Raw genomic sequence first — 63,315 nt, 5'->3', positions numbered from 1 at the left:
TGTTTTTAAATTAGATAAGTAATTTTGTTAGTGTTTTTTTCTTCCTTATACGAAGTACAGAAAATATTGTGATCATGAAAAATTTCAGTTTTTCACATTTTACGTAAATATCCACTTTTACCACCCCTGAATCCATTTTCACTAGTTTCAACGAGACGTCTGTACGTATGTATCTCGCATAACTCAAAAACGATTAACCGTAGAATGTTGAAATTTTGTGTTTAGGACTGCTGTAACATCTATTTGTGCATGTCCCCTTTTGATTGCAATCGACTTGACCAAAAATGTCCAGAAGAACACAGCATCCAAACAATTTGGATTTTAATTTTTTTCTTAACTGTAGTAATAAGCCCTCATTGAGAGCTTTTCAACGATATATCGTAAGTGGTACTTATTTTCATTGGTTCCAGAGTTATAGCCAAATAAAAGTTTAATTAATGAAATATTTGGATCATACAAGGTGAAGACACATCTGTTCGAATCCGACTTTTTTTCGTTTTTTTTTACTTTAATTATTATTTTTATTTATTAACCACTGGGTTTAAAAATAAATTGCGATAAATAATATTTCAATAAAAATAAAAAAATGAAGAAAAATCAGAAGTTATTAGTGAATAAACTGTGTATGTGTAATTTAATATACGTACAAGGAAGTAATGGAGCGTCCACATCAGGTTTTTATTAATTGTTTTTATCAGGCGTTAATTGTTAATTCTTTTTATCAGGAGTTATGACACACGTTGCGATAGATCAAGGTATGACGGGAAGTCATCAATTTCAGTAAAAAATCTCAACAGAGCCGACCGGCGGGCCGACCTGCCATGCCGGATATTAAGCCGGTAGACGGGGAGGCCCGTTGGAGTATAACGGACACACCTCTGGGTTGTGAAATACCAATCAGTCGATCTGACCCTTTTGAAGATCGAAATTTTGAAGTTATTAGGGAAAAAACTGTAATTTAAAAGACGTACAAGGAACTAATGGAGTGTCCCCAAGACTACGCATTTACCGGTACATTTTCAATTACACCTACAGACTTGACATCTCTGCAGAGTACTGTTATCATGCCATTGTGCTGTTACTAGTGTAATCTGGTAGTCATTGTAAAAAAAAAACATGGTAATAGTTTTGACGAAATAAAAATTAAAAAATTCTACGAGTTATATGATTTTAATGCATACAAATATTTTAAATATCCAAAAAAACACTTCCAATTTTTTTCCAGGGGGATAACTGTTGCTATGGAAACAGTAATTAATTCATCATATAAGCTGGAGAGGTTAGTTGGGATAGCCATATTTATCCCAGTATTTTTTAGTTTAAATATTGATCCCTCACGACCTAAAGTTATTTTAATACCTTAAGTCCAGGCAAATAAGTTAAGTTCAAGTTCATTTTGAAACGTGATTTGGAAGATGAAGAGGCCATTCTACCAGTAAAAATACTTATAACTAATATGAAAACGTAGGTGACAAGAAAACTACTTTTTTATTGAAATAAGAAAAATAAAGCAGATAAATAATGTAAATAGAGGAACAGTCAGTTAAGTTACTTTCGAAAGAGAAAAAATAATATTTGAGTAAATTTTCTTTTTTGATTTTTCAACTCGATAATGCTAATACATCATAATGATTTCACAATGAAATTAATATACAAAAATCTAAAGTTAATAAAAAAAACCAGTGAATTAAAAAAAACCTCCTTTTAATTAGCAAGCAACTTTCAAACGTAATGATAAATTAATCCTTTTTTTATCACTTTTAGAGTTATTTGTAGTTATTTTCTTATAAATAAATAATTTTCAAATTTTGAAATTTTTTTTTTGCTAATAAAGAGAACATGCAAAACTATTACGTATATGTATTTTCAATTTTTATTTTTGTAGTCATTCAACTTGTTCAACCTTTTCTCCATCCAATTCTACTGTACTATGCTAATTTCATAAATTTCTGTATTTTTACAGAATTTTTTGTTAAATAATTACCTGTGCGTGTATATTTTTTCAAAGAATTATACGTTTACATCAGCCAAGCGGCTTAAAATAAATAACTCCAATAAACCCTTTTGAATTATAGAATTTAATGAATTTGACACACACACATATCCTTATAATTGTTATTTTTTATACTGAATTAAAATTATAATTATTGATGTGTTTTATAGCGGTTTTTTTAATAAATCGACTGATTTTTCTACGTATGTTAACACAAATTAGAATGAATGGAAGAGAGCCATGTTGTTGAGATTTATTTATTAATGTTCTGATAAAATATTTTTCGCTCTTTATTAATAAATTGTTTTAGTTTTATTTGTTGCATTTTTATCTCAATGAATTAATTCATTAATTCACCACTAAGGCTTTAAAATTTTGTACATGGGAATATGGATATTGAAATTTGTGTTGTATGATAAATGCTGCGCCTGACGAATTCGAAACCGAGATCTCCGTATGAAAGGGCTTTCGATCTTTAAACAATACATCTTCAGTTATGGCAAAATATATTTTTCGAATTTTATGTAATTTTGCAGTAAGGTTGTTATGCAGAATATTATTATGCATTATTTTAAGAAACTTATCCATTTCATAATGCCAACTCACAGAGTTAATGGAATTTGCTAGCTGTCAAAGGATTGTCAAAGGATTCACAGTCATCATTTGACCTGTGCTACTTGTATAAGCTATTAAATTTTATTGTATTTATTGAGTAAAATATTTAAAAAAAAATTATAATATATAATATTATATAACATAATATTAAAAAATACAAAAATTACGTGGATATGTTGTAGGATTATTTCCTTGATAATTGTTAGTGATTTATGGTGTTCCAGGAAAAAAGTAGTGATAAAATGACATTACTTTTGGCACTTACTAAACTTTCTATTAGAAATTAAGATTTTTTTTGGAATTTAATTTTTTATTCATTAATTTCATTTCATTGTAGATCTCGAATTTTTTACAAAAAATTGGAAACTGGCAATATCTACTTTTCCCAGAACTTTAATAGTAACGTCCTGAGTAAGACGATAAACTACTCTAAATTTTTGAAGGAGGTAGATCATGTTTCTCATTAAAGATTTTATTTCCTTACCGATGATTCCTTCATCCCTATTAACCGATCTATGGAAGAATAACTGACCTTGATAATGGTAATGCATATTATTACTTAGTATTCTTCTAGGAGGGCATCCTATGGAGGAACCGAAGCGGTTGTAATTTCACTCTTTATTAGCATCTATTTCATTCCTCTTAACTACCTCTGAATTGTGATAGAATTTAAGTAACTTAAACATCCTCTATCATTGGCCTTCCCAAACTCAGCATCAAGCCATTTATGTTTGGGCTGTACTACACGTACTATTCCACCACTGTAGTTCAACTTATTAGATACCGCCCTATAAATACAATCGTTCAAAAGATCAATCGCCGTTAATGGGCCATCCTAACTAAGGATCCACTACCACCAATAAAACTATATTCTTCATTTTTATCACCACCCATATTTCCATTCAACAATATTAAATTTAAAAAAAAAACACATTTCTTTAATTTGAGACCATTTCCATTTACAACTACAGTTTTAGAGCGTCTTGTACGCTCTTTCCCGGCTTCTAAATGTAACTATTCCGGTATGATATGACCAGTAGCATTTCTCGCATTGAAATCGCATACAAGAAGACAACATTTCCCCATGATCTCCCCATCCAGTTTTGTAGTTTATAAAAATGTTTTCCCATTCCACTTCAATATTTTCCGATAAATAAATTGGGAACTACAATTTCCTAAAAATATTGTATAAATTTATATATAATATATATATATATATATATATATATATATATATATATATATATATATATATATAAAATACATATTCATATTTTTGTAGACTACGTCGCTCCCAAAGACGTAAGGATTCCAACTCGGGATCATAAATGTAAATCGGTTCGGCTGATGAGCTGCTAAGACGGAACAAACACACATATATACATACATGCATACATACACTAAAAACATTACACTCCATTTTGGATATTTGTGTAAACAGCCTTAAAATGTCATCATATTTTCCATTTAATCACGCTAATATTCAGAAAATTTCATTTTATAAACGTTGAGATAAAAAAAACAAATTAATGCCTTAAACAAGCCTATGCATCAAGGAGACTTGATTTTATTCATTTTGATTATTACCAGAATTAAACATCACAATTTTCAAATTTGTAATAAAACATTTTTTTTTACATTTTAGCGAGTAGGACTCGCTAACAGGTTCGGCGAGATCTTAATGGGCGTTTGTATACCTGCGCCCTACCAACTAAACCTTCACCTCACCAATTCCCTCCCGGGCCGAACCCGCAAGTAAGCATAACATCGCCAGGCAAAACTACGCTGTCACTGGTCTCCCCACCACGGAAGCCGGAACTCGGTCTTGAATAGAGGCCCCGCGCCTCTATTCAAACCCCAGAGAGGGACCCAACCGGGACTCGGTCTTAACAGTACATCTGGTCAGAGAAGCGGATCGTTTGATATCGTTTGAAAATACAAACGATGAAGAATTGAAGAATACAAACAACAAAGAAGAATTGACCAAGAACGGTTTTTACTATTCCTTCAAAGATTTATGCATAAGATGTTGGCGCAACGTACCGATTAACTCGCATAATATACCACAATGTAGGAATTGTATCAAGCAAAACATACCATTGTCTTTAGAGTCTATGGTACCTCGAAGAGGGCTGTCGCTGTAGAGCTCAGTCTGCTGCAAGATGTTGACGAAACCACATCTTTGGTTAGAGGTCTCAGTCACAGTTGTAGCCTTCCATCTTGGCTTAATGACGGGAATATTATTTATGCATGCTTTGTGGATCACATATAATCATTCGCAAGAAAAAAAGTAAAAACGATATAAAACCCGGTTCGCGTGTTTTACGGTAGGCCTATAGCGGAGAGATTTCACTCATGTAAAAAAAAATCTCAACGCGCCGCGGTGCTAACTCCAGGGTGGTGTGGTAATGCAACTGGTAAATAGGTACAGTTCCTATCTAGCTACTCCAGCACCCGGACGTGGCTCGTTCACCAAGAGGCGACGGGTGTGCCCGTTGATGTAGCGACGCGGGTTGTTGACATGCGAGGTGTGGCGCGCGAATGAATGACAGCTGAAGAATATGGCTTAAGGTTGAGCAATGACAATGAACAATGATCTTGTCCTTGGAACCGTAACCTTGGCCTTGAATTTCGACCTTGAAAAATGACCGTGACCTCGACCTGGGGATCACTGTTATTTTACCCTAACCTTCGACCCTCCCACTCCAGGGTCGTGACCTTGAATTTGCACCAAAATATACACTCAAACACTACTTATTTATTTATATAAATATTTATAACCATAACATTTCCATTTTTATTATACAATTACACATTTTCTAATCTTGTATTTCGATTTTTATTATACAAGATTACAGTAAATATATTTCAAAATAATTCAAAAATTGCATTGAAAAAAGAAAGGAAAAGAAAATTTATGATAATTGGTATATAAATGGAAAAAATGATTTCAGAAACCGGTTTTATGCAATGTTAGTAACATTTAAATAAATTACGTTGTTATGCCGCTAATGATTGTAAATTGAGAATTCCTCTATCAAATTAGTTAATTAATTAATCTTCTACAAAAGTTTAATATATCCATTACAGCCGATATACGCTAAATTATACCATAAGCATATTTTAATAAAATATGCATTCTTCCGAAATAAAAACCGAAAGTGAAAAATATAATTTTTGGCGGGAAGCTTTATTAAAGATGAAAAAATTAAAGTTCCTCTAATCTATTGTCACTTGCAAAAAATAACCCCGATTTAATTATTTTTTTACGAATATTTAATTTTTTTAAAATCAATACCTTTTAATTCGATTTCTAACGGTCTTTCATAATTACATTAAATCATTTCAACTGTTTTTTGTTAAAAATAGGGAAAATTTTGTCAAAAATCGTTATATTTTTGAAATATTAATGTTATTTTTTTTGTTTTCAGTATCATTTATACAAATTTATTTAAACCAGAGTATTGTAATCTATTTATTTAAAACTATCAATTGTTTTTTTTTTTTAGTTTCATAATTGTTTTTAATAAATTTCATATATTTAATATTTACTTTTATCTTTTTAAATACGATTTGAAGTTGATGAGAATCAAACTACCTATTTTGTTTGTTTTCTATTAGGAAATGGTGTCCAATAGTTTTGTATTCTGCCTTATTTAAAATTTATACAGACTTTTCTTTTGCGATTAAAGAGAATCGTTAAATACACATTTCATTAAACTCGTTCTATAATTAAATATTTAAAATACTTTAAAAATGCATCTTATAAATGACCTTGGCGCTTTATATCACAAAAAGTGTACCAAAACAATGAAAGTGTCACACATTACATTATAGTACAGCGATACTGATTTCAATGAAAATGTTATAACAGTAATCGATGGTACACTTTAAAAAATTCTACTGTAATCAAATCCGATTCTTTAAATTATCATATTTGCCTAATTCGAAAACAATAGTACCATAACGAGTGACCAAACAGTTTCCGGAACGTGGGTAACCTATATAATACTGTATGTTAACGCAGCACCGCTCAGTAGTCATGTAAGAAGTCTGGCTTGCAGTCGACGATCTCACCATATCAAAAGTGATCAGCTTCCACAACTGTATCCTTCGCTATTTATCATCAGATCAACAAAATCGGAAGTATCGAAAATCCTGTCAGCGGTGGAACACAAATTCTTAAAGAAACCATCCTGCAGTAACTGTATTGTCTTCGTAATTCCATAAAGTAAGAACATTTTTGTAATTAATTTTTAGTGTTTAATTATAAATAATAACTTACGATAAAGTTAATATTTCTGGAATAAAATAAAATTAATTCTGTTGATAGTTCGTTTTTATTATAAATTTTTAAATTAACATTTATTTATTGTCTTAACGGATAAACTTGATTTTTATGCTGAAGATCTCAGTAACTACTATGGTATTAATGATTCGATTTTATTTAATATACGATTGTTTAACATTAAAATCAATATTACTTAAAATCCAGTTATACAAGAAAACATTTTAAACATAAATTAATAAAAAAGAAAATTGGTTACTATTATTTACAGGTGGTGTTGATGGCTGTGTGTTTCCACAGAACGTTTCCAGAATTCGATTCTTATCTTCATACCTTAGTTAGGGTATGGAAAATGTATTACAAACAATCCCACCGCAATCGATTACGACCATCTTAAATGATTCGAGTTATAAAATTTACATAAAAAAATACATATAATTTTAGAATAAAATAAATTAATTTGGTTCACAGGTTTGGTTCCTGTGGGAACGTTATTCGGATTCGTAACAACGCGAAAAATTAATATATTTTACTTACATCAAAATTATTGGACGATTTTTATAAACAAGAACGAAAAAGCAATTTGTTCCATATTTCAGAAAAATTTGACCTATTATTTCTTCTTCTCTACTTGCTGTTTCAAATATGCATTACAATTTCAAATGTCTATTTTAGGCTGAAATTTTCACGTACATAAAATAAAAACTATTTTTTACCTGTTTTTTGGTAATTAAATTTATTCAGAATGTTTTTTATCTTAGCAGTTGTTACATTAGGTAACAACAAATAATAAAATTTGTCTACAGGTAGGCCTGTAATTAGCTTAAACTTTACCTGTAATAATATAACTTTTTATTTCAAACAGATGTTTATGAAAATTGAGTTTCAATTCCTTTGAGAAATACTGAAAAAAAACTTTGTTTTTACATTATATTCATATGTATAAAAATAAAATATAACAATTCAACCAGATAACATACAATTAAATAAATAATCAACATAACTGATTAACCCTTAACTTAAATTACCTGGCAGAATCCAGCTAACCTTGAGTGACCACAATGTCCGGCTCATTATATAAACTTACTAGTGTCCCCGTCGCAGCTTGGCCCACACTGGCAAATTTTGTCAAAAATTTACAGAAAAGACTCAAGTTACGCCTTCCATCAACTTATCACATGACTTAAATCTCAGATTACGGTCAATCGCTTCAAAATTACGCACAGAATGAACTGACTTATCCATATAATACACGGTGCTACACCCAAACCCAAACTATCTGTCAATCGAACAAATGCGAAAAGTGAATTAATCAAAATGTTTTTTCAAGCGCCTCCCTTTCCATCTAAAAAAAAATACATTTTTCTGTCGCAATAGATATTATGAATGATGAAATCATATGCTTGGCGCTGATCTGTTTATTAAGAGAGATTAATATTTATGTACTCTTGAAGTTAATCGAAGTGAAAAGAATTTTGCAATATTGTATCACAAGGATTTTAATTAACTTATTCATCACGATTTGGTATCAGTAGACGGAAATCACAAATATTTTTCAAAAGGTCTGACCTTGTCTTCAATTTCAATAAGACTTCTATAGAAAATAACTTCATAGAAAAACATCACTGAATCGGTTCGCCACTCGGAATTACATAATGAAACTATAATCAAATAACCGTTATCGGTAGATGTGCATGCGAAAAGTTAGCCTTCAAACTACTAACAAATAATACCCTGTTTGAATTTTGAAAATATTAAAAACCATACTCCATTTAAAGTAATATATAATAATCCAGAAAACGTAATGAGCATCTGTGTGTGAGGATATGTTTTTTTTTCAGGATCATCTACAATAAATATGTTTGACGATAAAAATTTCTACAACCGTTTAAATTTTAATAAAAACGTTGGTTGCTAATTACAATAGCGTCTTAAAACAGCGCTTCTTAGAGGATTTAAAATTATAAACTCCTGGTAAATCCAAAGGAATAGCTATGAAAAGAAAATTTGAAAATAAAAAGTCCGCTAATAAATTTAAATATAACTGAAATATTATAATTTAAATCAAAATTGATTTATCTTATTTAACAAATTATATTTAATAATTATTACAGATGATCATTTTTTATTATCCTACAATGAATTAAAATTACTTTATTTTCTAATAAATTCAGTATTAAAAGAACAGCTGAAAATTTTCATTTTTGTAGTGTTATTTTAAAAATTTAATTTTTTTTATTCTTATAACAATTTGAAAATTCTGTGATAAAAGCAGCAACCATTGAAACAATTTCTCTTAAATTAAGTAAGTTCATCATTTACTATACTATAAATTTAATTAAAAAATTTTTTATATTAAAAATCTACGAGTTTATCTCCATTATAAACTCCTTTAATTTAAACTCCTAAACTCCTTTTTATTTCTTTAAAACTCCTTTAAAATCTACTTCTTTTAATACAGAAAGTATCACAACATTCTCCTTGGACCTACATTACCTATTCTACTTGCAAAGTACTTGTTTGCGAGTTAAGGTAGTCAAGGATTTCGGTCGGAATTAAGCTGCTCCGCTATTATGAGTTTGTACTGAAATTTTTAGGAAGTTAAGGAGCAAAATTGGTAGTTTGTTATGGTTTTTAACTTGAAATATCAATCAAAATTGGTGCCAGAACCGTATCTGCAGTTGTTGGGAAAGTTACAAAAATAAAATTACACTTAGCTCGAATTGAAATGAAATCAGAATTATATAACCATATTCATAAAAACAGAAAAATGTACAAATACATTATTACATATTGTTTTGTTAAGACAAAATCGCACAAGGAGATTTTGTGCGATATTGATATACAACAAAAGTAAAATATTGGTAAACTTGTTACCTTTAATATTCCTTTTACATAAAGTATATAATAACAATACAGAGTATAATAATAATAATATTATCTTATTATTTAACAGAGGATTACATTATTATTTAGTAGAGGATTACTGTTCAATGAAAAACATTAATATCTTGATATTCACTTACGCAGGATGTAATCTGGATTATCATAACAGAGAGTTTAACAGACGATTACTGTAGAATGAAAAACATTGATATCTTGATATTCACGTGCACAAAATATAATCTCAAAATCTTGGATTTTTATATGTCTATATAAATTCCTTTGAGTTTAATGGAACATTCCAAATTACAAGGAAGAAAAATCACAAACATAATATTAAAAAGATTTTTGGCATACAACAGATATTCATACGTATTAAAGGTAAAAGAATATTTGCAGAGTTCAAACAAGAATGATTCTTAAGCATTATAACATAAAAGATAATTTTCAGAGTTAATTTGAAACATTAACAAAACAGCTTAACAACTTGAGAAAGTAATGTATCAGGAGTGTTTTTTACATTGTGTCAAATACAAAAAATTAAAATAATAAGAGATGAACATGTGTAATTATGAAAGAAGAAAGAAAAGAAAACAATACAACAATCTCAAAATGTTTTTTTTTTATTCTTTCTCATAATTAAAAGTTCTTATTATTACTACTCAAGATATAAACACATTAAGTAATACAGAGTTAAATCTTAATAAATAATCAATACTGAAGGCATAAATGAAAAAATCAGCTGAGCATATATATATGTACGTTGAATGGAAAGCATAAATTTCAGTGTACGAAAAATCACTTATTTATAATTGAAATATTCATTACACAGAAATAAAACTGAATTAAAACTGCTTTACGCATTCGCTAAAACATACTTTTGAGGGGAGGGGCGAGCGAGCAACATCAAGTAGAGAAGAACAGGGGGTGAATCACAGGAAGGAAATTTGATACGAAAACCTATGCATGGCTGGGATCCAATGAATGAGTAAATTCCAAGTGTGTAAAAGAAACAGCAGAGAGAGAGAGAGAGAGAGCAAGAGAGAGCGAGAGAGAGAGAGAGCGAAAGAGAGAGAGCGCGAGAGAGAGAGTGCGAGAGAGAGAGAGCGAGTGAGCGAGAGAGCTTGAGAGCGAGAGAGAGAGCGAGAGAGAGAGTGAGCGAGAGAGAGAGAGAGTGAGCGAGAGAGAGAGCGAGAGAGAGTGAGCGAGAGCGAGAGGGAGTGAGTGAGAGTGTGTGAGTGAGTGAGAGAGAGAGCGAGAGAGAGTGTGTGAGTGAGAGAGAGAGAGATAGAGAGAGAGCGAGAGAGAGAGTGTGAGTGAGTGAGAGAGAGAGCGAGAGAGAGTGAGAGAGAGTGAGTGAGAGTGTGTGAGTGAGTGAGAGAGAGAGCGAGAGAGAGTGTGTGAGTGAGAGAGAGAGAGAGATAGAGAAAGAGAGCGAGAGAGAGAGTGTGTGAGTGAGAGAGAGTGTGAGTGAGTGAGATAGAGAGCGAGAGAGAGTGAGAGAGAGTGAGAGAGAGTGAGTGATAGAGTGGAGTCATTTCAAAGAAAGCCCAAAGGAAAATTTTCTAAGAGTGATGGCTGATTGGAATTTTATGAGTTCGTCAATAAGTTGTTTTGCAGTGTCAATATCAGCAGAGCCGGTAACCAAGTCATCAACACAAGTGTGATTCGATAAAGCGTGAGCAGCTAGAGGAAATTTGGAACCCTCATCGGTGACAAGTTGATGTAGTACACGTTGGGCAAGATACGCTGAAGGTTTCAAACCGTAGGTTACGGTGTTTAATTCGAATGAGGACGTCAAAAAATATGTTGGAACTTTCTGTCCTCAGGTCGGACAAGAATTTTTCGGTACATTCAGCAGCAGTCAGCAGTAATGACAATCTTATGAAAATGAAATGAAGTAATGATTAATGTAATGTCGCTTGTAATTTCGGTCCGGAGAGGAGCCGATCATTTGAAGTCAAACCAGTTGAAACCGGTGCGCTGGCGTTAAAAACGACACGAATTTTTCCGCCAGGATCGGTTTTTTTGAATACGCAGTGATGCGGAATAATATATTCCGAACTACTCTTTGATGGAGACATGTGCGCAGACCTGAGGTAATCTTGCACGAATTCGAGATATTTTTCTGACACTTCTAAGTTTTTGGAAATTCTATGTTTCAAGGCCAGGTAGGATCTGTATGATCTGTTACGGTTGTTAGCCACAACCGTAGCATCTGAAGCAAATGGTAGAGCGACAACATATCGTCCTTCAGGAGTTCGGGTGGTTGTAGTGTGAAATAAATTCTCACATTGTTGATCATCAGGATTGGGAGGCTGTGTATACGCAACTTCCTCGGTTTCCCAAAATTTACGAAGAGTGTTGCAAACAGAGTTTTCTTGAGAAAACAAGGTGTTAAAAATGAAGTAGATAATTCAGGCGAATCGAAAAATTCCGAAGGAGTCTTCTAAGGAGACAATGGAGTACCAAGGAGCACAGTAGAAGACTGTTCACAAGCAGAATGACTAGAAAAACACGTTGTGGTAGGATCAGACTGCGGTGATTTTGGAGTAGAGCTGATATGAGTGGAATGTGGTGAAAAGGTAGGGGATGAGGAAATGGTAGGATGGCCTGACGATGTAAAACGTTTCAAAGCGCTATCATTAGAAGTTCCGAAGAAAGCGATGTTACCCTTTTTACACAATAAGGCATGATGCGAAGAATTATTACAGTTTCTGCAGTTAAATTGTGACGTACAAGTTTTCCGCGAATGAGCGCCTAAACAGCGGAAGCAACGATTCTTTTCTCGCAACCAGGCGATTTTTTGTTCATGAGACAAAGTTTGAAATTGTTTACAACCATAAATTCGATGAGAATCCGCACTTACGAGACATCTGTCTGAAGGAATTTGATTTTGAGCAAAAAAGGATTTTATCGGTTTGGAAAGTTTTGATTTTTGAGAGTAAGAATTATTAAGGTACGTAGGATTTTTGGGTGACCTCAAAGGAAATTTCTCAGAAAAGGTGGCATCAGCATCAAGACTTTCAGAAATTTTTTCTTCAACCGTGAGGAATTCAATAAATTCTTCATATGTGGGTACACTTGACGAGGTGATTCGGTTTTCGAAACGCTTTCGAACATTTGAGGGAAGTTTTTCTAAACTGAAATGCAAAAGAAGAAAATTTTCTAAATTTATATTGAGGCCTTTTAACGCATTAATGGAAGAAATGTACGCATTGGTACAAGTAACAGCGTTACTTCAATGGCAAGCCGGTCACATTCAAAGTAAAATTCACAGTACCCGATATATTTAATGTTGCTTACAGAATAGAATAGACACTAATACCGTATTGCGTGTTGCTGATCAACTGCTTCAATTTAATTACCGACTGTGAAATAATAACTTTTAAAATAATATATTTTATGTTTTTCAGTAATAAAAAATTATTATCAAGTCACTTTTATTTTACAATTGTGTAATATTTTAGTTTTTATTATAATGTTGTGACATTAATTTTTAACAGTAAATTTTTTTTTACCAATCCTTCACATCAAAAACGAATATCGTCTTTAGTGAGATTAAATAAGTACTTTTCTGACAATAGTAATGTACTCTTTCTAAATAAAATTCGAATCTTTCTAACCTTTTTTTCTTTTAATCAACTTAGCTCACAGGGTTTTGTACAAAAATAAATTTTTTAAGTTTTACGTGTTTATTATACATTTACCAATCTTATTGTACATCAAATATACTAATCAGGGTTTTTTATCCCAATTTATTGGTTTTTACGTGAGATTTGTTAACTACTATTGCAGATGCGGTTCTGGAGTGAGTTTTATTATATTTTTCAGATAAACTGTAGAATATTTTTAATATTGCTCCTTAATTAACTTTCTAAAAATTTCAGTATAATATTTCACTCGGGTATCTTAAATCCGAGCGAAATCTTTGACAAGCCGTAACTCGCAAACGAAAATTAAAAAATATATGTTTACATGAACATCCCATTTTTTCACGAGCAGAATAAGTTATGAAAGTCCTGGAAAGACTCTTTGTGAAACATTCTGTATTAGGGGGGATGTACGCAAATAAAAGGTAGTTAAATTACCGAAATTCAGTTGAAGTTTAATTTGCAAAACCATTTTTTTTTTAAATGTAACACTAAAAGTTCATAAAATAATTTTTTTGAAAATTATGGTAAAACTTTTTTCAGGATAAATAGTTGATTATGAAACAAAGTTGTCATTTTACTTATAATTATAAAATGAGTTAATAGTAAAATACATTTGCATACATTCATTTTTTATAAATATTTTATTCATTAGGCGAGCAAGCTGGTTGTCTATCTATTTCATAACTAATAACTTGTTGAGAAAAAAATACAATACAATTATTGCCGATAATGAAATCGATCAATAATTAATTAGCAAATTAGTATGGAAATTAAAACATTCTGAATATAAACCAATTTTATCCTGTGTTGGGTTTTTTATTCTCTCGATATTTATAATTTCAATTCTTCTCTGTTAAGCCTTCGGAAACACCGTAAGGTAATTCAGAGGATGATATGTACAAATGAAAATGAATTGCAGTCTGTACTGCAATACGACTCAGGTCGTCCATTCCTGAGATGTGTGAAAACTAAAACCAAACCATCAAAGAGCACCGGTGTATTATTATTAATTACATATACACTTCTTTTTAAAATGAAAAGACATACAATTTTATATTATTTATAATTACTGATATTTTTTCATTTTTTTATTGTTATTATTATTTACCGTTAATTTTTTTACAATCAGAGGTTACTATTACGAATAAATCAATATATTTAAATTAAAAAAAAGAAAGGAGATGAAGTCTGATTTGAATCGATGTGAAATATTTGGATCTTCCCATTGTAAGATCAAAAAATTTCATTAATTAAAATTTCATTTGGCTGTAACTGGATCCAATGAAGATAAGTACCACATATTATACATCGTTGGAAATCTTTGAATGAGGGTTTATTACTGCAGTTAAGAAAAAGTGCTTTTTCGGACACTTTTGGTCCAGTCGATTGCAATCAAAACTAGAGGTGCACAGCTAGAAGTTATAACAGTTCTAAATTCAAAATTTCAAATCTTATGGTAAATCGTTTTTCGGCCATGCGAAGTACAAAGGTACGTACATACAGAAGTCAAGCCGAAAGTAGTCTAAATGGATTCAGGAATGATCAATATGGATATTTCCGTTGAAATCAGATAACCCAATTTTTCGCGATCGCAATAATTTCTTTTTTCCCACAAGGAAATAAAAATTTCTATACAAAATACATAAACAATTGGGGATACACTATATCTAAAAAACAGATGGACTTGACTACCGTTATATTTTTTGACGAGTATATTTGAGCGCGTCATTTAAAAAGGACATACAGAGTTAGTAGAGGAAAAATGGTAAGTTAAGCACAATTTCAAGGTCATTCGATGCTGCCGGGTAAGATGTGGCATGGGTGAACCCCTTGTGCGAGGCTAGATGAGGCAAGGTGGGCACCTAGTGCGAGGTTATAACATCTCGATTCCCCCCCCCCCCCGAGGGGAGAAGATCCCCCCACCTCGTAGCGTGTCCGGTCGCTACACCACCCCCTCCGTTCCTAGCCAGCAGTGGATTTAACGGAGGACTTCTTCTCGCCCTCAAACTGATGCGCACCACAGCTTACAGTTCAGGCCCCGCAGAGATGCCACCGATGCAGATGCCTCAAGGGACATCTACATCGGTAAAAATTCACCCCGAGATAGATTTACATGTTTGTGCCATCAGAATGAAGACAACAGACACCTGCAGCTACCACGTCGCCCTCAAGAACTAAGCTAGAAACCTAACCGCGGAAAGAAGACCCCGCGCCTAGATCCTACTATAAAGAGCCACTATCTGAATGTCTCAGATCCGCACTAACAACCTCAACAACAAACTTCCCACTAAAGTTTGTATATCGAAATTTAGACCTAGTTCCCTTAAGAACCCCGCTTGATACTCTAATGAGCTTCTATCTGACTCCGTTCCGGTCTGCCCAGGAGAGGAGAATTAACGCCTACTCCCGTACAGCGCCATCGCGGAGTCCCGCGTGACATTCACCATCTTCCGCAACTGCCGCCAAGACTCCCCTACGTACCACCTAAACAGCACCCAGAGAAGCCCCGCCGACAGTGACTTTAGCTCAAAATGCCCTCGTCGGAGCGCGACTGCACCCTCCGGGCAAGAATAATCCCGCCCGCCGACAACGGCCGCAACTCCGCCGACAGCCTGATTCAATGCATACCACCAATACATCTAACCGAGGCACGCTGCCTAAGCGCCTACCTACCAGTCAACTGCCCAGGCGGTCCCTAGCCACCCAGGTTCCTATCACCTACTAGATTCCCTCGGCGGTCCTGCTCAGGGCGAGGAAGCGAAGGAAGCCAGCAACTATTTTCCACTCTCTACGAGTCCTCCAGTTGACTCGTAGATCCAAAACAGAGTTTACTCTCTCGAGTTCCCTAGTAACTCTGGTACGTTCAGCTTCGTACTGGGGACATATCTAGAGGACATGGTCCACAGTGTCATCGACCCTACAGTCCGGACAGAAGCCGGAATCAACCAACCTAAACTTAGCCAATTTGTCCCTAAATGCACCATGTCCTGAAAGGAACTGAGTGGTATGCCGATTGGGGGATATCCAGCTAATCGCTCGCAACTCTCTAACATCGGGGAATATACCATGCGTATAACGACCTGTCAAAGAAGTGTTCCACCTATCTTGCCAAGAGTCAAAACCTTGGTCTTCGATCTCACGCATACGCCCAGTAGTAAGAAGGCCAGCCTTCCTAGCAACATACCTCTGGCTAGGTTCCGTAGCCGAAATATCCGCAGGTTTGATGCCTGCGATCACAGTCATTGCCTCTCGCGAGACAGTCCTGTAACCACCGACAACCGCTAACAGAAGAAGACGCTGGGCTCGTAAAATAATGTCCCTATAGCTTTGGTGTTGCCATCAATTGCCTTCTTCGCCACATACTGAAGGTGCTCCTTGAAGAGAAGCCTCTCATCAAGGATAACACCCACATATTTCTGAAGAGTGACACACCTAATAGAACGACCGTCCATTACAAACCGCGAATGGCGAGTTGCAGCTAAACGGCCCTTCAAAAACATCATAGTGGTTTTCTCCGCACTGAAAACCATCTAATGCTGAAGACTCCACAACCGCAAAACCCTACATGCCTGTGCCGCTTTAAGCTCGATCTCAGCACGCGAATTACCCTCAACCAGCAGCAGCCCATCGTCGGCATAAGCCACGACGCGACAGCCACCAGGCAAGCGCAACCGCATGAGAGTCAAACTCGATGGTCCAGACGAGTGGACTTAATACACTGCCCTGCGGACATCCTTTAGACAGGGTCTTTCCTACTTGCGAACTGCCGTCACGAAGGACGACAGTTCTGTCGCTGAAATAACTCGAGAGAGTCCTAATTTCTTCCTGCGTGCAACCACGCTTCTGCAATTGGAACAAGGCAGAGGGCCACAACAAGTTATTAAATGCCCCGGAGCGAGGTTATAACAGCGACTTACTGGGAGGCCCGTGCAAAGTTATAACAGCAACTGAGAGCTCCGTGCGATGTTAACGGCCTCCGTGGCGCTAGCAGTAGCCTCCCGATTTTTCATCCGGAAGGCTCGTGTTGAATACTGGTAAAATAGTAAATTCTCTTAAAACATATATTTAATAAAATCTATAACAGCGAGCGACTTAAAGCTACGATCTTCCGTTCTCCAGTAGGTAAGCAAGTGATAACATTATTTATCGGTTCGGCAATTATACTGTTATCACATCCTGTATTTTTTTTTCGAATCATCGATCACGCGCATTCCGTAAACACTCACACACATATACCGTTTCTAAGAATTAATACAACGTTTCCCCTCCGATAAACCGACAAAGGTTAACTAATATATTTATTTTAAAAGAATACACTGTTAATATTGTGCTTGTATCTTCAAATAGTTGGTAAAAAGTGTAGTTAAATATTTTCTACATGTGACTGATTGCAGCTGGATATTATTAAACATCATCTTAAAAGGTGAGTATTTTATCCAAGTTTTAGTGTTTTAGTCATTATCCAAGATAAACACTAGTGCGACTTATTCCCACGAACACGAATGTAGGAATGAAGAAATGGTTCAAATTGTTAATTGTTTTTATGATTGTTTCATATTTGTTTATAATGATTTTAGGTTTGCGTTGTTATGATTTTTAATGTTCGAATTATAATTGGTTTTTTATGAATGTTTAATTGTCGTTTACGTTGTTTCATGTTCGTTTACAAAGGTTTACAATCTTTACACGTTTGTTTCATGTTCGCTTATGTGGTATCCATGTTATTATGTTAGTTTATGATCCTTTCATGAACTTTGATGTTCGCTTCGTGTCAGTTCAGGTATGGGTTCATGTACGTTTTTGTGTGTATCACATTGGTTTATGTTCGTTTCATGATCTTGTATTTTCGTATCATATTTGTATATACTGATTCAGATGTTTTAACATTTGTGTTGTTATGATATTTAATGTTTATGATTGTTTCATTTGTTTTCATTATTGTTTAATGGTAGTTTACGTTGTTACATGTTCGTTTGTATTGGATTACGATGTTTTTATGTTTGGTTTATGTTCTTTTATGTTGAATTTATGTTCGTTATTTTATGATCCTTTCATGAACTTTTATGTTTCTTTCGTGTCGGTTCAGGTATGGTCCATGTAAGTTTATGTGTGTATCAGATTGGTTTATATTCGTTTCACGATCTTTTATTTTCGTTTCACATTCGTTTTAAGTTCGAATCTTATTCCTTTACATAGCTTTTATGTACGTTTACTTATTTTGTGGTACACCTGAAGCGGCGGGGTAGTCTGTAACGAAGTTTGTATATATTACAAAACAATTTTACATTTCTAAATCATGCTTCGTTTATAATTTGAGCGAAGCATTGGTTTGTTTTACTTTTGCACACGCAACGTAATTATATTTATTTTCCTTATTTATTTATTAATTATATTATTTTTCACCTTTAACGCTTTATGTTTTTTCTACATTTATGTTTTTTTTCAATACATAAATTATTAAAACATTTACCTTATTAAGATGATGATGTTTAATAAAATCCTGTTGCAATCAAATACTTTTAACAATATTTGATAAACTACATTTTTTAACAACTATTTGAAGGTACAAGCAGAATATTAATAACAAAGAATTGTTTTAAAATAAACTTATTAGTTAACCGTTGTCGGTAGCCGCAAGGAACTGCGTACAGTTTTGAAGCTGGAGCATAAATGACATGACTAATAGCCTTTGAATAATGTAAGGGAAAGTAACTGTGGAAGGGGAAACGTTGTATCAATTCTTAGAAACTGTATATGTGTGTGAGTGTTTACGGAATACGCGCGTGTTTTCCGAGTTTTGCATATATAAGTAGTTCTATAGTCAATTCCTTCCTCAGATAGATGTTTTCTTATGCAAGTTTATCAGTATCTTTCATCTGCGTTTGTTGTTCATTACTCATGACATCATGGTTTTGTATAGAAGCATCATGAAGGTGTTTCCATGTTCTACTACTGCTTGACAAAACAAACAAAAAACATTTGAAACCTTCATCCAATTACGCGTAATATTGTATAATAATCATTAACATTACTGGATGAAAGTTCCAAGGCGTGTAATATAATTTGATGACGGTTCCGTTCACGGTCAAATTAAATTACTAATGGTGTTGACAGTGTTTAAAATTATTTGTGTTAGAGTGAATTTTTTTATAGCGTCTGTTCTTGGAATTATTATTAATTTTTTTTTCTTGTTTATAAGGAAAAAAATAATCGGTTAACCGATGCGTGATCGATCGTCTGCTGTCAACGCACACACGAAAACTCACACGCAGACATCGCCTCCCGGTGCTCAAACTTAGTATGACACGAGAAAACCGAAATTAGGTGTGATACAATGTGCGCGTAAATGAGTGTGGCAAATTACACGTATAAATTAACATCGAATAAATACGTTATGACGATATATAGAATACTTTAGGTTTGGATGATGTATTGAATTATAACCGATACGATATAAACGATATGGGTGTGGCATTTTGGGGTTGTAAATCAGTTCATGAAATATCTACATATTACACGTTAGATTTTGATGAATTAAATAGTTATAGGATTAATCTTTCACATATATATCAAAATTTAATTTTAATTATATCTGTGTGATATTACAATAAAAAGAACATTCATTATTAATAGGTCTCTTTTAATTTTTTAAATTTATTATTCTACTATTTTTGGTATTTATCGTTTAAAAGGTTGTACTGTTATTCGTCATCCATACTCTTAAATTTATTAAACACTAGCTTATCTAAGGAAGGTTTTAAATAGCGTTTGAACTACAAGTTAGATGAGAACCCCGTTAAGGCTTTCTACATACCTTATTAAAGACAAAAACACTCACCTTTTTAAGATGATGTTGTTTAATAATTTCCAGCTGCAATCAGTCACATTTAGAAAATATTTAACAACTATTTGAAGATAAAAACACAATATTAACAATGTATTATTTTAAAATAAATATATTAGTTAACCTTTTCGGTATACGCAAGAAACTGCGTATACTTTGACAGCTGAAGCATAAATGACATGACTAGTAGCCTCTGAGTGATGTAAAGGAAAGTAACTGTGGGAGAGGAAACCTTGTATCAATTCTTAGAAACGGTGTATGTGTGAGTGTTTACAGAATGCGCGTGATCGATAATTAAAAAAAAAAACAGGATGTGATAACAGTATAGAGTTAATTGCTGAACCGATAAATAATGTTATCTCTGGCTTGACTAGAACGGAAGATCATAGCTTTCAGTCGCTCGCGCTTATAGATTTTATTATATATATGCTTTAAGAGGATTTACTATTTTATCCTATTTTATCGCACACGGTGCGATAAAAGCTTTGCCTCATCAAGCTTTGCTCAAGGGGTTCACACATACCACACCTCACCCAGCAGCGTCGAACGACCTTGAAATTGTGCTTAACACCCCAGTTTTTCTCTACTAGAGGAAAAAGTTTTCCTCTTCTTAGAGATTTCCATTAAAATCCCTCATATGACTGTATATGCATAGATATAAGATATAAATATCTTGTACAATATACATAGATATATAATTAATATAAATAATAAGATGTGTCCAAAGAACAAATCCTTAACATAAAAAGGAAAAGAAATCACGAAAAAATACGTTTATCAGTTAAACAAAAAATAACTAATGAAACAATAAAACAAAAAGAGTACCCATCTAAGTAAGTGGATAAACGAAAAGAGGAATTTGACTTTGCAAAACACCCTAGTGTAACTGATTTACGTCACATCTCGGAGAATATTTAGTATATGCAGTCGAATTAGGAGTCTAACGTCTTCGCTGTATTTAGAATGTTAACCTTTAATCAGTTCGTATGATAATATTTTGTGTATTGTACCGGATTACAAAATTTTATATTTTGCATCTTCTATCGAACGGTTGGCAATCTCAGAAAAAAAAATACGTATTCCAATATTTTTCGGCGACCACGGCGCTTCTGTTATATTTTTCAATAGTTTGTTGTCGAATACCTGTGCGACTTCAATGTTAGTCTCGCTTGCCTTAGCCCACACTTGGATTCTGTAGGTGCAAATAGGTTTCAGGACCGTTGAGTACAACAACTGCTTGTTAGGTAATGATTGTTGACACCCACTTCTAGCAACCAAGAAACCTCCTTGAACTTAATGTTAAATTGCATCCTTTTCTCCCTGCCATGACTTCACATCAGTGGCGATAATAATTAAGTCTTACGTATCATATGCTGTTAGTATTTCCAATATTAATTAATAATTCCTAAAATATTACGTAATAATTTTGGTAAGATAATATTTTTTTTTTATTTTTTTTTTCAGAAATAAAATATGTCTTTAGAAACTGTTCCTTTGGTGGATATGACAGATATACATGAAAGTAAGTAAGTACTAAAAAGTATTTATGATAGTAGTTACAAAAAGTAAGTAAGTAAGTATTAATGTTACTTTTTTTTTTTTTTAACTGAATTTTTACGGGCATCGACTGCTAAGGTCATTAGCCCTTGTCACATTCTTTAAAAGAAATTACTATCTCCATCAGGATCGTCATATGTGAGGGTGTAAAGGGCCGTTACATTTTATTTAAAAACACAAACTTCACAATAAACATTAAAACATGAAAGACAAGGACAATCACAAACACTTACGGGGTGTAAAGGGCCCCAATATTAAAATTTGAGATAGGTTCTCAAAAGACCATGAACTTAAAATTAAAATTAAACTAATCAATACCATATCTTTCTTTCTTCTACGAAGTCTCATTTATAGTTTGCTTAAGCACCCTCGGGGCGACCAGAACCGCCGTTGAGCAGTATATCAGTCGTGCCAGGGTGCCGTGGCAGTTGAATCCTTCTTATATCAGGCCATAGGCATGCACGGCGTACACCCATAGCCTCGCGCCCTCAATCCACCCTTGAGGGTCCCCCATGCCATCATCGGACACACCCCGACTCACTGCTCTTGAATGCAGCTGAGCCAAAATGGCCTAGGCAAGAGGGCTACCTCCCATCACTATACGTGCCACGCTTCGATACTCCCTTATATGTATATATAGAACTACCGCTTAGAGTATCTCTTACCACAGCTTTAAACTTTCATTTTATAGACTTTTAAGAAGTCCACTGGCGTGTAAAAATGCAACTATATTTTCTTCATTTCCATTATCCAGATCAGCACTAATATCATTTATAAGACGAAACCTCTTTCTGAGGTCGTCATATTGGTACACTCTTCTATTAGATGCTTGATTGTCAGTGTTATATTACAAACACCGCACATTGGTCTCACTTCGCCGGTTAACAAATATAAATTTGTTAATCGCGTGTGACCGATTCTAAGTCTGGTCACCGCTACTTGTTCACGGCGAGTCAACTTATAGTCGCTTTTCCATTTATAAGGAGAAGTTTTAACCGAGTTTAATTTTGTATTTAAACTCCTCCATTCAGCGTTCCACTTGTTTCTTACTATGTTGGTTAGACGGTTTTTAACATCTGCCACTCTTACAGGAAATGCATCCAAGTCATCACAGACTGTTGCCTTTCTGGCAGCTTCGTCTGCGATTTCATTACCTATAATACCAGCATGCCCTGGAGTCCATACAAATACGCATCGCTGTCCTCGTTGTTTTAGTACGTATAAAATGGACAGGATGTTTGCAATTAGGACATCCTTAATGTTCTTGTTCCGAATTGCGACGAGTGCACTTAATGAATCGGAACATGTTAGCACTTTCTCTTCGCAATAGTGTTCAGTGTAGCGAAGAGCATGCTGAATTGCAGTGAGTTCTGCTGTGTAGACACTGGCCACATCTGGCAGTCTCCAAGAGTGGGCTTCTTCATTTACATATATCGAGCATCCAACACCATGTTCGGTTTTAGAACCGTCAGTATAAATTCTAATATGTTCTTCGTAACCACTGACGGTTGCTAAAAATTCCTGCTGGATGATCACTGCTGGTTTCTTTTTTATTTCTCCTTGAGAGAGATCCAACCTTGTATTTACCGCTGGCAAGAGCCATGGCGGTATTTCTCTAGTAGAAATTGCTAGTGTCTCTGGTATAGCAATTTCATATTTTCTTCTTAATTCGTGGTACCTAATTCCGGTTGGTCTGGAATAGGTAGCACGATGTTCATATACTGCAGCCATAGGATGATTCGTAAACAATTTATTATTTATATGAGCAGGGAAAGCCCATACATTTGCTGCATATCTTAACAAAAGGATCTCTCTTCTATAATGTAGTGGCATTATTCCGCCTTCAGACATTAGACTAGCCGCCGGACTTGTGCGGAAAGCGCCTGTTGCATATCTTATTCCGCTATTATGAACTACGTCTAACTTTCTTAAGTGCGACTTTCTAGCGGATGAATATACGTTACATCCGTAGTCTAGTTTAGATTGAACCAATGCTTTATACAATCTCAATAATGTCTCTTTGTCTGAGCCCCAATTTAAATTCGATAAACATTTTATAATGTTTAGGGCTCTTTTGCATCTATCACTCAAGTCCTGTATATGTAATCCCCATGTAAGGGATTTATCCAATACTAGTCCTAAATATCTTACGCTATCTTTATATTGTATTGGATTATCGTCAATTGTCAACGCAGGACTTTGATGAGGAATTCTCTTCCTACAAAAGTGTACACAGCACGTTTTCTCTGGTGAGAATTGGAATCCTGTATTCCTTGCAACTTCATTTAGAGCATTGATCGCTCGTTGCAATTTGTACCTCACCATAGCAGTCTTGTTGCTGGCATACACAATTGCCAGATCATCAACATAGACGCTTTTGCTGATTTCTACTGGAATGGCTTGTATCAATTTATTAATGGCAATGGTAAAAAAGGTACCGCTCAACGGCGAACCCTGCGGTATGCCATTTTCCAAGATTCTTTCACATGAATATTCATTTTTGACGCGTACTTGGAAGGTACGGTCATTCATGTAGTTGCTGAGCAGTATAGGCAGATTGCCACGAATGCCCCATTCATGTATCTGGAGCATTATACCATGACGCCAGGTCATATCGAAAGCCTTCTGAAGATCAAAGAAGACTCCGACACAATGTTTCCTTTTAATAAAGCAGTTATATATAATGTCCTCTAAGCTGATCATTTGATCAGTGGTAGAATGGTATTGCCGAAAACCTGCTTGATACGGTGGTATTCAGCTGCCTGATCATATTATAATGGATTTCATCCGGACCAGCAGCTGTGTTACCTGCTTTTTCCAACGCTTTCGCGAGTTCTTCCATTTGAAATGGTACATTATATGAGTAATTATACTCAGTTCTAAAATTTAGTAGACCTTCGAGTTCTTCTTTTTTGGTTCGAAAACCTTCCTCGTAGTTGGCCGTTCTGCTGGCCTTTTCGAAGTGATTGGATAACAGCTCTGCGATTTCATATGGAGTGTCTTTTATTTCATCTTCATCTTGAAGGCTAGTTATGGGAGCAAAATCATTACGCCCACAAATCGCCTTCACTTTCCTCCAAACATCTGATGCAGTAGTAGTTTTGTCGATGGATGACACGTATTGCTGCCAGGATCGTTCTTTCGAGTCTATCATAAGACGTTTTGCATACGCCCTGTATTTCTTAAAGGCAACAAGATTTTCTATACTAGGACGCTTCTTAATGGCGTTATACGCCCTTTTCTTTGTTTTTATAGCTTCAAATATTTCATCGTTCCACCATGGAACGGGTTTTTTTCGTAAGTTTCCCAGATGTTTTGGGAATATATCTCGATGCCGATTCAATTATTGCATTTGTTATGGCGTCGACATCGTCTCCGATAACTCCAGTTGTTTCTGGGAGTATCGTTCTAGCTGTGAAGCTCGTCCAGTCTGCCTTCTCAAATAACCATCTTTTAGGGATGGGATATATTGTTCTTGTAACATCAGTTACAATTTGCACCGGGAAATGATCGCTTCCATGCAGATCATCTATGACATGGAAGCTGTACTTTGGTGCTATCGATCCGCTTATAAGTGCAAGATCTATACAGGACGTCGATCCATCTCTGGCATTGAAAAAGGTTCCTGATCCGTCGTTTAAAATAATAAGTTCTGAATTCATCAGGAACCCTTCCAGTTCTCTTCCACGGGGATCTACTCGATCTGATCCCCAAAGAGAATTATGAGCATTAAAGTCACCCACCAGTAAAACAGGTGGGGGAAGCTCGGAAATTAGTCTTGCTATGTCATCCTTATTCCAATCAAAATACGGCAAGTATATGCTGCAGACAGTGACCTGGAGCGGACGCTTCATTCTAACGGCGACCGCTTGTAGGTTAGTGTTTAGAACAACCGCTTCGGTGGTAGCTCTAGTCGATGTTAATATAGCTACTCCACCTCTAACTCTTACAATTGGCGGTTGATCTCGCCGAAATATATCGAATCCTTTAATTTAAAATTTTCATTTCGGCGGAAATGCGTTTCTAGCAGACATATACAAATCGGGTCTACGTCATGTACCAAGCGTTGGAGCTCATGGATGTTTGAAAAACATCCATTAATGTTCCATTGTACAATCGACTCGCTAATTTTTAATTAAATTATTGTCTGGGTTTTCCTCTCGGCCATCCCTTTTTCCTTTTCTTCTTCATCCTACGAACAGCATCGTGTTCGCGGAGAAGGTCGTCGCCTGTAAGGCTTCCGGTCTCCGTATCGGAGACCACCGAAGCCGCCGACGACGACGGGCATGGATCGGCGCCGGTTTCAGGCGCCGATTGAGAGGCGGCAAACAGGCCGCTCCCCAACACGGGGGTTGCACCGGTCACCGCCTGTGGGAGGGGGGACACTCGCCCCCCCTGTGTGATTTTTTGTGGCCTCTGAGGCTTAGAGGCCACTTCAGTTACAGGAGGCTTGGGAGCCTCCATAACAGTCTCTGTAGGTATCACCTTTTTCTTTTCATCAAGAATCTCGCTGAGACGGACTTGATATTCTGGTTTGGTGTCCGTTTTTCTTTTCTGGAGGAGCAACTTTCACTTTTATCGACTTATCTTCAGCAGGCTGTACCACTATCTTTGGCTTAACAAATTCTTTATTGCCAAAAGGTTTCATCTTGTTTTCGATGATCCTCTCAATCATGTTAGCCAAAGTAGGCGGAAGTTTATTTATAATTTGAGCCTCATCTACAGCAATCGGAGCAGGAGCAGGAACAGTAGCCGCAGCCTGAGCATAAGATGTTGTTGCTCTAGGTTTGCGGGCGTTAACAATCTTTTTGGCTTCGATGTAGCTGACTTTCTGCAGGGTTTTAATTTCCTGCACATCTACTTCTTCTTTGTAGACATGACAATTCCTGGATCTACATGAATGCTGTCCCTTGCAATTGATGCATGTAGGGGGCTCTTTACACGGCTCTCCCTCATGCACCTCTTCGCCGCACACGCATATTTGATAGCGCTTTACCGCTCTCACATTTGATAGCGGTGTGGCCAAAACGTTGGCACTTGAAGCATCGCATAGGTTGCGGGATAAATGCCCGCACATCCAATCGATGTATCCCCGCTCTAATCTTCTCTGGCAAGGTAGGCCGGTTAAATGTGAGAACATGAGAGGCTGAAGGTAGGACTTCGCCATTCCTCCTCATGTTCAATCGGCGACACTCAATTACTCCCTGTGATGACAACTCGTCAACAGTTTCTTGCTCCGTGCAATTTAGAAGATCCCGACAGACGACCACACCTCTTGAGGTGTTGAGCGTACTGTGGGGATCGACATGTACAACCAGTTCTCCAATCTTTTTAAGCCCCAAAATCTTTTGAGACTGGACTTCATTTACAGTCTCAACATGAAGTCCCATGAAGGTCTTCCTTATTTCTTTTACAGGTCCACCAGCGCATTTGGTTATCTCCCGAGCGATGAGAAAAGGACTCACCCTCGAGAAATTTCCATCCTCCTTTGTAATGACCAAATATTTGGGTTTCGGTACATTATTACTTTTAAAAAAGCTTTTTGTAAGCTTTTTCTAGCCTCAATCTCAATCCTTTTAGTTTCCGCACTTTTTCTCCGTTTTGCTTCAGGCGAAACGGCCGGTTCTAAACGAGGGTGTTTGCGTGAACCCTCTGCCACGTTTAGTTGTTCAGTTTCCATGAACAAATAATCCCTTCTGTAGTAAGGCTAGCCGCCGGGGTACACCCCCACTCCAGGGCTACCAACCCTGGAGGTCCGTTCCGGTACTCCGGTGGAACCGGCATATGTCCTGGCAGAGAGCGGATGCGCAGTCTCTGCACTGACTCCAGGCCCCTACACACCGAAGCTTTCAGGGCTCCCATGCTCCGAACATGGGCACCTTAACTACATGCTTGCCATCGCGGGGGGCATGTGGACGACGAAAGGTCTCCGTTACACCTGCAAATAACTTTGACCGTGGCCGCCACATCGCCAGCTCTAAGTTTGGTATATGTCCACATCCTAATCAACAAATTGTTCATATCCTGCAGGTAGCCGAAAAATCCAATCCATGAGGGAACCTGAAGGTGGAAACAGGTCAAAAGAAAAGCATATCCGAGGAATTTACTCGGAGCCCCGTTAGCCAGCTATATGTATTGTACATAAGTACGGCTGTTACCGCCATGGACGTGGAACGTAGATGTTGTGTTCCGGACGTGGGGATTACCTACCTCAGGGCATTAATGTTACTAATATCATTTATAGAAGTTTTTTCTTAAAAATATTCTATTTAGTTCTAAAACTAAAAAATATTCCGTTGTATTAATATAAAAAGGGAAAGGTGTTTAAAAAAAACAAAATAAAAATATAAGAAAAGATATAAGGGGAACGATATTTCTCATTGAATTCTGTTACCGAGGCCTGTTGTTTGGTTCAAGGAGATGTATCGTGTATACCTGTTTTGTAATTCATATATTAACAGCCGTTACGTATTTGACAAATATACTTATTTACCCACAACAAAGTAACCGGTGAATTTATGGAGTAGGAAAGAATATAAATAGAGTGAATACCTAGGTCTACGTTATGAAGTTAACATAATATTCTCTGAAAATGTCAGCTGATTGAGACAAATCAATGAAGTTGTAAAATCGGATTCAGCCTAGATTCTTTTATATTGAGGACTCAAATCTTCTGAAGTAGACTGTGCGTATTGTTTTTCTGGTGGGCAGAAAGTGTGGATGTCTTCCAGTATCTTTTTGAACAAGTCGTTCTCCAGACGGCGGCATCCCAATTCACGCATATTTTTGTTTTTACCTGCTGCACACATACTCTCTACTGTTTGCGTATGCGTTCCAAAAACAGAGTCAGCAAAAATTTCACTATAGATGCTAGAGTAGTATATTCATATCGGGGTTTGAGTGCGTTCCAAAACCGAATTCGGTCTTGGAAGAAGTATCCTTCGGATATAAGTTTGCTCACGGATGGCAGATCCGTGATCTGCTATAGTTCGATTTCGGTTCGATGCCCCTTGTATGAGACACCCTCTTTGATAATGCTTATGACATAAGTATAAAGTATATTTTTATCGACATCATATTATCGTTATTTGTGTATTTTTTCTTTTGCAGAAACTCAACAGCAGCCGATTTACTGGCTCGTCACGTATTAATTGAAAAAGTGACATTTTCAAAACTGAAAAGAATGAAAATATTAGAAAGTTACCCTCCAACTCACTAACAAAAGGCATAATTTTATTATAACAATAACTTGATGACCGCGACATTTACTCCAATAAGAAATCACGAATACAGCATTGTGGTTATAACAGGAATTCCGCTTTTGTTATCTTAACCTTCTCCCATCAAAATGCTCCGCGCTTCTTAGCGCTCCGCGAAAATCTGTTGGTATCTGATTGCCTCCCTTCGTAGTCTTATGCTACCCTCTTGTGAAAAAAAATTACAGTATATTAACAAGATTTAACAGATTCTGACAAAACAAAAAACGTTACGATTGGTTATTTTTTATGCCTGTAACAACAAAAAAATTGAAACCGTACAAAAATTAAGATAATTAAATTCCAGAATTTTTTTGTGCATTTCTACCGCGTTTTTTATTAGCGAATTTTTTTTTTTAATTGTGTTTATGAAACATGGTTTGGTGATTAAAAAAAAAAAATACTTTCAAGCAAATCGGTTGAATGTTTGGCAAAATATGATTAAAAACCAGTGTCATAAATCACAAATTAATTAGCAAATCAGTTTCAGGAAATTTTTATAGTTATTTATTTTTTCTTAGCGTTACATATAATGTAAAAATTTATTACGTGAAAAATTACGTTTTTTTAAAACAGAGTATTGCTATTACACGCCAGGGGGGGGGGATAAAGTTCATGAAACGCATAAATAATTACCCCAGTAATTAGAAGCTATACGGTACAAACAACAGGTATTTTTTATGTTACTATGTATACAAAATCTTAATATAAAATAAGAAATTACGAGCGTGCACTAGTTTTTACCCCAAAACATAAAAAAATCGTTATATGGGAGATTCCCCCCAAAAAACAAAAGAATGAAATAGATGACAAATAATAAATCACCTAAACAAATAAAATGAAGTAATAAATTTATAAATAAAAAGCACTTACCCCTAGTTTGTGATATTTTGGCGTGTGTCATACACGAGAAAGCATCCATCTATGCAGAGTGGTACCTCACAAGCCACACACCTCCAGACAGATCTTACGCGAATGCCGTTTGCCGAGCACACAACGCATTGTCTAAAACTGTTTGTTCCCTCACGTTTAGGAAAATGTCTTGCTTCACAACTTTCAAGACGTAACAATTCACGATTTCTTACATAAGATCCTCGTGCAGAAAATCCCGTAGAAGAAGATGAAACAAGCTCTTTCAAAACCTCATTTCGAAACCATCTGAAGGATTGGTTCTTCTCAATCTTATTGACTGACTTGTAAGCCATATAAGCATTGACAAGGAGCATATAAAAAATGTGAAAAAAAATTTTTTTCGTCCATTTTGTCATGCGCCTATGTAAGTAATAGCTTGAAGACAGACGATGAGATAGATCAACAGCCCCCTTGTAATTATTGTAGTTTACAATCATTACAGGTCTCACGACATTTTCTGTACCGCGAATTGTTACACTGTATTTATCCTCTTCAGCAGGCCCATGAATAGAAGACAGAAGTGATACCATTCGCTTGTCATTGAATAGAATACAAGATATTCCATCCAGTGTCGTACGACAGGCTAACCGGTGTCTGGTCAAACCTAATTGTTTACGACTGTTTCGTGTGAATTCAGCTGGCATTCCAGCACGATTGGATCGAGCTGTTCCACAAGCTAGAATTCCCACATCCTTCAGTCGTCGATATAATTACAGGGATGAAAAGAATTGTCCATATACAAATGATATCCACAATTTTTATAACCTGCAATTAGATTGATAACTGTACGTTCAGTAATCGTTTCGTTTACAATTAGTTCCTCTCGTTGTCTCCCGAGATATACATTCATATCGAATGTGTACCCAGAATTATCGCAAAGTCTGTAAACCTTTATCCCAAAGCGCTTTCGTTTACTAGGTATATACTGCCGAAGCAATACTCTACCCTTGTAGGCGCATAAAACCTCATCAACTACGATTTGTTGTAGTGGATTACAGAGTTCACGAGATAAAGTGAAATATTTGAAATTGACGTGCAATTTCAAATATTTCGCGTACTCTTCAGAGACGGTCATAGTTACCAGTTTGTATTTCTGATTCTATTGGTGGATCCTGGTTAGTGAAGTGTAAATACTTCAAAATATGAAGAAATACATATCTCGGTAATGTATTCCCTAACCAAGCGATATGGGAAACCTCGTCAATTGACCAGTATTCTTGTAAAGTGTGTCTTACAGTATGACCCATTTCCAAGATGATTGCAAAGAAACGTTTCATCTGACTAACGTCACATTGAATTCTGTCCTTAGGTAATGGTCCATCAGGTATACGGCTTTGAAAATACAAATTTGTTTGTAATGTTACCTTTTCAAAGATAGCCCCAAAAAACAACATAAATACGGCAAACGGCGTCTGCTCATGAATACGGGGATCAGGAATATATTCATGCACATTCTGTAAATTCCTACGACGCTTCTTAGGCCGACCTCTCTTACGAGGAGCGGATTTAGCCAAGAGATCGGGATTCTTTACAAATGCACCTGGTTTCGGAGCCGTAAAAGACAAACGGTTTAGTTTGTCATATTTACACCTACCAGTACAAACTAACCAGGGATTTCCAAGAACCGGCAGACGACCTTCCAACTTGTAACCTTCGTCATCTAACTGTTTCGTCATTGTGGGCCCGGTCAGTTTGATTTTCTTGTAACTCCGCCGTGCCAAGTTCCTCATCTTGGAGAAAAAACTCAACAGCTGGTTGCATTTCAAGATCCAACTGCACTGGAGAACGATAATGGATTTCATGTAATAGATTACAGTTTCCTTCAGCAGGTGGATGTAGAACTAAACCAGCTACATTTATTTTTTGTTCCGTGTCAGTATCACTACACGAATGACCTTGATCATCATCGTTCCGAACAATCGATACCCCTAAAATCAGTATTTTTGATGTCGTCCAAGCCCTCGAGATCGTCACTGTCATTTTCGTCATAATCTGAAAGTCCTTCGTCGAGAGCAAACCTAATCTGTTCGTCATTCATTGTGTCTCGATAAAAAAAAAAAACAAAAAAAAGGCAAATAAAAAAAAATCACAAATTTAAAAAAACGCCCAATATGTGAAAAAAAATCGCACTGAATAAATAAAAAAACCGATGTAATTTTGAAAAAAATAATGAAATAATTATTTTCAATAGCTGAAAACTACAGCTGTTTTTATTTTCCAAGAAAATGTGGCAATAATGGAGGCGCCTTCCTTGGTAAAATATTCCGGAGGTAAAATAGTCCCCCGTTCGGATCTCCGGGTGGGGACTACTAAGGAAGGGGTCACCAGAAAAGTAAAAAAAAACATTCTACGAGTCGGAGCGTGGAATGTTAAAAGCTTAAAAAAAGTTGGTATGGTAGAAAATTTAAAAAGGAAAATGGATAGGGTAAATGTGAATATAGTAGGAATTAGTGAGGTTCGGTGGGAAGTGGAAGGCGACTTTTGGTCAGGTGATTTTAGAGTAATTAACTCAGCGTCAAATAATGGGCAGGCCGTAGTATATATAGAGGTCCTAGCCCCCTTGAGGGTGAAGTGAACATTTCATCTTAGCTGACGACCTAATACGGTAATTGATTTCGTTTTTGGGCATAAAAAATTAGACTATGCATTTTATAAAAAATTCGATTTTCAGCTCTTTACCTTGACCCTTTCCTAAGGTACAGAGTACTGAAGGGTAATGGGAAGGGCAACCAAAAGGGATATGTTTGTTTACAGCAGGAGTATATCAGAGCTTCAACGTTAAGAACGAGGGGAACGCTGGAGAAAGAGGGCTTTTCAGGCTTAATTGTTATTTATTAGCATTATTCTCACAACAATGACGAAAACGAATACAACAGTGGGCCAGAGGAGCGGAGCCCCCTGGCCATCTGCTGTGAGCAAAGCGAGGCCTGACAACGTAGTATGTGTATATATATAAACTTTTAATATTATTTTAAAAAGAAAAACAAATAAAGAATAAAAATTTAATTGAAAAATTAAATATTTTAATTACAAATAACTACTAATAAAATTATCAAACCAAGTGAGAAAGTTTGCGTACAGATTTCTTGTTTCATGTTCCCAAAAAAAATCCCAAAGCTTTCTACAGTGATTTAATAATTTAAAACAAAATTAGTTTAATAAAAATAACAAAAATCTAAAGATAATACCTGCGCATCCTTAATGCACATACAAAAGTAATTATTCCATTTTTATTCACAAGAATATACAATACAGATTTTTATTCATACACACGTATTATAAACAAAACACACTTTTTTATTATATTTTATTTATAACTTAATGATTGATGCAAGAATTAGAATAAATACATTTCCACGTTGGAATGTCAAACACCATCTTTTAAAAAGTAGTGGTTGTAAAAATTCGGGTAGTTCCAGGTTCTACCATCCTAGACATTTAACTGAATAAAGAAAAAATAAAATTCGAAAGGATTTTATTTTTTTTTTTGTGGTTTGGCCAATTGTGAACCACGAACATTGATTTGATTTCATTTGTTCCTTCCTCACCATCAATTACTCATTTATTGTTTACAATTTTCATTTGTATTTAAAAAGTTAAAATTCTGCAGTTTTGAAATCTGCAAACAAATCTGTTTGATTTCATTGGGAATTCAGTTATAACCGAATTTTATTAAAATATCTCAATCAGTTTTCGAGATAAAAACTTCAATATCCAAACACAAAATGGCCGACAGATACACAAGTAGAGTTTCTAAAATTGCAGTTTTAAGGATTGTTTTCCCATACAAGGAAATTCTGTATATGTAAGTATAAAACAATAAACAAAGATTGTTTTCTGGAAATAAAAGAATATTATAAGCGTAAAATTAAAATAATATTTTTCATGTTGTAAACGTAAAAATATTTTAATTGGGCTTTGAAAATAAATTGGTATAAATTCCATATAAATACGCGTAGTAAAAAAAAAAAAATTATGAAAACATTTATTTAACAAGTATATTAGAATAAGTATGAAGCTTTATTTTATATCTGTTGTGTATTAATCGATTATTGTAAAAATCCTAAGCTACGTTAAAGGAATGTTCTATATCAAAAATTATAACGCAGGTAGCATGGATATGCTATGTCCTCTTAGCTGCATTATTTAATAAAAATATAATTTGTTTTTAAATAAATAGTTTTATATATTAATACACATTCACATTTTTAAAAATAATCTTTAATCAAATACGTTTTTAATCATTGAAGTACGTCGACAAATAAATAATTCTTGTACTAGTTAACAATAAAAGGAAATTTATTTACCAATATTACATTAAAAAAAACAAAAAAAAAAAAACGGTTTATGTATATAATCCTTGATTTATTGAATAAAAGACTTGAATTTAATTAGTATCTTCACTTCACAGGTATATAAGTTTAATAAAATAATGTGCAATGTAATACAATAATGCTAATAATATAATACATAAAATAACTAAACTTCAAAAGTAAAGCTAGTTTTGAATTAAAATTAGCTTAGATGTAAAAAGAAAATCTGAGGGTACAAAAACTAATAATTAATGGAAAAAAATATATATAAAAAAAAAACATGTTATTAATTTATTTCCATAGTAGAAATTTCCGTGTTTTTAAATTTTTTTAATGAATTGTTTTAATCTATTAAGTAGATGTTTGATTAAGCCAGAAGGATTTTGGGCAGAGTCTGGAAACTAAAAAAAAATACAGAAATTTCTATGCAGTTCATGCTAAAATATATATGCGTATTATTCTGATTAAAAAAATAATGAAAAAAATATCACATAAACATGATTCCGGAAAAGCTTTGTTTTCCAGTTACAGACAAAAAAAAATTACGCCGAAAGATTTCTGCATTAACGGTAAAATATTAACAGGAATAATATTTTCTCACCTGGATTATGTGTACTAAGCGGGAATCTATTAGATATACAGTCGAATAGGTATCTAAAAATTTACACAAGTGTATTCTTATAATAGAAAAAAGTTCGTAAGAATACAGATTCAAAATTAAAACCAAAATTTTAAAAGATATACATATATATTTTCAGAGCGTTTCAGTTTAATCGTCCCAGGCGATTTTCTCGTAAACTAAAAAAATTATTAAAAAAAAAAAATTAAAAATTTTAATTATTAAAAGATTAATAAAAAATTATTTACACAAAAGTTACTCAAATTAGAAGGGATCATCTCAAGATGACCTCGATGACCAATGAAAGAGAAGAAAATTTTACATTGGAATATGTAGTCACACATATGACGTTGGACCTTTTTTGAAGGTTATAAAAGAAGATAGTGTTATCGAGTTATACGTTTTTGAAGGTCATACAATATTCCTGGTGTATTTTTACTGCAGGCCATTTATTTATCTCGTAAACTACAGAAAAGGGCATAAAAATGACTTTACAATATATATGAAGCTGCTATGACACTAATAGATGAGTAAGTTGTTCTGGTACTGTGAACGTCTACGAAAAATTTTAAGTTTTACATTGTTACAAGAAAGTCCTGAAATCTTAGTCGATAGATAGAAGAGTCGCCACTCATTCGGTTATTTTTTTTTACTTTTGTTTGAAACATAAATTTGATGTATTAGAAGTCAACAAAGAATGGGATCTCATAAATACCTTATCAACAGGTTCCTATAGAATAAATTAACTTTATCAGTTGATCACATCAACACGATATATTTTTCGGTCTGAAGTTACTATTCGTGTTGGTACTGTCATTATTTATCTAGTGTTAGATCCAAAACAAGTGAAATGTTTACTAGGAAGTCTACTTCTAACAACAATCTAGATTACTACCTACACTAAAAATAAATATATGATGTTTCTAGGTAGAAATTAAAATATAAAAAAGAAAGCCCTTTAAAAATGTGTTTAAACGTACTAGGAGGTTTATTTTTTTCACATTATATTTAAAATTTAAACTAATAAGACATTATTTTATTTAAAATATAAACATATTAATAGATATTATTAATATGGCTACTTATCATAAGTAAAGTACAATTATTCATCAAAAATCTACCTCCTTCTGGTTTTTTTGCATTAAAAACAATTTTTTCTTGGATTTTTATAACATTAATTAGGAGTTCAACTTAGACAGATATTTAGTATAGATTTAAGAAAATGAATGAAGGGTTACAAATAAGGATTTTCTTCATAATTTCATTATTTTAGACATAAAATGGAAATAGAATTGACTAACTGAACGCTATTAATGAAATGCATTCACACGCAAACATACTCGTGTATTAGTCACATCAAATGAAAAGTCCAGTCTGGTAAAAATATTGTCATTTTATATTTAATTTAACGACAGAATTATTTTGGATATTTTGTTTAAATCGCAAAATGTATCTTTGTTCATCATTGTATAGGTATAATCTCAAATAATAACTTTCCCATCACGTATCTAAAAAGTGGATGTGTAAATTCAGAAAGCAACTCAGTAACTAAATATTTAAAATATTGAAATACAAAAACTAAAAACATTTTATTATATTTTATAAAGTATATGTCTTTTTTTAAATGAGTAAAAGTTTTTATTTAGATTATTCAATTCTTAAAATACGAATGAATAAAATAAAAGAAAACCATTAAACAGAGAAAGAAGCAAACAGAAATTATAAGGTTTCATAGATTTGTGAATTTGTTAACTACTTCGAATATAAAAAGATTGATAATTATTGAATCTATGTTTTCATCAAACGTTTATTTGTTTATACATACTATATTTAAAACTGCGTTCCTCATTGATCCAATATAAAAACTTTTTATAATCTGATCTATTTAGTTTGAATAGTGTTCCAGAAACAAAGGGCACTGTTCCGACTGATTATAGAGTTGTAAGATTAGAAAGAGAATGTCATATAATCACAGATCCGGAAGTCTATTGTTTTAAGCCTAAAACAAGTAAAATCTTTCGTCCTGATTTTTTCTTTAGGATAATATGAAACTAATAATAATTTATTTTACAAACTTTATACGTAATATTAGAGATTACTTGTAGTTTATTTTTGTAATTATCGTAATTGTATTGAAATAGATTAACAAATCTTTCTTTACGTATAATTAACACTTAAAACAAGAAAAAGCTATTGAACCATGATCTACTAAAGACAAACAAAAAAGAGAGAAACTGTCTGAGCGGGAAGGAAGAGACAAATAGTAAAGGGAATAAATTCATCAAAAATAGTTTGATTTAACTGTTGTGGTTTTATCACATACTTCAATAATAATGAAGTAACCATAATTTCAGTGAAGTAATTTTCCTGCAATAATACTCGGATAAGATACTCCTTTTAATCATGCACATTATCATTAAAAAAAAGAACTAATTTTTAAATAGTTTTCACAATTTTTGTTTGTTCTGTAGCTACACATTTTCCCATGAAATTAAATAAAAGAGGCGGTCTAAATGTATATAATATTTTTATATTAGGTCTCTCTAATTTTATTTTTATTAATACAAACTAAAAAGAGGGAAGAGTTGAATGAAATTGTTTTATCTAAAATCAACTATAATGCAAAAATGTTCGGAACTATAAAAAAAATTACAAAATCGATTGGCTAACGAAATGCCTTCCTTCGCAAATTAGTGGTAGTTTCTTATGCTTTATCTGATAGGTCCTAGATTTGCTATCTCAATTAAGCATGTAGGTTTTCATATATTTTAAAGCTTTCGGACCATATGTTCGCACACAAATTTCTAGCTTACGTAATATATTATTCATCAACTTAAAAAAAAAAAAACTTGTAGGATGATATCCATGACTACTTAAAAAAATAGTTATTCAGGATCGAACTGATAATGCATGAATAATAACTTAAATAACGAATTTAACAGCCTACCTAAACCCTTCAATATCGAATCTGGTGATTTTTCTTTATTTTTTTGTAGCCTCTGGGGCCAACACCGTTAGGTATTGCTTCGAGGATGAGATGAGTGTTTTTGTAGCGTGTAAAAATGGAATTTCTGACCGGTATTCAAACCCGGGACCTCTGGACGAAAGGCCGAGACGTTACTACTCGCGTCACTGAGACGGGCGCTACGAATCTGTTAAACACATTCAAATATATGATAAGAAAAATGATAAAGTTTTCAATATTACATTTTTAATCTTTTTTTTACGTCTCTTTGTTGTCGTTTTTTATATTTAATTTCCTCTTTGTAGATTCCAATTTGAACAAATGGCTTTTAACATCTACGCCAGTTCCAGTCATCGTAATCCTTGGGATATATTTACTTACAGTTTTAAAGATTGGACCAAAATTTATGGAAAAAAGAGAACCTTACAATATTAATGCAATTATGATGGTTTATAATTTATTTCAAATCATATATAATTCGTATTTTGTCGGATTGGTAAGTTTATATTTTTAATTTATTCTTAGAACACCATGTTCAAATTGAATACAAACAATAAATAATACATTATAAATATTACGCGCGTGTGTCTGCATATATTGGTATATAAAGAAACTTACCAAACAAATTTCCAAAAAAAAATAAAGGAATGCTAGATTGTAGAAGAATTAAAAACTGAAATAAAGAATACTTAGTTTCTAGTAAGAATAGTTAGTTTTGCCTAAACACATCTTGAAGCGATAAATTTTGAGTGTATTTTTGCACGAATGAGAAGTAGGAACACTGATAAAATAAGAATATAAAAAGTCCAGAGACGTCTAAAATAATTTTAACAGCTAGAGGGCTAGATGGAAGCATAACGGGTACAGTTAGATTAAAAAATTCGACAGGTTAGATATATCGTGAAGGAGAAAAGCTAATTAAACTGTAATAGAAGGACCAGAAAAAAAAACAAAAATTATAGAGAAGTAGAAGGGAGTAAAAATGAATGAAAATACAAAATGAATATTTTCAATTCAAAAGTCGCCCAAAAAAAAATCTGTTCATAAATTAACATTATTTTGGTCGGCCTCGGAGGTTCTGAGCGCATCAAAGCGACATTTTTATACGTTCAATATCTGGACGTAATCAAGTAGAATCCCACCACCTAAAGTGATGTTAAGGAAGAATAACATCAACGTAGCTGATGATATATTTACTAACGATGTTTAAAAACGATTCGTTAAATAAAGTATTTTAATTAGTTGCTAAAGGGAAGAAAACATAAAGGGCAAAAAAACAAATGATAACAGAGGAACAATTATTTCATAGAATAAACTGAAGGTGTTTGATGTTCAAGTTCCAATTCGTTACATAGAAAATATCAATTGTTTGTAAACAATTTCCATTATTATAAAGGTTTTTGTTTATTTCAAAATATCAACTCCGCGTTAAATGTATACCGTGGAAGAAGAGCCAGTTGAAATAAAGAGTTTTATTGAAGGTCTAAAACCGGCTAAAATTTACTCGCCAATATTAAAACAGTGTAGTAAAAAATATACTAACCGTGCAAATTTTTACAATAGGATCGATAAATCTGAATCGAAGAAAACAAGTGTCACAGAATTTCAACGTAGAAGACCGGGGAAGTTAAGACTAACGCTTTACAAACTCGTATTTATAATTTTATTCGCCATGACATAAACTTAAAGATTAAAAATGATTAACTGTCAAACAGTTAATCATCAATAATCATGCTATAAAATTTAACAAAACTCTCAATACGTACGAAACGTTCTGATTTTCTAAACAAAGAAGTTATTCTTCTGCAAGACAAAGCTCGTTACCACACCACTCGAAATTTACGGGAAATTCTGTAAAAGTCGGGTTAGGCGGTATTGCTTCATTCAACTTAGTCTCGATCCCGCTCGATCAGATTTTTATTTTTGTTTGGCTGTCAAAGAAATTTTTCGTCTCACCGAGTTCTTTACCCACTATCAAGTTAAGAATGCGTTAAAAAATTTGTCATGTTAAAAAAAGAGTATCATCAGTTTTCTAGAAAATTACCTTTTAATTTGATTATAAAAAAGAATCTCTAACCTTAACAGTGTTTCTAAGAAGTCAATTTCGAATATTGTATATATTAAAAATATGAAGGACCTTAGATTTTTGAGCGTTGGTAAAAATGTTTTTTAATGAAAATCTTATAACATTAAATTATTTTCCTTTCTTTTTCAATTTTTATACAATAATGAGAATTTTTTTGCCCTTTTTGAAACACAAATTTTATTTTATTTCTATTTATTAGTTAACTTAATTGATGAAAAAATAATTAATGAAGTAATTTATTTAATATCAACCAAAATATTTGTAATTTTTTGAAAACTTCAACCTCTAGCTAAAATGTTCTTCCGAAATCATCTTATTATTATAAAATATATTATAAAAATAAGATCAAATCACATGATTTTGAATATATTAAAAGCAAATTAAGAAAATAAAAAATTTATTGAGTACTTCAAGGTATAATTAATTAATTTTTTTTTTAACTTTTACTAAGGGTAAATTTATACCCACAGATGCGTTTTGTACTTCATCATTACAAAATTTGTTGTAACTAGACGAAAGGCAAAAAGTCAAAATACAAAGTAATTGTAAATGATTGAAGCAATTTGCTAACCCTGTATTCAAAATTAAGAACTAATGACAAATGTGAAAAAAAATTCATTTGATAAAATTAACAATAAAGTTTCATAACTCTATCATAAATTCTATCATATTTGTGGGAGAAATCTTCTATCAAATCGAAATGATAAAAGTAGAAGGATTGTGAAATATGTTTAAGATAAAGATGTGAGATAAATTTTTTAATATTTATAATGTTTGAGATAATAAATTTCACATATTTTTCAGTATCTTCAGTTAAAAAATACAATTCATTCTTAGTTAATACTTTTATCTTCACTTTTCATGATTTGAAAAACTGAATTTTCACTTTTCACACAAAAAGTGAATTCTATATAAACAAATGTCAAAATTTATATATAGTCAATAGAACTTAATTTTTAGTATAGTTAATCATAAATAATTTAAATACATACCTAATTACACATTTTTAATCAAATTTATTTGTTTTCACTTTGGTACATAATCTAATTTTCAGGTTCTCCTCAACAGGGAAGTACAGAGATATACGATTGAACACTTCTGTAGACCACTGCATTACACGAAGAATCCATTTAATGATGAAGTAAGTATTTCTTCTATTTTGTAAATTAAAAATTATATTACTAATTTCATCGTTTATATAGAAGTTCAGAAATCGGTCAGTAACATCAATTTATGTTAATACATCAAGTAAATATGTTCAACAAATCTAAATATTATACAGTTTTACGTAGATGATTTTCACGTAAATTTGCATTAAAATTTTCTTTTTGCAAAATTATATTTATATTTGTGAAAAGTATAATTAATTTAAAAATTGAAGGAAATTAAGTATTTTACCTATTTGTATATATTGTACTTGCATTTTATCAAGCAGTATTCTTTATTTATTTTAATATGCGAAAATAAATTTACATATTACGATTAAACATAAATTTTGTTAAGCCTATATTTTTTCTTCGTTTAACTATTTTATTTTCGATCGGTATCCCCAATAACAAATGCACAGTGTATGGTGCAAAATAATAATGCTGCAAAACGTGAAAGAGAGAGAAAAACAAATACAATAAAATTCTAAACACAGTATAATAAAATTAAAAGTATAAGATATAACTAACAATATTCACAAAGTCCGTAACAGAGAGCAAAAAAGGATAAATAAGTTAACACAACAATAAAACAAAGGAAAGGACAATATTGACTGCACAACAGCCTCAAGATTCAATTCATGACCAATTTTTCAAACTTTTCAGTCGTCTCACCTCTTGATTTATCAAGTAGGTTAACAGCCAGATTATTTTCATGCATGTTAAGCTTAAGTATATACTTCGAGTGTCGAAAATTCTATTGCTGTAAGATTCTATTTCTGTAAAATTGTGTTGCTGTTATGTTGTATCCCGTAGACCCATACTGAACGTAAAAACGCCATATACAACAATAGTTTGTTAACGACAATGCGGACCTCCTTCCTAGTAACCAGTTCAACTGCTTAAGTTTAATATTTAATTACGTCCTCTTCTCTCTTTCGTGATTTTACCACGGAAGATGGCTGTCCAAATGAAATCCTAAGTATCATAGATTATCCTAATGTAATATAATATCCTAATTACCTTTTTAAAAATTAAAATATATTGAGTTATTAATAATAATTATTAATCTCCGATTACAAAAAATCAAAAAATAATTTTAAAAAATCTAAAGTTATTATTGGTGAAAGAAAATTTTTTTGTACTTTTCACTTGAAAAATAATGTTATTTCATAGGCGTACAAGGAAGTCATGTGGTGTCCACATCAGATATTTCTATTTCGGCAATATTATATTTTAATATAGTAAAATAAGTACTATTACACTCATTAAATATTTATGAAGAAGATTACAGAAATGATTACGTTATAGAGGGTGAAATATATATACCTTATCTTCGATGATGTTATAGATGAAAGAATAGGGTATATGTTATGCTTTTGCACTATTATATTCTCACTAAATTATGAAACCTAAAACTCAAATAAATTCTTTGTTAGATAAACTATAGAAATTCAAATATGTGAATGACATAAATTAATTGATATCATTAATAAATAAGTAACAAGATAATTACACAATATTATCTCGACTTTCTTTTATCTTTTTTCGTTCTCTCTTTTATTTTTTTTTTTTTTTAATAGAAAAACTCTTGATATGTGTACTGAATGTTGACAACAGACAAACAAATTGTATTTAATTTCATTTCAAAGTTTTACCCGTTGATATGATATGTTGATGTAAATATAAAAGAGTATGTACTTTTATACTTCTGAGTATCTACTTTTTTTTTTTTTTTTAACTGAATTTTTACGGGCATCGACTGCTAAGGTCATTAGCCCTCGTCACATTCTTTAAAAGAAATTATTATCTCCATCAGGATCGTCATATGGAAGGGTGTAAAGGGCCCTTACATTTTATTTAAAAACACAAACTTCACAATAAACATTAAAACATGAAAGACAAGGACAATCACAAACACTTACGGGCCCGTAAATTTACGTAAAGGGCCCCAATATTAAAATGTGAGATAGGTTCTCAAAAGACCATGAACTTAAAATTAAAATTAAATTAATCAATACCATATCTTTCTTTCTTCTACGAAGTCTCATTTATAGTTTGCTTAAGCACCCTCGGGGCGACCAGAACCGCCGTTGAGCAGTATATCAGTCGTGCCAGGGTGCCGTGGCAGTTGAATCCTTCTTATATCAGGCCATAGGCATGCACGGCGTACACCCATAGCCTCGCGCCCTCAATCCACCCTTGAGGGTCCCCCATGCCATCATCGGACACACCCCGACTCACTGCTCTTGAATGCAGGTGAGCCAAAATGGTCTAGGCAAGAGGGCTACCTCCCGTCACTATACGTGCCACGCTTCGAGACTCCCTTATATGTATATATAAAACTACCGCTTAGAGTATCTTTTACCACAGCTTTAAACTTCCATTTTATAGACTTTTAAGAAGTCCACTGGCGTGTAAAAATGCAACTATATTTTCTTCATTTCCATTATACAGATCAGCACTAATATTATTTGTAAGACGGAACCTCTTTCTGAGGTCCTCATATATGGTACACTCTTCTATTAGATGCTTGATTGTCAGTGTTATATTACAAACACCGCACATTGGTCTCACTTCGCCGGTTAACAAATATAAATTTGTTAATCGCGTGTGACCGATTCTAAGTCTGGTCACCGCTACTTGTTCACGGCGAGTCAACTTATAGTCGCTTTTCCATTTATAAGGAGAAGTTTTAACCGAGTTTAATTTTGTATTTAAACTCCTCCATTCAGCGTTCCACTTGTTTCTTACTATGTTGGTTAGACGGTTTTTAACATCTGCCACTCTTACAGGAAATGCATCCAAGTCATCACAGACTGTTGCCTTTCTGGCAGCTTCGTCTGCGATTTCATTACCTATAATACCAGCATGCCCTGGAGTCCATACAAATACGCATCGCTGTCCTCGTTGTTTTAGTACGTATAAAATGGACAGGATGTTTGCAATTAGGACATCCTTAATGTTCTTGTTCCGAATTGCGACGAGTGCACTTAATGAATCGGAACATGTTAGCACTTTCTCTTCGCAATAGTGTTCAGTGTAGCGAAGAGCATGCTGAATTGCAGTGAGTTCTGCTGTGTAGACACTGGCCACATCTGGCAGTCTCCAAGAGTGGGCTTCTTCATTTACATATATCGAGCATCCAACACCATGTTCGGTTTTAGAACCGTCAGTATAAATTCTAATATGTTCTTCGTAACCACTGACGGTTGCTAAAAATTCCTGCTGGATGATCACTGCTGGTTTCTTTTTTATTTCTCCTTGAGAGAGATCCAACCTTGTATTTACCGCTGGCAAGAGCCATGGCGGTATTTCTCTAGTAGAAATTGCTAGTGTCTCTGGTATAGCAATTTCATATTTTCTTCTTAATTCGTGGTACCTAATTCCGGTTGGTCTGGAATAGGTAGCACGATGTTCATATACTGCAGCCATAGGATGATTCGTAAACAATTTATTATTTATATGAGCAGGGAAAGCCCATACATTTGCTGCATATCTTAACAAAAGGATCTCTCTTCTATAATGTAGTGGCATTATTCCGCCTTCAGACATTAGACTAGCCGCCGGACTTGTGCGGAAAGCGCCTGTTGCATATCTTATTCCGCTATTATGAACTACGTCTAACTTTCTTAAGTGCGACTTTCTAGCGGATGAATATACGATACATCCGTAGTCTAGTTTAGATTGAACCAATGCTTTATACAATCTCAATAATGTCTCTTTGTCTGAGCCCCAATTTAAATTCGATAAACATTTTATAATGTTTAGGGCTCTTTTGCATCTATCACCTGTATATGTAATCCCCATGTAAGGGATTTATCCAATACTAGTCCTAAATATCTTACGCTATCTTTATATTGTATTGGATTATCGTCAATTGTCAACGCAGGACTTTGATGAGGAATTCTCTTCCTACAAAAGTGTACACAGCACGTTTTCTCTGGTGAGAATTGGAATCCTGTATTCCTTGCAACTTCATTTAGAGCATTGATCGCTCGTTGCAATTTGTACCTCACCATAGCAGTCTTGTTGCTGGCATACACAATTGCCAGATCATCAACATAGACGCTTTTGCTGATTTCTACTGGAATGGCTTGTATCAATTTATTAATGGCAATGGTAAAAAAGGTACCGCTCAACGGCGAACCCTGCGGTATGCCATTTTCCAAGATTCTTTCACATGAATATTCATTTTTGACGCGTACTTGGAAGGTACGGTCATTCATGTAGTTGCTGAGCAGTATAGGCAGATTGCCACGAATGCCCCATTCATGTATCTGGAGCATTATACCATGACGCCAGGTCATATCGAAAGCCTTCTGAAGATCAAAGAAGACTCCGACACAATGTTTCCTTTTAATAAAGCAGTTATATATAATGTCCTCTAAGCTGATCATTTGATCAGTGGTAGAATGGTATTGCCGAAAACCTGCTTGATACGGTGATATCAGGTTTTCTTTTTCCAAAACCCAGACGAGTCGATTATTAATCATTTTTTCCAGTATTTTTCCCATAGCAAACGTCAAAGAAATAGGACGATAGCTACTGGGGTCTGTTAAATTTTTATCTACTTTTCGTGTGAAATGGTTGATTTTTAGTAAGTCTTGGAAAAAAAATGAAAGTGATATTACTTCATTTCCTAATCACGTTTCAAACAATATATGAAATTTGTAAATTCATTAAAATAAACTGTCCTTTTAACACTAAACAAAATTTGTAGAGAAATACATATTCTACTGACTAATGTTTACAATTACTCAAATCTGTCTAGCTCATTAGAAACGCATGAAAATATATTTTAGCGCCTATAACCAGATCTTGGGTAATTTTATTAATACTATTTATTATAATTAACATACTTTTATTCTACGTCAAGGAGAAAACATTCTTTAGAAATAATTGTAACGTCACTAACTTAGAGGGAGTGGCTGTCGTGATCATGAGACGTTAAGGCGAAGTGCTCGATAACGTCTTCCCAATAGAAATTATTAAATATTTCTGCTAATAAATGTATGATCATTTTTTCTAGTTTAAATATCACTTCTCTCTTTGACGTAATACTAACTAAATTATCTTCATTTAATTACATATGTATTTATAACCCTCTGTACTATGGCTGTATATTTCTACAGCTGTACTATAGCTGTCTATTTTCAATACAGCTCAATTGATTTTTATAATAATTTCTGACAGAATAAAAATTATTCATAAAGTGGCTTTTAGAATAAAAAGCCAGTTTTTGATCCTTCAAAAATGGCCTTTTATTCAAAAAGCTAATTGGTTCATGGACCTTTTAAAAAATACTGCAAAAATTATCGTCTCTATTGTAGATATTACTTTACAGAACCACATCCTTTCCTACTAAAAAATCATTTACGGGTTCACGTAAAATAATATCTGAAATAGTTGATATAATTTTATCATTTACTTATTTCATGAAATCCGAATTTCTTTTTATTTAATTTTACCAACATAAGCTGTATTTATTATTCGGAGTAAAAATATAATTTAAAATACTGTATTATTTTCAGTTTTACTACGGATCGTGGTGTTATCTTTTTTCCAAAATTATGGATCTACTAGACACGGTAAGTCACAATTATTATTATTATTCAATAGGTAACAGTTTCATATATATTAAGAATACTGATAAAAATATGTATAATATGATTATAAAATTAAATTTTAGAGAATAATAGTTGTTCTATACGAAAATAGATGATCTTAACATTTAATCTGAAATTATTGATTAAATTCGCTAATTTTATGTAATTTTATATCAAACAGGAATTTCACCCGGCTAATGGGCATCATGTAACAAAATTAAATATAATATATATACAGTATACATACAATTAATATCATATTTCCTTTCCAAAAAAAAAATTTGAAAAAGACCATACATAAATAAAATCATGATAAAGGATTTCATTAATGGCTCGTGATTAATTTCCTAAACATTATTCAAAATGGTATGGCATTGTTCTGATAAAATTTTCACAAATACGAAATGGAACACCGTATTGTAAGGACTACGTATACAGAAATTGTAAGTTTAATACATTTAAAAAATACATATTAGTAATAGTTATATGAAAATGATATGAAAATTTGAAAAAAAACTACATCTTTTCTAATATTAGTTTTTAAAAAAAATTTAATTACATGAAGGGCTTGTTTAGAAAGAGATCACTTTAACACGTTGAATCTTTAAGGTTATAAGATTCTTGTTTTTATTTAATGATGACGCTTTTGAAGAACCTCATATTATACTTCTAACTTCTAGTATTCAAGTAAATACATTACATAAATTATTATTTAATTAAAAGTTATGCGTAATTCATAATAGTGTCGTAAATCTGCTAAACTTTAAACTAAAATAAAGTAAATTTGTATACTAATTTTGGTAACGATATCTGGTTTTATTTACTAACTTTATTGGAATACACATTAAAGATACAACATATTATTAACAGTACGTAGCATGTATTAGTAAAATTTAAATAATTGTAAATTACATACGATATTTAAAAATCTCTTTTCCGTATTCTATGAAATAAATAATTTTACACGTTAATGGAACGTAATACATGATATATTTTATTAACAATTGAGATTTATGAAAAATTTTGAAATAAACTTTATGAAAAGAACTGACTACCGATAATTAGTCAATAAGAAGAAATAATTCGATGTAAAAAGAATTCTGGAAAAGTGAGGTACAGATTACGGAAGAGTATAGATTACAGCGCATGCGCCCACCATATCCAAGTGCCTTCCTTCTTACATCGACACGGTCATTGAACTTTCTATTGTGCAGTACTGTTAATATTTTCGCATAGAATCCTTTTATTAGGATGTTGTATTTTCCGTGTTATTATGTTAGATTTCAAAGGTTGACGAAAACATGGTATAACTATTTGTAATGCTGAAAGAAATATGGTCCTACATATAAGCTGCAAAGAAGCAGCTAAACAAAATTTCTTTCGTTTTCCTCTCGGCAATACACCGAAGCGAAAGTTGAATTACGGTAACGATTCGATATTAAAAAAAGGAAATGAATAGGAATGGAACGTTGATGCAATGAAAATAAAATACTGTCGATAACGAGTAGAAAAGAAAACGCTCTGAACATAAGAATTCTGTAATTAATGACTTTGAACAATGTTTAATGAAAGAAGTAATAGAAGATTTTTATCTGAGTCTACTATTTGTTGCTTCCAGCAAAATTATTTTACTGATAATACAAAATAAAATCTATTTTAAATGGAGATCCGGCACTCTTCGAAAAAACTCTTTGAAAAAAATGACTGAAAAGTAGATGGACGTGCAACTCGTTTCTATTACAAGACAATTGAAAAACCTTCCACTAAATATCTGGTACGAAAGGACTTGAAGAATCACTTACAAATAATTGAACATCGCGTGATAAAAATATTAGAAATTTTTAATTTTTATGATTCAGTTGACATAATAAAATCGAAAGAAAAAAATGTTTGAACCTATAAACCTTTTGCTCATTTCGATAATAAAGTAGACTTTCTTGTAAACTATTTTAATAGCGACATTTTAGACGACAATAACTATGAAATAGTCGTGAACTAGTTTGATGCCCTGGATTGAGGTCAATGTCTAATTGATCCTCGGTCACTTCACCAATGAGAGCAGGTCAATGTTTTTAGTAGTGAACATATTTTGCCAAAGTTCGGTGTGGCAACCCCGTGACTTACTATCAGTAGCATAATTTAATCTGATAAATGTATAATAGAAAGTTAATATTAAAAAATAATATGTTATAATTTTTTTTCAGTTTTTTATGGTACTAAAAAAGAAAAATTCCCATATAACATTCTTACATTTGTATCATCATACAGCTATGGTAACTGGAACTTGGATCAGCATAAAATATGTCAGAGGTGTGTATTAAACAATTCTGCTCTGATTATATACATATAAAATGATTGACTAGCACAACAAAACGCTAAAAATTACATCATTTCGCTCAAACATTTCATTCTAAAGTAGTACTAATTAAGAGGTTGCAATTTTCATTAAAACCACTGAAATTGGAGATGACTGATTTAATAAATTATTACTCTGGTTATGATTGCATTTATTTATCTCTTGTCTCAACAAGAATTAAATGAATAACGCTACCTCAAGTTAGCTCAAATATGGCTCAAGTTCCATTTTTATTCACTTAAAATAAAAATAAAAATATTTACCTAATAGCGTTTTGTGCTAAGGATTTTCATAAAGTTAACAATAGAACAAAAAGTTTCATTAACTTAAAGTATCTTAATTTTCAGGTGAGCAAGGAATTATACCTTGTGCAATAAACAGTGGTGTCCATGTAATTATGTATACCTATTACTTTCTGGCAGCATTAGGACCAGAAATACAAAAATACCTTTGGTGGAAACGTTATTTAACCAAAATACAAATTGTAAGTTTGCTTATAAAATTATACCTTAATTTAAGTAATAAATATTTAAGTTATTTATAGCAAATTGTAATTATATTACTAATGACAGTCACATTAAATTATCGTAATATAAACTAAAGATTTAATTACTTTTTTGTTTCAATAATTAAAGTAAGAAATTAGTTTTATGATTTTATTTGGTTCATTAACCTTAATTCAAAAAAATAACAATTTAGTCCGTTATGATAGAATTATTAGCATATAAAAAATTTAATTAAGTCAATTGAATAAATTACAAAAACATTTTCAGAAACTATGAATGAAATCTCATTCAAAAATTATCATTATTAAAAAAAAAAAAAAAAGGAAGAAACATAAAATATAAAATAAAAAAATAAAAAATGAATTTTGGATTTAAGTAATATTTAAAAATGAAATATAGCTATTGAAGTAAATTTTTATTAACATAAAAAAAATTGGTCTTAAATATTTATTATCAATATGAAAGATAAGTCTAAAATAAGTTATGTAAAGCAGATTTTAAGGAACAGATGATAAGTGCAATGAAAATAATATTTAAAAACATATTTTTAGAAAATTTGAAATGGCAAACAGTGAAACATTAAGTGATATTTGTCTTAAAAGTGTTTTACTGATAACGGGTGTGCAAAGTACAGATTTTTTCAAGTTATCCTAATTTTACGCAGTACAATGTTTTCTATGTCTTTGACTGTGTTGATATCTAGCGTTTAGAAGTAAATATTACAGGGATTATTAGCTCATATTTTAGCGTACTTAACTTATTGGTTTAGTCTATAAATAATAGTTTCTTGGCAAACACATAATAATTCACAAAAGGTGTTAAAACTTATGTCGGTTAACTTCTATGCACTTGTCAACAAGTTTGTCAATGTTTTTGGCTACTCTGGGTAGCTGTTACCTGTACGGTGTCTGTTTCCTGGATATCTTACTAAAACGTTGGATATCTTACGAATTTTAAATTCCTAAGCCTTTTTCCATTATGTTTTTATCATAAAAGAAGAATTTTTTTTAACAATCAATAATATAATTATCAGTAACTTTGTTTTATTTTTTTTTTTACTTTATGATCTCACAAATTTAAGGTGAAGAAAATAGCAATTCGTTACATCTATCAAAACATTTAATAGAATAAATAATAAAATTTCCCTATAAAGTAAATAACAATAGTTCCTACAATTTATATATTTCATATATTTAACTATATTTATATATTTTACAATCTTTGTTTGGCCTGTTAATTTACGTACTACCAATAAAATCGTATTACTTTGTTACTGGACGTATATTCTAAATGTGCCTTAGAATATACTTCACATTTGAAAGACATAGAAAGAATGTTTTGATGTTGTATAACTAAAATTCAACAAATCACTATGTATCAGTTTATATTAAAAAATATTTCAGAATTATTATTGTATATTATTTTTAAATCTGTATCTAGACTTATTAAATGTTAAAAAATTTAACATAATAAAAAGGAAAAGAAATTGAAGAAAGAGTGAAATTCATGATATTATAATAAACAAAAAATACATAAATTCTGTTATCCTAAAGAAAAAGGAAAATGTAATTTTCATGATTATATTTCACAGTTCAATTTATTAATATTTATGTAAGTATTAATTAATTTTTTATTTTTTTTCAGGCTCAATTCATTATTGTTATCGCGTTCTTTGGATATTTATATCTTAAGGACTGTGAAGTATCGCAAGCATATAATGTTTTATGGATTGCTAACGTTTTTCTCATATTTTGTTTGTTCATGAATTTCTACATTAAAACATATTTACAATCTGACACGAGTAAAGATAATAAAATATTTAAAAGAGGGTGACTAAACTTAATTGGAAAAAATATTTTTTTTTTGCTGCTGATTCTACTATTACCTTTAGTATAGTTCTTTTGTATGTAAATAAAACAAATTCACCTTAACGTTCAATTTTTATTGTAATATTTATAACCTTATTTAATAAAAATATATCTTATGTAAAAAGAGTCAATAATGTGTATTTGTAGAAAAAATATATAAAGCACACTATTAATCATATGTTCGAACTTGATTGTACATAAAACATTAAGTTACTATTTACATTATTTTATTAAAAATATATTATATTTTTTTTTTAATATATTATAAAAAATATTTTATATTATCATATAAAAATATATGGTTTTAAGTGTTTTTAAATTAGATAAGTAATTTTGTTAATGATTTTAACTTCCTTATACGAAGAATAGGAAATATTGTGATCACGAAAAATTTCAGTTTTTCACATTTCCACGTAAATATCCACTTTCACCATCCCTGAATCCATTTTGACTAGTTTCGGCGAGACGTCTGTACGTATGTATCTTGCATAACTCAAAAACGATTATCCGTAAAATGTTGAAATTTTGTAATTAGGGCTGCTGTAACATCTATTTGTGCATGCCCCCTTTTGATTGCAATCGACTTCACCAAAAATGTCCAGAAGAACACAGCATACAAAGAATTTGGATTTTTGATTTTTTCTTAACTGTAGTAATAAGCCCTCATTGAGAGCTTTTCAACGATATATCGTAAGTGGTACTTATTTTCATTGCTTCCAGAGTTATAGCGAAATAAAATTTTAATTAATGAAATATTTGGTCTTACAAGGGCTCTTACACATCTGTTCGAATCCGACTTTATTTATTTTTTTTTTTTTTTACTTTAAATATGTTGATTTATTAATAATTTATTAACCTTTGACTGTAAAAATAAATTACAATAAATAAAAATTCAATAAAAATAAAAAAATTAGAAGTTATTAGTGAAAGAACTGTATATGTGTAATTTAATAGACGTACAAGGAACTAATGGACTGTCCACATCAGGTTTTTAATAACTGTTTTTATCAGGTATGAGAAAGTCATTTAATTTTATCAATTCATAATAATATAAAATATGAATATAGTGTTATATGAATATGTAATATAAATATATTGTTAGTTGTAACCCGCCGGGTTTGTCGGCCTGAATCTGATCAAGGCTACGCATTTACCGGTACATTTTCAATTACATGTCAAACTGCACACAGATGACTTGACACTTCTGCAGAGTACTGTTATCATCATGCCATTGTGCTGTTACTGTGTAATCTGGTAGTAATAAGTAAAGAAAAACATGTTGTAAATAGTTTTGACGAAATAAAAATTAAAAAATTCTACGAGTTATATGATTTTAATGCATGATATGGTAAAATTTTTGCGTTAAATAGTAGAAAATTAGTATTTGGTGACGGACTATTATATAAATATTTTAAATATCCAAAAAAAACTTTATTCAGGGGGACAACTGTTGCTATGGAAACAATAATTAATTCATCATATAAACTGGAGAAGTTAGTTGGGATAGCCATATTTATCCCTACCAGATTTTTAGTTTAAATAGTCAACCTTCACGGGACGTTTACTATACTTAAACCATTATACTAAATATAAACCTAAAGTTATTAATACCTTAAGTCCAGGCAAATAAGTTAAGTTGAAGTTCATTTTGAAGCGTGATTTGAAAGATGAATTTGAATTTGGAAGGCCGTTCTACCAGTAAAAATACTTATAACTAATATGAAAACGTAGGTGAAAAGAAAACTACTTTTTTATTGAAATAAGAAAAATAAAGCAGATAAACAATGTAAATAGAGGAACAGTCAGTTAAGTTACTTTCGAAAGAGAAAAAAATATATGTAATTTTTAAGTTCTGAGTAAATTGTTTTTTTTTTTTACTCGATAATACTAATACATCACAATGATTTCACAATGAAATTACATTCAAAATCTAAAGTTAATAAAAAAAACAGTGAATTAAAAAACCTCCTAAATTTTTTTAGCAAGCAACTTTAAACGTATCGAGAAATTAATCTCCTTTTTTTATCATTTTTGTGAGTTGTTTTAAGTGATTTTCTTAAAAATATATAATTTTAAAGTTTTGAAAAGTTTTTTTTGCTAATATAAGAGAACTTGCAAAACTATTTATCACGTATATGTATTTTTAATTTTTCTTTTTGTAGTCTTTTAACTTGTTCAATCTTTAAGTACCTTTACTTTCTGCAGCTGTTCATTTTACCTTTCAAAAGAACAAAAATTGCTTCTTCAGTGATGCTAAATTTATTTTCCAAAAAACCTTGTTTAAATGAAGAAAAAACAATTTAATTGAAATTATTTAAAATAATTTTCAATAAAATAAAATTATTTAATAATCACTCTGTTTATAAAGTGGAACATAAGATTGCGTTCATTGAGTAAATTTTATTGTAACCTATCTTATTACAAATTTTATATACGAATTATGAAAAAACTTTATACGTACATTTTTAAATTTATTTTAATACCAGTTCAATATTTATTTCAAATTTTTATTAATAATGGGTTATTTTTTTGAAGGAACTATATGCAAATTATACATATTTACTTAAGAAAGGAATTCTCATTGAAATTCCTAAAAAAAAATATACTAACACTTTACGTACATTACTTACATACAGAACATTTGAGGGTAGAATCTAAAACGTACAGGTAGTTTAGAAGAACTAAGGTATCAGTAGTACAGTAGAAAACAATAAAATGGATAACAATCAACAGCTGATTGATGAAACACTTCATAGGTAAAGAAAAACAGTAAAAACAAAGAAAAAAATTAAAAACGTAAGTTGAAACAGAAACCAAGAAGGGAACGACGGATTGATTAATAATTTGTGTTCTGATTAATATATTCATGTTTAAAAGTAGACGAATTGCCAGTCCTAAGCGAGCAGGAGCTGCACGGGTGTTAGGATCTTATTTTGGTGATAAAGCATTAAAAGCTGTCAAAAAGGTGGGGGGTAAAATTGTAAACAAAGAAATCGATTTTTTGCCGGTAGAGTTACATATTGCTGGATAGAATTAAAACGAACCGGGAAAATTATTGCCGGACCGGGAAGAATTAAAACGAAAGAGAAACAATCCCAGTGTAAACAAATTGGACGCAGCTTGTAAAGTACACGATATTGCTTACGCTAGGTACAGAGATAACGAAAACAGAGCGGCTGCAGATCGTAAATTAGCCGAGACCGCTTGGGAAAGAGTTAAAGCTAAGGATTCGAGTATCGCAGAAAAGGCTACTGCATTGGCGGTACTAAATGCGATGAAGTTAAAAGCAAAGTTCGGCGGTGGAAGAGTAAGAAGACGATCAAAAAGGAATAATATAAAACGTCTTGTTGAAATGTTGATGAAAAGAAAAGCCGACACTGCAAGGCAGGGATTATACCTTAAGCCCTATCCTTTGACCGGATTGGGGATGGGTGGTAAAAAAAGTCATCGTCGTCGTCTCCAATAAAGGGAATACCAGGGCGTCCACTATCGAATATAGAATAAGAAAAGTGTACAAGGATGAAACCGATACAATGTAGAGTGGTTTTATTTGCACCATCGCCGGTTAAAATTCCGTTAATATTGTGTATTTCATCAACGGTGGAAGCGTTGCCCATTTTTTACAACACTACAGTATCATCATCATCATCATCATCATCAAAAAATAAGTCTGCTGACACTGTTAGCAACATCAGAGCATCGTTACCTTAAGAAAAAGCAAAGGGTAACCTCGGTAATACGAGTTTATCATTACGGAACGTAACGTTAAATGATGATATTGACAAAACCGAATTGAAGAAAACAGTAGTGAATGTTACATCAACATCATTACCTTCAGCGACAGTTGCAGTGTTACAAATATTAAACGCAACTAATAGCAATATAGCATTACCTAACATAACGTTACATGTACATAATTATGATGGTCTTGTAGAATAAAAAGTGGAGAGGGTTACCCCCACCACGTCTACGGTGATATAATAAAGGGGTTTAAGAAAGTTTTCTTTGACTTCGCATACGCAGTTGAGCAACGGTCATGGAAGGAGTTATAGTGTATTACGGCTTCCTCAGTAACCGAGATGAGTTAATAGTTAAAGAACTCGCTGTTGTCAGTGACAGCGGATGTTACATGATCATACATTTTCCTTTAGCGTACCTGCGCGCTAAATTGAATTCGAAATACAGGTGGATATGGCCGCTTGGTTAGAAAGAAACTTTTACAAAATAGATTGGGAGTACGGTGACGCTGTAAACAGCGAGGATGTTATGAAGAAACTTTAGTCACAGTTCTCTACAATATACACAAAGGGGTTGGAGAACTCTGAATTTTTGCGTCGATATCATAACGATGTTCGAATGAACAAGAGGACGTACCAAAGCCAAATTCGAATTACATCGTAACATGTCCGTACCATAAACTACATCCAAACGGAAAATGTGCGTTACAAACGGATGTTTCTACATGGAGTGGTAGAAATAGTGTAAAAAGCCGTTGGTTCTGGTCAGAAAACCGGATCGTTTGATATCGTATGAAAATACAAACGTAAAGAACAAAGAAGAATTGACCAAGAACGGTTTTTACTATTTCTTCAAAGATTTATGCATAAGATGTTGGCGCAACGAACCGATTAACTCGCATAATTTACCACAATGTAGGAATTGCATCAAGCAAAACATACCATTGTCTTTAGAGTCTATCGTACCTCGAAGAGGACTGTCGCTGTAGAGCTCAGTCTGCTGCAAGATGTTGACGAAACCACATATTTGGTTAGAGGTCTCAATCATAGTTGTAGCCTTCAATCTTGGCTTAATGCCGGGAATATTATTTATGCTTGCTTTGTGGATCACATACAATCATTCGCAAGAAAAAAAGTAAAAACGATATAAAACCCGGTTCGCGTGTTTTATGGTAGGCCTATAGGGGAGAGATTTCATTCATTTAAAAAAAATCTCAACTCGCCGCGGTGCTACTTCCAGGGTGGTGTGGAAATGCAGCTGGTAAATAGGTACAGTTTCTACCTAGCTACTCCAGCTCCCGGACGTGGCTCGTTCACCAAGAGGCGACGGGTGTGCGCGTTGATGTAGCGACGTGGAGTTGTTGACAGTGCGAAATGTAGTGCGCGAATGAATGACAGCAGAAGAACATGGCTTAACGTTGAGCAATGACCTTAAACAATGATCTTGACCTTGCAACCGTAACCTTGGCCTTGAATTTCGACCTTGAACAATGACCGTGACCTCAACTGGGGTTCACTTTTATATTTTACCCTGACCTTTGACCCCCCCACTCATGGGTGGTGACCTTGAATTTGCACCAAAACATACACTTCAGACACTACATATTTATTTATCTAAATATTTATAACCATAACAGCTTTCAAATAATAACTGTCTACATAGAAAATGTGTAATTGTATAATGAAAATCTAAATACAAGATTACAGTAAATATATTTCAAAAAAAATTCAACAATTGTATTGAAAAAAAGGAAAAAAAAAATTTTATAATTGGTATATAAATGGAAAAAAATGATTTCAGAAACCGGTATTTATGCAATGTTAGCATCATTTAAATAAATTACGTTGTTACGCCTCAAATGATTACAAATTGAGAATTGCTCTATAAAATTAGTTAATTAATCTTCTACAAAAGTTTAATATATCCATTACAGCCGATATACGCTAAATTATACCATAAATATATATTTCAATATAATATGCATTCTTCCGAAATAAAAACCGAAAGTGAAAAATATAATTTTTGGCGGGAAACTTTATTGAAGATGAAAAGAATTAAAGTGGCTCTAGCATATTGTCATTGCAAAACATAAAACCGATTTAATTATTTTTTACGAAAATTTAATTTTTTTTAAATCAATACCTTTTAATTCGATTTCTAACGGTCTTTCATATTTATATTAATTCATCTCAACTGTTTTTTTGTTAAAAATAGGGAAAATTTCGTCAAAAAATCGTAATATTATATTTGAAATATTAACTTTTTTTTTTGTTTTTAGTATCAATTATACAAATTGTTTTCTCTAAATAATATTCTTTTATTTAAATTTATTTAAAAGAGTATTGTAATCTATTTATTTAAAACTATCTAATGTTTTTAATAAAACTCATATATTTAATATTTACTTTTATCTTTTTAAATACGATGTGAAGATGAGAATGAAACAACCTATTTTGTTTGTTTTCTATTAAGGAAATGGCGTGCAATAGTTTTGTATTCTGACTTATTTAAAATTTAATACAGACTGTTTTCTTTTGCGATCTAACAGAATCGTTAAATGCATATTTCATTAAACTCGTTCAATAATTCAATATTTAAAATACTTAAATAAATCTTATAAATGACCTTCACCCCGTTATATCACAAATAATGTACCAAAACAATGAAAGTGTCACACATTACATTATAGTACACCGATACTGATTTCAATGAAAATGTTATAACAGTAATCGATGGTATACTTTAACAAATTGTGTATTCAAATCCGATACTTTAAATTATCATATTTGCCTATTTCGAAAACAATAGTACCATAACGAGTGACCAAACAATTTCCTGAACGTGGGAAACATATTACTGTATGTTAACGCAGCACCTCTCAGTCGTCATGTAAGTAGTCAGGCTTGCAGTCGACTATCTCACCATATAAAAAGTGATCTGCTTCCACAACTGTATCCTTCGCTATATATCATCAGATCAACAAAATCGAAGTATCAAAAATCCGGTCAGCGGTGGAACACAAATTCTTAAAGAAACCATCCTGCAGTAACTGTATTGTCTTCGTAATTACATAAAGTAAGAAAACTTATTTTTGTATAAAAACATTTTTTGTAATTACTTTTTAGTATTTAATTATAAATAATAACTTACGATAAAGTTAATATTTCTGGAATATAATAAAATTAATTCTGTTTTATAAACAGGAACGTAAGAGCAATTTGTTCCATATTTCAGAAACATTTGACCTATTATTTCTTCATCGCTACTTGGTGTTTCAAAAGTGTATAACAATTTCAATTGTCTATTTTAGACTGAAATTTTCAGGTAATCATAAAATAGAAACCATTTTGTACCTGTTTTTTGGTAATTAAATTTATTCAAAATCTTTTTATCTTAGCAGTTGTTACATTAGGTAACAAATAATAAAATTTGTCTACAGGTACGCTGTAATTAGCAGAAAATAGCTTAAACTTTACTTGTTATAATTTAACATTTACTTGTAATTGTATTTATTTTCTTATTTCAAAAAGATTTTAATGAAAATTGAGTTTCAATTCCTTTGTTCAACACTTACAAAAAAATTATACAACTTTGTTTTTACATTATATTCATAAGTATAAAAATAAAAGTTAACAATTCAACCAGATAACATACAATTAAAGTTACTGTAAAAACATTTAAGAAGATACCACAGTAATCCAATGTGTGTTAAAATTTAATCAATTGACATAAATGAACATATTTATCTTAAATCGAAGTTCTTTACTGACCGTCTATTGCTAAGTTGCTAATCTTGTTGTAACATCGTTAGAGACCTACTTTATAGAACTGAAGAGTCTAGGTTAATAATTAATTGATTGGTATTACAACCAATTTTTTTTTACTTAATACATAAATATGGTCCACCACGTTGATGTTCTATTCAATCCGAAAATCTGTATATAATGCAATTATAAAATAGTTAATATTTAAATATTAATAATACATATGCTTAATAACATTTATGCTTAAATATTTAATGTGATTTTTAAACGCACATATAAAATTTAAAACATTAAGAAAATATTTTTATAATTTTGAACGTAGTTCCAAAACCTTCCGGTGAAAGATTTGTTTATGATTTACCTAATAAAATGCAGCAAACAAAAATGCCATGATATTTTAATTACAAAGTTTAAATATGAAATAAAATTTATGTAAACCTCTTTTTAAAACTTATTGAACGCTTATAATTTACAGGTAATTGTTATTTTCTATATTTCTTACTTATTTTTTTATAAAATTGAGTTTATAAGAGTCGTTTCATAAAACAAATAAAAATAAAACAAACTACAATTCGAAAGAATGCTGTTACGATATTTTTACATTTTTGGGGGTTTCTAATCTCTTTATTCAACATGGCTGTTTATTTTTTATTTACTGGCTTAAAATGAATTTTTGTGAAAAATATTAAGCGTTTAATCTTTTGAACTAGCCAAAACGTTTATATATTATTGGAGACAGAATTATAATTACTTTCATTCAATGTATTCTTTTAATTTATTATTAAAAAGGGATGCATTTTATTAAGATAATCATTTTTTTAAAAATGAAATTTTTAGGGATTTTTTCAATCTGTCCTCTTCTGTGTAATGAATTACGACTTAAACAAAGGGAAACGGTTAATCGAACTAATATTAAATAAAATACTAATTAAAACTTATTTCGTTTTCATTAAATAAACTATCAGACTCGTTTGATGCGGTAAAAGAAATTAACTTAATAAAAAATAAATAATTTCTACATAAAAAGGGATCCTTAAATATTTTTCCATATCTATTTAAATTATGACTAACAAAATTCAATGTAAAATAAAAAATTAAATATCCAACATAACTGATTAACCCTTAACTTGAATTACCTTGCCGAATCCAGCTAACCTTGAGTGACCACAATGTCCTACTCTTATTATATAAACTTACTAGCGTCCCCGTCGCGGCTTGACCCACAGTAGTGAGAAAATGAGGATTTTCAAGGTCAATTTCAAGGTCATTCGACGCTGCCGGGTGAGGTGGCATGTGTGAACCCCTGGTGCGAGGCTAGATGAGGCGAGGTGAGCATCTTGTGCGAGGCTATAACATCGAGCTACTGACAGCTCCGTGGCGCGAGTGGTAGAGTTTCAGCCTATCATCCGGAGGTCCCGGGTTCGAATCCCGGTAAAATAATAAAACCTTTTAAAATATAAATATACAAATTTAATAAAAACTATAACAATTACGTCAACGAACAAGTAGATATAAATCGTTATTATTTTCCTTATGAAAACCGCACAATCATGTTTAGACCTACTTATCTATTGCACACACATCTGCTCAAGTTTTAACAACTAATTTTTCCTTATAAACAGGAAACGCTTATCAACCGCTTGTTTCGACATCCTTATCACCAATCACATCCGCTCGACTCCGATTAAAACAAAAATTAATCTTTTCCTTATAAAACCGGAAAACAGTCAACCCACCGCATCCTACCAACTGGTATAAATAGCGAAGTTCAAACAGTGCACTACCATTTCAAAAGTGGATTTGACTGCAGACGAAGAGTTTATACTGTACGTTGTTGAAGGTGATATAGTTGAAAATTTTTATCCGAATATTGGTGAAGTATATGTTTATATTGAATCAATTCGGAATATATATTTGAACCAAAGAAGAAGAAGCATCATATTAAATAATCAGGTAAGTGTTTTGATTCTTAATAAGATAAGTTTATGTAGAAAGCCTGAAGCATTAATGGTGTTCTCACCTAACTTTTAGTTCAAACACCATTTAAAAACTTCCTAAGATAAGTCAGTGTCTTAGAAATTAGAAATAATAACAGTAAAATCTCTTAAAATATAAATTTAATAAAAAAGTAGAATAATAAATTTTTAAAATTAAAAGAGAACTATAACAATATCCTCTTTTATGTTATGTCACATAGATATAATTAAAATTAAATTTTACTCGTTTAACTCTGATCCTATTTCAAATGTTATTAGAGTTGTATCATATTAATGGACATATGTTGTATACCTGACTGGATACACATAGACGAGGTAACGCACAGGCTTTTAATAATCGTTTTTTCCTGTTCGAGGTCAAGACGTCGCTATCGATCACGTGGCTTGGGTGTGGTACTTTGTGCGCGTGTGATAATTGCTGTGTTTCTATTGGTCGAGATGACATAATGTTTTTTTCCTGTTCAAACATGTTCGAGCTCACGCGGCTTGGGTGTGGTACTTTGTGCGCGTGTAATAACTGTCGTGTTTCTATTGGTCGAGATGACGGCATTGTGCGAGTGGTGGGAAGAAGAGGTATATAATGCGTTATTATAAATACTGTTTAACTCATTCACTTCTTGTATCTCGTTGTGTTCACTTGTATCTCATGTTTATATTGATTCAATACGGAATATATATTTGAACCAAAGAAGAAGAAGCATCATATTAAATAACAAGGTAAGTGTTTTGATTCTTAATAAGATATGTTTATGTAGAAAGCCTCTAAGCATTAATGGTGTTCTAACCTAATTTTTAGTACAAACACTAATTAAAACCTTCGTAAGATAAGTCAGTGTCTTAGAAATTAGAAATAATAACAGTAAAATCTCTTAAAGTATAAATTTAATAAAATAGAAGAATAATAAATTAAAAAAATTAAAAGAGAACTATTAAAAATGTCCTCTTTTATGTTATGTCACAAAGATATAATTAAAATTAAATTTTGATATATATCTGAAAAATTAAACATATTTATTTAATTAAACAAAATCGAAAATGGTGTTTCCATTATACAAACATCTAATTAAAAAAGTAAATATAATTACATTGTGTGTGTGCATATAATCTTCGCTCAGATTATATAACGAATCATGTTTTTTTTTTAAATTGCAAATTGTATTGTAATCTGTACAACCTAAGTTATAGACTACTCATGCTTCATGTGGCTAACAAAAAAAAAAAAAAAAAAAAAAAAAAAAAAAAATTTGAAAGGTACATAAAAACGATGGATATAAACGAATATAAAATGAACATAAAAGATCATGAAAGGATCATAATCGAACGTGATACACACATAAACGAACATGAACCATACCTGAACAGTATACGAAACGAACATAAATGTTCATGAAACTAACATGATAAAAACATGAATTCAACATAAACGAACATGAAATAACTTAAACAATCATAAAATGAAAATGAAAGTCATAATTCGAATATTAAAGATCATAACACAAACGTAAAAGCATCCTAAATTATTATAAACAAACATGAAATTATCATAAAAACAATGACAACTTTAGACGATTTCTTCATTCTTACATTTGAATTCTTAAGTGTAAATCGTACTAGTGCCTTTATCTTCTGATAACCAGCATTAGAGTTACTTAAACAGTCAAATTTATCTGTAACTCACACGAGTTTGGTTTAATTTACGACTAAGTTAAAACTTAAGTATACAAGTCAACTAAATTAAATTATCAAATGGACTTTACTCGTTTGATTAACTCTGATCTGATTTCAAATGTTATCGATTCGTAAGAACGAATCGATACTGTGTACACACATCCGGTTGAAAATGAAAACTGAAGTAGCTGCTCCCTTTAAAGTCCGCCAACTAGGTACTTAAGCTGTCTCCTCTAGGCGATTTCTTCAGTCCTGCATTGGATTTCGTGAGAGTAAGTCGTACTAGTGCTTATATTCGGATAACCAGCCTTAGATTTACTTAAACAGTCAAATTGTAAGTTGCCCGAGTTTGGTTTGATCTACGCCTACAACATCATAATTGTTAGCTTAATACAGCAATTAGACCGACTACGATAAACCTAATGTAAGTATACAAGACTACATAAATATTATTAAAATTATTCGCATTATTAATTTTCACCCGATATATATAGGCTCATATTCGACCACAATCTAATTCGTGATTGTTGCTGTTTTTGTTGCAGGAACATGTCTGGAGTAAACCGTTACAAGAAGATCAAACACTCTGCGATCGATCAAGTCGGCCGCTTCATCCTTGTTGAAAACGCATTCAATTGCAACCTGGTCACATACAACTACAAGAATGACAATCAAAC

The 63,315-nt window shown here is 32.3% G+C and overlaps 1 protein-coding gene across 1 annotated transcript; it reads left to right on the top strand.

Moving 5' to 3' along the window:
• The first annotated feature begins 21,752 nt into the window (after positions 1-21,752).
• LOC142325788 (very long chain fatty acid elongase 7-like) lies at positions 21,753-51,436 on the top strand. Its single transcript, XM_075367818.1, has 6 exons — positions 21,753-21,801; positions 38,207-38,397; positions 46,667-46,723; positions 48,946-49,051; positions 49,445-49,581; positions 51,248-51,436. Exons 1-6 carry the CDS (start codon positions 21,753-21,755, stop codon positions 51,434-51,436), a joined length of 729 nt encoding a protein of 242 aa, XP_075223933.1.
• Positions 51,437-63,315: the final 11,879 nt, after the last annotated feature.

Source organism: Lycorma delicatula, chromosome 5, assembly GCF_047948215.1.
Source record: "Lycorma delicatula isolate Av1 chromosome 5, ASM4794821v1, whole genome shotgun sequence".
NCBI lineage: Eukaryota > Metazoa > Arthropoda > Insecta > Hemiptera > Fulgoridae > Lycorma > Lycorma delicatula.
Note: the sequence above shows the minus strand (reverse complement) of the source record. Positions and strands in the feature narration are given on the sequence as shown.

What these genes read in the sequence shown, in the direction of transcription:
- LOC142325788 (XM_075367818.1), top strand. Translation starts at nt 21,753, where the DNA reads ATGTCTTTAGAAACTGTTCCTTTGGTGGATATGACAGATATACATGAA. An exon ending in TATGACAGATATACATGAAA is followed by an intron (nt 21,802 to 38,206) that starts GTAAGTAAGTAC and finishes TCCTCTTTGTAG; the next exon opens with ATTCCAATTTGAACAAATGG. An exon ending in ATTTAACCAAAATACAAATT is followed by an intron (nt 49,582 to 51,247) that starts GTAAGTTTGCTT and finishes ATTTTTTTTCAG; the next exon opens with GCTCAATTCATTATTGTTAT.